At 34.3% G+C, this 72089-nt stretch overlaps 2 protein-coding genes and 2 long non-coding RNA genes across 4 annotated transcripts in view; 2 read left to right on the forward strand and 2 right to left on the reverse strand.

The window, feature by feature from the left end:
* Positions 1-13978: 13978 nt before the first annotated feature.
* Positions 13979-14618, forward strand: LOC131641549 (uncharacterized). Its single transcript, XR_009295567.1, has 3 exons — positions 13979-14127; positions 14233-14337; positions 14433-14618. It is a non-coding gene; the product is annotated as an uncharacterized LOC131641549 (long non-coding RNA).
* A 26540-nt stretch (positions 14619-41158) lies between these two features.
* LOC131641552 (uncharacterized) lies at positions 41159-42017 on the forward strand. Its single transcript, XR_009295568.1, has 3 exons — positions 41159-41262; positions 41340-41444; positions 41746-42017. It is a non-coding gene; the product is annotated as an uncharacterized LOC131641552 (long non-coding RNA).
* Positions 42018-49344: 7327 nt separating this feature from the next.
* On the reverse strand, positions 49345-54130 carry LOC131641548 (protein neprosin-like). The gene is made up of 7 exons (XM_058911855.1): positions 53786-54130; positions 53622-53708; positions 53332-53541; positions 52996-53160; positions 51867-51920; positions 51573-51719; positions 49345-49841 (listed from the first exon to the last, which is right to left on the reverse strand). Exons 1-7 carry the CDS (start codon positions 54053-54055, stop codon positions 49464-49466), a joined length of 1311 nt encoding a protein of 436 aa, XP_058767838.1. The 5' UTR covers positions 54056-54130; the 3' UTR covers positions 49345-49463.
* Positions 54131-70658: 16528 nt separating this feature from the next.
* The window catches only part of LOC131641550 (protein neprosin-like), a 2045-nt gene continuing 614 nt past the window's right edge, over positions 70659-72089 (reverse strand). The window contains exons 3-7 of the mRNA XM_058911857.1: positions 71893-72063; positions 71638-71793; positions 71365-71418; positions 71136-71282; positions 70659-71048 (exon numbers count right to left, since the gene is read on the reverse strand). Coding sequence (XP_058767840.1) covers positions 70659-71048; positions 71136-71282; positions 71365-71418; positions 71638-71793; positions 71893-72063 — 918 coding nt within the window. The remainder of the gene's footprint in view (positions 71049-71135; positions 71283-71364; positions 71419-71637; positions 71794-71892; positions 72064-72089) is intronic.

Here is a 72089-nt window from a genome sequence, read left to right on the forward strand (position 1 = left end):
CTATATCAGTTATTCAGAGGATTGTACAGTGGTTACTAAGATTATATGGACCTTGATCCCATGTTGTTGCATTGCATAACATCATTGTTCTATCCACTTCATTTATGGGGGATCCTAAAGTCTATTTCAAAAAAAAAAAAAGGAAATAGAAGAGCGAAAAAAAAGAAAGAAAAGATACTCTATACAAAATAAAGCTTAGATTCCAAAAGAAAAAAAAAAGAAGAACAAAAGTGTATGAAAATACTTTAGGATCTCTCATAAATGGAACATGCATTCATACTATCATGCATTTCATGGTTCTTTCAAAGACTTATGGGACCCTTCCTATTCCGATTTCAAGATCAACAACAGATTTGACTTCTCACTGCCACAACTCCAAGATCAACTATGGAAAAACTCCGTGAGGAAATGGATGAGATGAGGGAACAAATGGGTCATCTTATGTTGGAGATGCAAGACTTGATCCATAATCAGGGTGCACTAAAAGAGGAAAACAATCAGTTGAAGACTCAGTTGAGCCTAGTCATGGAAGTTTTGAAGACGGTACTAAGAAAAGAAGGTGATGTTGTCCATGCTGCTGCAACAGAAATTGTTGACTCCTTCTCTTCAATAGGATCTCTTTCCATTCATGGGATGCCTCAGAGAGCTCTCCCTCAACCTCAAGTGCCATTACTTCCACGTCAACTGGTTCATATTCCTAGAATGAATTGAGAGGGCCAAATGTGTGGACAAAAACCTAAGATGCCTCAGAGGGTTCTCGATTCGATCCCGATGCCTTATGCTCAGTTACTTCCCCGCTTGCTGGAACTTCGGTTGGTTGAGCTACGCGATCTGTCCATGCCTGAAAAGATTCCCCCTAATTTTGATGTCAATGCTCGCTGTGAGTACCATTCTGGGGCACCTGGTCATGACACTGAGAATTGTAGGGCGCTGAAACATCAAATTCAAGATCTCATTGACTCAAAAGTGATTTTGTTTACCCCCGAGGGTATGAGTGTTCAAGGAAATAGAGTTCCACCTGTGGCGGAAGAAAAGGTTGATTCATACTTCTATGTCGGATCTACTTCAAGTCAGAAGCACAACACACTATCTTGGATTCCGAATTCTCCACTTTATCAGTCTTTGATTGTTTCACAACCAAGTCAAAAGGGGAAAACACCTGAGCAGATTGAGTATTTGAATCATCAACAACCCCACATGATCCAACCACAACCGATTCAGTATTCGCCACAAAAGCAATATGTTCCACATCAACAAGGCCATCTGAATCAATGTCCACCTAGAAGTAATTTGGGACGAAGAAATGCTCCTCTGGACCAAATTCCTATGACATACAGTAAACTTCTGCCATATCTAGTTCAAAGCTCATTGGTGGTTCCCAAATCTCTAAAGCCTCCACCACGTCCGTTTCCACCTGGGTATGACCCTAATGTGCAATGTGGGTATCATGCTGGATCAATAGGGCACTCAACTGAGGACTGCAACGCTTTCAAAGCCAAAGTACGAGAGGCATGTAATCCTTCAAGGAGGAAACATGTGGGTGAATGGAATTCCTTTGCCTGAGTGAAAGCTCAGATTTCAGAAAATCTCCAAAATCAACAAATTCCCTGTTTAGACTCGTTGGTAGGATAATAATAAAAACACCACAAGTCCTTGTGCAACGTTGTCAGAATCTTTTTCGAAAAGGGTAATCCAGATTGTTCTGTAGAAACATCTCTCATTTTCAAGGTTCTTGTGCTCAGTTGTATCCGTGGAGGTTGGTATTTCAGTTGGTGTTTGAGCTCTCCTTACAACAAATAGCTTTTCTGAGCTTGATGACCATACGAGATTCTTCTCACCTATGATGGAAATTACTATTCTAGCAACTATGCTTGGGGCTCCCGCACGAGGGATAAGCAAGACATACTCTTATCTTGAGCATTGCATCACTCGCATTGCTCGAATCCCTAAAGTAAGGCAAAAGTTTACAACTCTTGGGTGACTTCGTTGGAGTTTTCTTTTGAAGTAATCTGAAGTATTCGAAAGGAACTGCAGAAAGTATTCAAGCTCAATAAGTCCAGACGGAGTCAAGTCTCCTCAACAATGGCATTCATTCAGTTCTTCATTGCATTCTCATTTGTAACATTTCATTGTTTGTTTAAGCATCAATAGCATGTAAAAACTTGTTAATTTCTAAATGAAAATCATAATACATTGTTTATGTTTGTCTTGAAGTAATCCATTCGTTATCACTCATAAAATGTTTTTGGCATTACGATACCAACTTTACTTATTGCTTGCTTAGGCAAAAAGCTGAGGGAGAATGATGAAAAATAAAAATGCAAAAATCTCTAATCATGTGTTTTTGAATAAAAAACCCTACTGAGGATGTACAGGCATTATTTCAAATCCCCAAACACCGGAGATATAAGGGAGATAGACCCTCGATAAACCTTTGAGCCTTGAAGTAGGAGTTTCTTTTCTAATCATAAAATCCCTTATTTTAACCTTGGGGCAGGGTAGTGTTCATTTAAATTGATCGAGTGTTCAAAACTCACCAAAGGGTACACATCAAAGGGTACAACAATGGTTATCCTTCAAAAGGTTGAAGAATGTCAAAACCGCAATGGTTATCTTTATTCCGTCAAAAGATCCCAAAAAAAAGGATCAAAACCACAATGGTTATTCCTCATCAATCAAGGACTCAGGCAGTCACAATCACTTTCAACAAATCAGAGATTCAAGATCACACAACCTTGTTCAAAAAAAGGAGAAAAAGAAGAGCCCGCTAAGTCAACAACTTGAAAACAAGTGACTTAGGCAAAAGTTAGGGCATCCCGCTGGACTCCAAAATAAAATTCAAAAGAATTTGTCCAGGAAAAAGTTAGGGAAAGCAGAAGCGAAAAACAAGGATTACAAAATAAAAATCCTTCTCAAAAGAACAAAGTTGTGTGATCAGACACCAAAGAATAAAAGTTGAGTGACTTCCATGTCCGGAAAACCTCATTGATTCCTCAACCGTTTCAAAATTCTTTGTGAGGGATGAACACTCACGATTGAGTTAATTGAACTTAGGAGTGGAGAACATCACGAAGGGGGTGGGCACCAAATAATTTTGAGCCTAAAAATCCTTTATTTCTGAAAACCGTGAACCTGGCCAAGTTACAACCCTCAAAAAGTCCTAATTGAAGTAGGGTTTATTTTGAAAACACACTCCGATGAGACACCGTTTAACTGACTCCCAATGAAGCGTGATACATATTTATGTTGGTATCATATGTTTGCTTTATCTTTCATATGCAAAAATCGAGGTTGTGTCAACTAGTGATCCATTCACGAGAGGTCGCAACCTCATTTCAATAAAAAGTTTCTTTAAACTTCAAGACTAACATAGGCTTTGCATTAGAATTATCATTCTTAGAATTAACATTCTTTTGCATACAAAATATGCGCTTAACATCAAGGAAGTTATCATGAAGAGAATCAGTAAGTGACTTGATCATGTCAAAATACAAGAGACTTGAGAACTTCGAGGAGTAAAAGCTAATCATTTCAAATGTTGACCATCAAGGGGCAGGTTCTCTAAAAACTCTGTTGGGCATGAACGGTTAATGCTTTCTTTGATTACCTTGAGGGGAAGAGTTTGAAGACTCCGTTGAGCGTGGTAAAGTTGTTTCCATATTTGTTTGACTTCAAAACAATGGAAGCTTGAGGATTCTAATAAGATGTACCTAATCAGGGGAAATTGAATCGAGGTTTGACCTCTCAAATTCAGCATATCAGGGGCAATCATGTCGATAAATCTCTTCAAGCTTTGATCATTATGGGGCAATCACGTCGAGGAATCTCTCTTAAGTTCAACCAATCTGGGGCAGTTACGTCGAGATTTGGTAAATCTCTCCAAGGATCCTTTGGGGCAAATTCCTCCATAAGTCACGAAGCTTGGGGCACAACTCTGAGTTTTTGTCGCTCCATGACCATAGGAGTTTATTTCTCCTAGAAATTTGGTCTCTCCCCAAGCATAGAAGTTTATTTCTCCCAAGAGTTTGTTCCATTCCTCAAGCATAGGAGTTTATTTCTCCTAGGAGTTGTCCTACTCCCCTAACCAAGGCTCGTTACCTGGATTTCTCATCCCCAACATGAAGAATCGAGGGAATCTCCTCAAGCTAAAAATCCTCCAAGCAGTGGCACATGGTGAGAAGTCAGAATTTTTTCTTCAAGTCAAAGAAGGAGCATCTTACAAATCAAAGTCCAATATCTATTGGCACCTCCACATGGTCCTTAACACTAAGGGGATTCTCCCTGGTGTTTACCTCACTAACGCCTTTATTTGGGACTCTGCATATAGTATCCATTGCATATAACATTGCATCCTCAAAAGCGTAGCATATCCATCAAAATGGAGCATTACGCCATACAAAAATTCCAAACATGCATCAATGTATAAGCCAGTTTGTATGTGCCCAGAAGGTAAGAAATAATATATATCCCCGGAAGAAGCCTCATCTTTTCTCTACAATATGGATCGGATACAATGTCTTTCTTCGTCAGAATCGTTGTGTCCGAGGTTATTTTCCGTATGTTGCGTGCATATTAGAGCGTGAATGAGGGTGGGCATTCAACCCATCTCATTTTTCAATCGTTTGAATAACCATACTTAGTGTGTGGCAATTCGAACGATTGCCACTCTTGAAGAGTTACACCCCGCCTTTGGCCTGAGGGATTAATGTAATTCTTATGCTTCGCAAGCATCAACATCTTCGTGATTATGTCTTTTGATCGAGTCTAGTCGTTACTAGTCTCCGTGGTCCCTTCCCCCGTATGGGAAAACTTTTTCAGGTCCAACCCCCGTGTTGTGAATCCTTTGCCTTCCGACCTTCGAACCCTTTCAAAGCCCAGTTCCCAACCTGGAAAACCCTTTCAAAGCCCAGTTCCCAACCTGGTAAACCCTTTCAAAGCCCAATTTCCAACCTGGAAAACCATTTCAGAACCAATTTCCTTCTCCAAACCCCGATGTCGAGTCGTAGATCGCACGAGGTCTATTTCCTTTCTGTCCTGAAGATCGTACGAGGTCTTCTCCCGATGTTGAGTCGTAGATCACACGAGGTCTATTTCCTTTCTGTCCCAAAGATCGTACGAGATCCTCTCCTGTTGTCGAGTCAATGTTGAGTCGTAGATCGCACGAGGTCTATTTCCTTTCTGTCCTGAAGATCGTACGAGATCCTCTCCTGTTGTCGAGTCGATGTTGAGTCATAGATCGCACGAGATCTTTTCCTTTCTGTCCTGAAGATCGTACGAGGTCTTCTCCCGATGTTGAGTCATAGATCGCACGAGATCTTTTCCCTTTCACTCCCGAAGATCGTACGAGATCCTCTCCTGTTGTCGAGTCGATGTTGAGTCATAGATTGCACGAGATCTTTTTTCCTTTCAGTCCTGAAGTTCGTACGAGATCTTCTCCCGATGTTGAGTCATAGATCGCACGAGATCTTTTTTCTTTCAGTCTTGAAGATCGTACGAGATCTTCTCCTGATGTTGAGTCGTAGATCGTACGAGATCTTTTCCTTTCAGTCATTGTTTCATATAACCATTCTCTTTGAAAACCCTGTATTGGCACCGTTACCACGTTACAAGCTATCACCATTCAACCATTACTCACCATAAACTTTTCCACCAGAAAAAAGAAAAAACATTTCTCTTTCTCCAGCAGATATCAAAACAAAAAAAAGCACTAACTCACACACTAAGAAGTAAGGACAACAATCACACCAACTTCTCTTTAGGAAAAATTTCTGGTACTTGGATATTTAATCTTCTTCTACCTCGAATGTTCGAAAGGCTAGCGCCAATCTCACCTTCAGGTTTAAGACGATTAAATAGGGGCAGCTGTCATACCCCAAATTTGTCCTACCCTTTAATTTCTAACTGGCTTTAGCTTCGCATTTCATCAGCATACCTCCACTAGGTCATTTAACACATCATGCATCATTAATCAATAAATATGGCATTGGGATCAAAGACGTTGAAGAACTAGGGTTTACTATACTTCAAGAAAAATTCAAGTTTGTTTCTCTTACTAATCATGATTGAGGAGGTTAAGGTTTTGATACTTCTTTACCAAATTAACAAATTCCTATATGAGAGCTTCATTGGGACGATTTTGGTTTATTCTCGGATCAATTGAAGTTTGGGTTACAAGATATGGCGGCATGGTATTCTTTATCTTTATCCCCTCCAGGTGGTCAATTCAAGATTCATCTCAGTTAACTTATTAGACTTTCATCATCGCGCATTTGAAAAGAAAAAGTTAAAGTACACCTAAAGGTGGATTTAAGGTGCATGAAGACAATGGTTGGTATCAAAGGTTTATTCCCATTTCTATTCCATTCAAGTATCCATCATCCAAATTCTATTCAAAACAACACTTGTATATTCATTCAAGATCCATACATAACCGAAGTTGAGATCATTCCAAACTCCATCCATTCTTTAACTACAAAAAATCACATTACAAAAGGCCACATCATTCACAATTTCAAGCTCAAGATACACTATCTTATATTACAAAAATTTATATATTACATCTCAAAGAAACTACAAAAATTTACATTCAAAGCCAACAAATGTCCTAAAAGCCTACTGTTTCTAAGTCTTCAACTACATCACTTCCCATCACCTTTGCTCCTCATGCCCATGCTCCATCCAATTTGCAATGTCAGGTTACCATGCTCCATCCTATCCTCATTTCCTTTTGGCCATCCTCCAATCGTGAGAATTCAAATTCCTTCATTATGTTGATTCATCTCCGCCAACGAGCGCCTTCATAATATGTCCCCTTGCCATCATATACCTACACGGGCTACCTGCAGAACCAGTAGAGAAATAAACAAAAAACCAAATTCAAAAATATTCAAGACAAACCCAAGCTCATAAGTAAAATTCTGGTTCATCCATGATTCACTAAAGGTTAATGTCTACAAACACTTAACAAAATGTTGCACAGGAAGCTTATTTCAAAAAGAAAACAGACCTGTACATTGCAAATGCAGTGCAATACTCCAAGTTAAACATTCAGCCCAACTTCACCGAGTATCAACCGTAGCCCTGCACATTCAGTCCTAACTCAGATTAACAGTCCATAATTTCACAAATGCTTATACCAGATTCAGCAGCCATACCTTGCTCCATCATACATTTATTTGAGGTCACCCCTGCAGCATACACACATACATATCACTCTGCGACATATGGCCCCATCAAATTACAATCCATGCCCAAACTCCCTGCAGCTCTAGAATAAAACCAGTTCAGCGTTCAACCTCATGAGAACTGAACCTACAAAAACCAGAGAAAATACAATCAGACCACAACAGTTCAGACACTTACCATACAACACATTACTGTACTACAAAATAATCATATCATCAGTTTAGCATACAGTCAAATAAAATGTTCAGCACCATAGCACAAAGCCATTCGGTCCAGTCTAATTCCGAGTGCAGCATGACGGTCAAGTTATCACAGGTTGGCGTTCACACATCCACTTTACATTCAGACTCGCGCCTGCACATCACAAACAGTTTCAAAACAGAACTCAACCCACTAAAGCTTGCATCTAACCATCCAATACAAAATCGACGCCGACATTCAAAAGAACAGACTGAATTGCTACAAAGCTGCTACGCCTACTCAATTAACCACACCAAGCTCATTCACGAAAACCACAGTTCATGCTATAGTACTTAACACAGTTCTGAAACCAATTTTCCATTCGTTAAGCTAACTGTTACTTACAATAACCAGTCCAACAGAACTGTAACTGTCAAGAAACAGAATATAACCAACTTTCAGTTCTCACTTAACAAACACAACCAATCCTAACAAACTTCCAAAACAGAAAACTAACTCTCTAACCTTTAATCTCAACCCTCAGTTTCATAACAGAGTCTCCCAATCTGACAGTTCAGACTTCTTCATCCCTAACAAACTCCTCCAACCTCTTGCAACCTATAACAGAATCACACTCCTATAAATTCAAATCTCCCTCCACAATTCAAACCTCTTCACGCACCATAACACTCACCTTTCACTCTTCACCACTCTCCACCACTTTCACTCTCTACACACACACATCACACTCTACGATTCTTCATCATCATCTTCACCTCACTCTTCACCATTACATTCCCTCTTTCTCACAATTCTCTGCAACCTCCCCTTCTTCTCCTTCAATCTTCACCGTCACCTTCATCCTTCATCCTTCCCCAAACACTACTATACGCTCAGAGCCAAAGACTCCATTGAAGCCTCTCATTGAGCTTCAATGGAGTAGAGCGTAGCCTCCTTCAATCTTGCAACCTTCCTCGGCTTAATTCACATCCTCACCTTCTCTCAAAACGCGCTAATCTCACGACGCTCGCACACACGCAATCAAGAATAAAACAGGGAAAGAAGAAGAAGAGGAAGGGAACGTAAGAAGAAGAGTAGCAGAAGATTACCAGAATTGAAGTTATCCTCGCGTTTATTTCACGTCGAGCCACTGGTTTCTTGTTACCGTCATCGCCGTTGAAGAGTCGCCGGAACTGCTCCGGTAGGTAAGCCTAAACCTTCACTCTGTCACAGAAATTGTTGTGTGCATCTCGCTATCTCTTTCCCCTATATTCTTGTGCTTTGATTCGCCGCCATTTTTGTCTATTTGAGCTTTTGGTTAGATCTAGGGTTTCCTAGTTAGTCTGATTAGGAGAGTTTGAGAGAGGATCTTGAGAAACCGAATTGGTTTTTGATAAGAGGAAGTGGAGACGGGTTGATTGGCGATCTTAATTTTGGGTTTGAGTGAGCTCCGCCGCCTCCGGTGTGACGGAGCGATTACCGGCGAGAGAGTGAAACGAGAGAAGGAGAGAGGTGAGTTTGAAATAGAAGCTGAAGCGTCACTCAATAACCCTAAACTCCCCTTTCTGTTTTACTTATTTCATTTTTTGTTTTGATTCATTTTTGTTTTAATTTAAAAAAATCTGATAAATAGCTTCATGGATCATGCACAATGGGTTATACAAATTCTGATTCACCCCTTGGCCCAACACTGCCATTTTTGGCCACTGAAGTCTGATACAAAAACTATAATGGGCCACGCGAATTGCCACTCACACCCCCTCTAGGCCCACGAACCATTCACTTTTTTGGCATAAGAAAAGCTGTAACAAAAACAACCATTCTGGGCCACTCCCCTGGGCCCTGTGTGCAAATCTATTGACTGCACTACTGTTTTACACTTAAACCCCCCTGTGTGCATAATTCATGTTAGATTTAGTGTTTTTTTTAACTAGTTTGTTCTCCATCATTTTTAGTATAATTAAAATGACATAGAAAACATTAAAAATACTAGTTTAGGATTATTAGAATTTAGGTTTTTTAAGTGCAATTTAGACTTGAACTAGAATTCCCTTAACACCAATAAAACTCATAAAAATAGTGGTATTTTTAGGTTGATTTTTGCACTAATGTTTGGATCGTTTCTTTTATGTTTCGTATCATTTCCATGCTATTTCTTTGTATAATTGTTGTGTGATTTTGTTACTTGTTTTTGGCCATATTTTTGGCCTACTTTGTTAATACTATTTTAATGCTCCTTTCAGAATTTAGTCACCATGTTAACATTAGGATTTAGACTTGTAAACAACTTAGATTAGAATTTAGGATTAGTTCCCTCTTGCATTCTTTTTCTTTTCAACTTTTAAAATACTTTTAAAAAGGAAGATGCGAATCACATTAAGAAAGTGATAGAGAAATGAGTGGGATTAATTCCCTAATCTGTTTCTCAATCGCTTAGTGGCATAGAAACGAGTGGGATTCATTCCCTAATCTGTTTCTCTGTCACTACTTAATGGGAGAGAAATGAGTGGGATTCATTTCCTAATCTGTTTCTCAAACATTAATTAATGGGAGAGAAATGAGTGGGATTCATTCCCTAATCTGTTTCTCGAACATTACATAATGGGATGGAAGTGAGTGGGATTCATTCCCTAATCTGCTTCTCGATCATTATACATTTTTATGTGATTCGAATCGCAGAGTAATTTCCCTTAAAAAATACACAACCAAAAACACTTAAAACACCTAACAATGTTTCAAATTAAGACAAAGTAGAGAAAGTGGTGAGTGGCCCGGTATTGGGAACTGTTCATCACCCATCTACCCTAAAAGACACAAACCAATCATTTCTTTTTCTTTTGCCTCGTTGGCACCTAAGGGCACTGTTATTTCCGCTCGTACGCATCGTAGGCGATCCCTTATGCAAGAGCGCGAACGTTAACTCCGCCCAACTAAAAAACACAAAAACAAACAGAAAATCGTGAGCCGAGCTACGGTAACTCTGATTCCTGAAAAGGATACGTAGGCAGCGGGGTAGGGCCCGTGCGAGTATAATTCTTTATTTTCCCTACATTTTGCATTCATTCGCATATAGACATAGTACACACCCTTTAGATAGAAACAAACATAGGTGGATACCATCGAGTACGATGGGCGCGAGGGGTGTTAATACCTTCCCCTCGCGTAACCGACTCCCGCACCTAGATTCTCTGGTCGCAAGACCCTGTTCCTTCCTTTGTTAGGTTTTCTGATATTCCTTTCCCTTATGGGATAAATATATTGGTGGCGAATCTGTTCATTTTTCGCGAGCGTGCGACAATGGGCAACTTGCAATGTGTCCCACATAGCTTTAGCGGATCTACAATGGGAAACACGATAGTATTCATCAACTCCTAGAGCTGAGATTAGAATGTTTCTCGCTTTCCAATCGTATCCATATCTCTTTTCATCTTCAGCATCCCAAGTATTTTCTGGTTTAGGGACAACAGCACCAGCTGCATTTGTCATGGTAATTTGAAAGGGACCATTAACAATTGCTGTCCAAATGTTCCTATCAATTGCATTGATATGAACGCACATACAATCCTTCCAATAGCCATAGTTTTCACCGTTGAAAACTGGAGCTCTATTGTGAGCCCCTTTAGGTCCGGAAGCCATCTTTCCAATAAGTGTTTCACGTAGCACGGAATAAACCAGAGCTCTTGATACCACTTGTTAGACGCTAGGCTTAAGGATCTAGAGGGGGGGTGAATAGATCTCACAGAGTTTTTCGGACTTATCTCAAACTTAGGCGAAAGCGTTTCGGGATCGACTCGCATCTATTCCGAACCACTATTGAAAGAATCAGATATGTGATTAAACCACGAAATAGTTAAGAGTTAACGATGAAAAGACCACTTAGAGAATCAATCAGTTAAGCTAATGTAAATCGTTTAACTACTTGCTTGATTAACTTTGTTTATAATGAATTGATAATGGTTGAAGCAATATATCAAACACTTGGTAATAATGTCCAAATTGATTATGATTCAATGTGTGGTGACTTGTGATGTTTATGCAGAATCTTATCACACAAGTTTAACACTTGAACCTTTGATCAATTTGCAATTATGACCAGAATTAAGCGAAACGTAAAAGAAAATATAAAAGCGATAAGAACACGATATTTGTTCAGGCAGTTCGTCGATCGTCCTCGCTACGACTACATCTGCCCCCAATTCCAAACGGGAATTGGGATGTCTTTAATTATGATTGAAAACAGTTTATACAAAGAAGATAACAAAGCGATAACGATAAACCAAATATGTTGATCCTTTGAATCTTCTTCCCCTTGATCTTGAGCCAGATCAAGTATCTTCCAAGAGCTTCACTTTGATTCCCTTGCTGCAGTGTATTGAATTGCTTGAACCCTTGTTCTTCAATCTTCACACTCAACTGAATCTTTGATAAAGCCTCTTGATAAAAACCCCCAAAATTCACCAATCTTGGAGGACAAAATCCGCAGATTTTATTCACCAAAAACCCCACAAATCTTCACCCACTAGGAATCTTCAATTCCGTTCCATGGACGTTATCGGTCTTGAACGCAAACCCTCAACGCAAAAATGATTGTGTGTAGTTGTGTTGGAGTTGAGACGAAGATCGAAGATGAGAAGCCTTTGTGTATCTTTTAGTTGTTGGTGTTGAAAAACTCAATAATTGACAGCAAACAATATATATGGGAGCTGGTGTGTTGATGCAGAGCAAACATACAATTTTGGCATTTTTGAGAAGGTAGGTTGACCTGTTTCATTGATTAGGTCGACCTAACAGAAGCAGATTTAGTTAGGTTGAAATTGTTCCCAGTTAGGTCGATCTGTTGGAGGTTTGGGTTGACCTAAAATCAGTTGAAATGTGTTCTTGGGACTTTTCTTCAGTTTAGGTCGACCTAGGAGTGTTGGTGAGTCGACCTAACAGTGAGGTGTGCAAATCTCTTCAATTTAGGTCGACCTAGGAAGGTAAGCGGGTCGACCTAACAGTGGCATGTTTGAATCTTCTTTGTCTGCCTTAATTTGAGTCGACCAAATGATATACTGGGTCGACCTAGTTGATGCAAAACCACATTCTGAGTAATTTGAGCTTTATAGGTTGACCTAGACACAGGGTAGGTCGACCTTCATTGTCTTGGATAGCCAATACTTGCATTTCCTTGAGTCATTCACTTGTGCCTTTGTTGTTTGTTCACTTATGGTGTTTGCCATGAATCAAAAACTCCTCGGTGAGTATAGGTTTGTACTTACATCATTCACTCCGGTGAACTTTTCAATCTCATACTTTGTTGAAGGCATCTTCTCCACGCTCACCGCACCAATTTGATATGAAAAACGATTTCAAGAACAAAATATAATAGGAATTAGGGAAGATAAGAAGAACACAAGAATTGGTTATAACTGCTATTCTTTTACTTTCTCTTAAAACAAGATTACAAGTTTACAAGAATAACAAATAACCTCTCTCACCCTAAATTAGGATTTGCAGCTTACAATGATGAGATCGACTAGTATGCTATTTATAATAAAACCTAACATACTAACTAATGTGCTTTTTCCACAAGGCCCATTACACAAGCCAACTTAATAAACAAGCTAACTTAACAAATTAGGGTTTAAACACTAAAACCTAATTTAACATGTTAACAACCCTAGCATCTTCGACACAAGCATGTGACCAACATTCGACTTCATGCTTAATCCTGTCAAACGAAGAAGCTACCCTTCGACCATACTAAAGTTCGATCCAATTTCTCACATCTTCTTATGCCAACCCCTGCTCAAAGAGTATTTAGATTATTGATTGCCTCATCCACCTCCAAATTCAATTTATCAAAGACCTCAAAATTCCAATGTTTCAAATATGCTTTTAATAAATTCAATTTCTCTTTGAATACAAATATCTTGTTGCCATTTAAGTTGATTTATTTCCACATTGCTTCAACCACATTATTGAAGAACACCAGATGATCAATCCAAGTTGGAAAGAACTTGAATGGCTTAGCCCCAGTCTAAAAAGTTTGCTCTGATCTGGACCAAACAATGATTAGAGATATCTCTCCTCCAACAAACATGACTTCCATTTTATGCGCAATTTATCTTTTATTTATTTACTTTTTATTTATTATGTTTTTCTTAGTTAAATGATTCAAAAAATTTTAATGTTTGTATTTTACAACTAAATTTCATGCTTTAGTTGAAAATAAATACAAATATTTTTTAGATCTATTAGTTGAATGGCTAAATTTCATGATTAACTACAATAAAAAAATAAATAATGATCCTTGGTTACTATCAAAAGCATTTTTTTGAGATTTTTGTTAATCTCAATCAAGTGAACAATAGGTTGAGATGAATGAACAACGACACATTAATCTATTATTTTATGAGAGTTGAAAACATTTAACTGAAGCTAATAAACTATTGAATGTTTGTAGATTATAAAATAAACAAACTGTTTTTAATTTGTTCCATGCTAAGGTAGAAAAGGTAAGAAATATTTTCTCAAATATATAATTTATCTATACATTAACTTTGAACATATGATTTACTTTATTTTTTTTATAATATGAATTATAATAACGTTTCTATTTTTGGAAGGGTTTCTTACTAAAACCTATTTAAAGTAAAAATAGCATTACATTTGTTTTTTACATTATACACAAAAATAAGAAAAATATGACTAAAATTATTAAGTATATTTATTTCATGATCCTATTTCTTTCCTCATTTCTTGTTGCCTTTGATTTTCCTCGTAAGCCTTTTATCATTCTTTTAAAAAATCAATTATTTATCTTATTCATAACTTTTTTGTATCTTTTTATTAATATTCCTTTTTTTTTATTGTTTTACATAATAGCATTTCATTTTCCATGTTCCTCTGACTCTATTTGCCATTGGATTACTTGTCCTCCTCATAGAGAAGCTAAGGTGTGTGAGTTTGGAACGTGTTGCTGTGCTGACAGTTAAGTGGAAAATTAATTAATTGTTACACCTAAATCTCTAATTTTATTTTTCAATCATATGTTTTTCTCACACTTATAAATTATTTATATGCAGGGAATTTTCTGCATGATAATAAAAATTTAGAGAAATGATACACGTACACTTATTTTTGCATATTTATGTTTTACTTGGTTGGTTAATCAAGTATAAAAACATAGCTAATTCTATTGAATGGATTATTAATTTAATTTATATTTAAAATTATAATTTATCAATTATACAAATTAGTTATATTTTAAAGTTGAATTGAATTAATCATCTATTAAATTAATAAATTTTTTATACGTAATTATAATTAATCAATACTTGGCAAGTAAAAAAAAGGAGTGTACGTTAAACTGTTAAAGTAAGTTTGTAGTGACTTTTTTTTTTTTCAATAAGCAAAAACTTGTATTAATATTAATAGAAGGAAAAAAGTGAGTACTCAACCTTACAAGTGAGAAATATTATAGGAATGTCAACTAAATCAAAATCTAAAATAAGATAATAAGTCAATGATTCATAAGAAAATTCATTGAATTTGTACACCAGTCAACCCAACAAAAAACAGTTGCACCTTTGATTTTAGCAGCAAATCAATTCCAAGCCAACACTTTGGCCCTATCAATCACCCCAACTACATTCTATACTTCTCTTTGAAATAAAATCTCATTTCTGGTCAACCAAACTGCCCAACAGACCGCAAGCCACACCAACAGACGAATATTCTTTTACACTCTACCTTTGAGCATAAAACTGAAACTGTTGAAGTTACTACTCAAGGTATCCAACTCGAATTGAAACGACATATCCAACCATTTGTAAATCTGTTCCCAAACTTGAAAAACCAGCATACAATCAAAGAAAAGGTGGGGTAAAAATTCTTCAACAGCAAAACCAAAGGGATAAACTAAATTGTGGGATCCATTAGCTACGCGGCTTGGCAACCGATTCAACAACATCCTCCAACTGAAAAATAAGTATTTTGCTAGGCATATTAGTGATCTAAAGCATATCCAAAAGATGAATAATGCTCTCATCCACCTACACGTCAATGTCAGGCACTGCTTCTATTACTTGATAGCTACTTTTTACCGAGAATCCATGTTTGTTCCTCCACCACACGAATGAATAGTCCACTTGCCGGTTTAACTGTACATCCTGTAAGATACACAAAAGAGATTCCAGTTCAGCTTCCTCATCCATCTGGAGCAGCCTATCTTCCTTAAGCTTCACAACCCAAATCCACACGTTATCCACCCTATCCCCCAGAGTTGAAACTTTGTGCTTCTGGTGTGCTGCTCTTGCAAAAATGAATGGAAACAACCTGCCTCCAAAATTCAATAGAATAACCATTTCCAATTTTACAAGAAATGTTGTTTGAGAACCCGTTGCAATCTTCGTCTTCCAAAACAGTGACAAGAGTCAAATCTATCCACCGTAGAGAATCACTTATGTTAACCAACGAATTAACATCATCAAATATTTTTGATTTAATATCTCCATACCTCACCAACAACAAACTTGACCGCAGAATATTGACTTTGTTAAAAATACACCATTTCCACTTGCTCAAGAGAGAAAGATTAAACATTTCACAATGTTTTACTCCTAACCCTCCCCGATCCTTCGGTTTACACACCAACCGCCAACTAATCCACGCCATTTTCTTTTTCTCCGAATCACCACCATATAGGAAAGCCCGTTGAATACTAATAATTTCTTGGGAAACATACTTATGAGCCTTATAGAAAGAGAAGAGATAAATTGGAATGTAGTTGAGTACATAATTCAGTAAAGTCACCCGACCACCAATAGAAAAAAATTTCCCTTTCCACTTGGATAGCCGGTTCCTAAGTTTATCCAACAACGGTCTCCAAGTGCTATGTCTCCTTGGATTTGCACCTACTAAAATTCCAAGAAACTGGAAAGGAACAATGTTGATATCACAAGCCAAAAAAGTTGAGGCTTCCTCTAGAAAACCTTGTTTGAGATTGAGGCCACTAACTTTGCTCTTACTGAAATTTATCAACAAACCTGACGCCCGTTTAAAACCCTTCAAGGCAGCTTTGATAGTCCATAGATTACGCCATGAGCCTTCCCCAATAATTATCGTATCATCCGCAAATTGTAATAAGCTGAAACTTAAGTCATTTGATACCTTGAATGGACGAAATTAACCCAACCAAATTGCATTCTACAATAACCCTATTAATCCTTCAGCCACAAGAAAAAATAAAAAGCCGACAAAGGATCTCCTTTCGCAAGCCCCTCTCCACCTTAAAGTCTTTGGTTGAACTTACGTTAACCAAAACTAACATTGAACTCGAGAACACGCAAGCTTCTATCCACCTCATCCATCTACGACCAAAACCCATTATGCTCGTCACTCCTCTTAAACAATCCCACGCCACGCAATCTTTAACCTTTTCGAAGTCGACTTTAAATAGAAAACAATCCTTCTTCTTCCTTTTGGCCAAATCCACAAGCTAATTTATCACCAATGCCCTATCTAACATTTTCCCGCCCTAAATAAATGTTGGCTGACACGGAGAGACCAAACCTCCTATAGTCTTTCTTCGAGCATTTTTGCTAGAATTCTATACACGCTACCAATGAGGAAAATATGAGGATAGTTATTCATGCCTTGAGGATTACTTGTTTTGGAATAAGGGCTATGAATGATGCAGTGACTACTTTGGGCAGAATATCATTCCAATAAAACTCCATGACACAATCGAATAAATTGTCCTTAATAACCTCCCAGCACTTCTTATAGAATCCCATATTAAATCTGTCAGTACCTGGACTTTTCTCACCTTTAGAATTCCATACGACCTCCTTTAATTCATCCATAGTGAAAGTCCCCTCTAGACTATTAATGTCTGACTCGATTAAGCGCTTAAAATCTACTCCAAGTAACTTCGGTCTACTAGACTCAGGTTCTTGTAGTGACTTGTGGCTAGCTTTATGAGTTTTCCCTGTATTTTAATATATTTAGGGGTTTTGTACTATGGAATATTTTTAAGATTTGAATAGTGTGATATTGGAGTAGTAAAGATCTTCAATCATATTTATTTTAGGGTTAAATATGTTTGTGGTCCTCCTAAATATCTCAAATTTCATTTTTAGTCTCTCAAAATATTTTCTTCAAAGAATGGTCCTCCTAAAATTTTTCATCCACACTTTTGATCCCTCCTTCAACTTAGAAACGATATTTACAACTTAGAAACAAAATTAACGATGATTTATTACTTAACAACTGAATTAGCGACAATTTTAGTATTACAGACCAAAAGTGGGGGTGGAAATTTTTAGGAGGAACATTCTTTAAAAGAAGTATTTTGAGGGATTAAAAATGAAATTTAAGATATTTAGGAGGACCACAAATATATTTAACAATTATTTTTATAAATTTATAAACTTTTGGATATCTTAAAAGACAGCGTGATTACTTACTCAAATGTACTTTATAATCAAAGTTTAGAAATATTTTTTTTTTATTGTATAGTTTCATTTATTAATTTGTTGGAACATACAATGCCATGTTATTTGGGCTATTTTTGCTGGGGGAATCATAATTTATTTTAATTTAAGATGTCATTGGTCTGATAGTTTTTTTTTAATAAGCAGCGAATCCATAAAAGGGAGTATAAGGAGTACTCCACCCGATTACAAAAACTGACATACCCTACCTCTTAAAACAAAGAAGAGGCATAGTTTTCCAAAAATAAAAGTTGCCTAAGTTAACGATATTACAAAAGGAACATAACCACTTCCAAGATAGAAAAACGATCTCCGACATACACTCCACAAAACTAAAAAACTCACTTTTAAAAATAATAGCATTACGCTTCAACCAGATACACCAAACTGTTGCTAACCATATAACCGCTATAATAGTCCTCTTATCAACACATTTCACCTTCTCAAAATAGGTAAAAAACATAACAAACTCCCCCAAAGTTAGCTCATCTATAGCTTTAATGCACCAAAGGTTTTCACTACTTCCCTCCGTCAATACTACGGTATCGTCCACAAATTGAAGCATATTCACCTCCTCCTCTACGTTAAACTTAAACCACCTAAAATCCCCTAACTCAACCGCCTTCCTCATAATCCCCAATAAAGCTTCCACGACCAACACAAACAAGAAAGGAGAAATCGGATCTCCTTGGAGGAGACCTCTTTCCACTTTAAAATCCTTCAATGTACTTCTATTAACTAAAATGGACATGTGACTAGTGAAGACACTCCCTTTCATTCACCTTTTCCACCTCTCCTCAAAACCCATCCTAAGAAGCATATACCTCAAAAAGTTCCAACTAACACAATCATACGCTTTCTCAAAATCCACCTTCAAAACCACACAAGACCTCTTTTCTCTTTTAGCTAAATCCAATGCCTCATTAACAACAAGAACTCCATCCGCTATATTCCTTCCCGGGACAAAAGGTGTTTGATTCGAAGAGACGAACTTCCTAATGACAAATTTTAGTCTTGAAGCCAAAAGTTTAGATAGGATCTTATACAAACTTCCCACTAGGCATATAGGCCTATACTCGGATAGAGATTGCGGATTTTTCGTTTTTGGATCTGAGACCAAACGAAACACATCCTCGTTTAGAACCTCCCAATTTTGTTTAAAAAACTCTAAAGTGTAACCATCAGGATCGACACTTTTATTACCATCGCAAGACCACACCATTATCTTTACTTCCTCCTTCGTAAAGGACCTCTCCATCCACAATCTGTCATGATCATCTAAACTTTTGAATGTCAAACCTTCTGGAATAGGTCTAAGCAAATTATATTCTTTAAAGAACTTCTCAAAATGATTATGAATTGCCACCTTTATACCCTCCACTTCTTCCACCCTCCCATTCTCGCCTTTATATAGTTGAGCATTCATATATTTACATAAAAACCAATGAAAATAATCTAATATAATTGATTACTCAAAAGAATTTTAAAAATATTTTCTCTTTTCTGTACCATAATCAACTATACAACAACCATAATCGATTACTCAACGAGATATATCTCATAATCAATTATGGCACATAAAAAAAATCTAATTATAAGACGTGATACATTTCATAATTGATTATCCTCAAACCATAATCAATTATCCAAGATTAAAACACATTTATCTCTTTTTCAAAAATATTTTCTTAAATGGTTCTGAAAGAATCATGTTTAAAAAATTATTTATGTATGTATATATTTTAATATTAAGAGAGATATCCCTCTATTTTTAACATGCATTCTAATAAGATAAAGATTCTCGAAATTTTAAATTATATCACGCTTTTTGATTTATGTCTCATTTCTTAGAATAAGTAATCTTTATTGAGTCAATCATCAAAATATGTTCATAACATAGAATCACATTTATGTTTTTTTGATGACGACAAAACATATATTAGAAGGCGGCTTAACAAGACGACTAAAAACAATAGTGAAATTGAGTTTTAGTACCCCCGACAAAAAGCAAAGATACTCTGCTTTATATATATATATATATATATATATATATATATATATATATATATATATATATATATATAAAACAAAATATTAAGATAAATAAGGAGAAAGTTGCACCAAACATTCTAATGTTCCAGGACCACAATACCTTAAGACATTATGTATATGGATCATTTCTCTTATAAATCTAACATTCCACTCGTCCATAGGTAGCGTGGGACTTAAGCACTCACACTTGCACCCAACATTCTCCCCAGTAGTATGAGTCTCCACATCCCTTTTACAAGATCCATCATAAGGTCCAGCTTCCCCTCCCCCACCAACCCGAACTACGACTATTGTCAAATGAAAGCTAGAGAATAACACTATGAAAAAATTGTTGCAACACATAGACTACCCTCGACCATCCCAAGCCCCCAATACAACCACACTCTGCAAAGCAAATATTTAAGAACCCCTCATAACAGTCTAACATGAGAGTACAAGAGAAAATATAAAAATTTAAATACAAGCTTAAAGTTCTTTTAACTGGTACATTTTGTAAGGAAGAACTTAAATCCATTATTTAGCCTTGGACTCGTGTTGCTTTACAAAACTAAGAAATGCAAGACTTTTTCAACATGTTTGTTTTACACCAATACCAACAATTTCCACCTTTATTGAAAATAATACACCAGCTTTCATTTTCTTCACCGGCAATCATTATTCAAAAGAACTATCATAGTCTATCATAAAGAGTACAATCACTTGAAGTTACACAACTCAAGAATTTTCACATTTTCTTCACTGATAATCATAGTTAAAAAATTATCATACTCCACTAAAGAATATACACAACTTCAAGAATTTTCACATTTTCTTCAAGAATATACTTCACTTGAAGTTAAATCACTCCTAGAATTTTCACATGTTGAAAAATAGGTTGAAAACTTATGGTGTAACTTCAATGTATCCAGGAAGCTCTACAACCATTGAAATAATCTCTCAACACATTTTGCATCAATTCTCATGTGTTAATTCTCTAAAAATAACTGGCCCTTTTTCATAACAACAAAAATGTCACGAGGACACACTTATCAATTTTTCAGAAAAGACCATCTTCTTTCACAGTAAGGGAGATATTGCTAACATTTGACTCAGTGCCCTTCAGCGACTTCGCCCAATTACATGCCCAATCTTTCCATATTCATATTTCATTGTTTTAATTCACTTAAGCCTTTCCTCTAGCCACTAAGATCGAGTTTGATGAAGTGTTATCCTCACCCTTCAATGTTCTTTCTTTAGGAAGAAATTTACTTACAAATTCCTCAAAACTCTGAGTTTCCTTCCTATATATCAAAACAATTTTAATATGTTCATAGGAAGATGGAAGAGACCATATGAGTCTCAAATTTTTATCTTCATCAATATTGACTCCAATAGTTTTTAATTCATAAGTGTTGACGCAGTAAAGTGGCAAGCAAAAGATTGAAAGTATTTCAGGATTTATCGTGTCCACAATGAACGGTGGAGGGAAAGAATGTCATTCAACAGTTTCTCCGTTTATGAGCATGGGTTAAAATGGTTTAAACATAAAAAGGTATAAACATGAAAATAAATACATTCTTCGGAGAGAAAAGAACTCTCGAGATTGAATTTGATCTACCTCTCAAATACTTAAACCTATTGATCAGTTGTACTCAACCTAAATCACTCATCAATATCATCACATATCGCTCACAACAGAGGTTATGTCTAACAAAGAGATGAGATATCAACCGTATTCTTTCCTTGTGGATGTATCACACAACTAAACAACATAAAGCATTAGGAGTCAACACTCACAGTGAATATTAAGCCTAAGGCTATGTCTAGATTTTAGAACCTAACAGATATTCGTCTAAGAATAAGATCAGAGAAGTATATGTCTATAACAACTTAAATCCCAGGAATAAAGCAAAAACAAGGATAAACACCAAAATAAATATTTGTAAAAGAGATTTTATGCAATTCCATGAAAAATAAACTACATATATATACAAGATAAATAAACTACATACAATCCTCAATAAATGAAAAATACAAAGATAAGAGAAACAAACACAAATGTCAATTTCTCCAACAAAAATGCACATCCAACTCCGAATCATCAAGAATTATCATCCATTGTTGATTTCCTAAGCCTAATCTACCTAAGAATGAGATTGATGGATTTGGGACACAAAACCCCCCAAACCCATAACCTAGAAATGGTTGAAAATGAAATACATATAGGCGAAATTCTCGCAAGCGCTAAGTAGGCTCATTGAGCTTAGCGCGCTGCCATTTATTACAAAAATATATGGCTTTGCAAAGGGAATCGTGCTTAGCGGGCCAGGCGCACTAAGTGGGTTTACAAAGTTGGCTTTGACTTTGCCAGGAAAGTTGTAGCACGCTAGAGATGGGGCTTAGTGGGCCCAGATATTATTTTCTTCCAAACTTTCATATTTGAAGTCGTGTCTTCGAAACTTTTTTGCTCGAGGCTCCAATATGCACCAATACCTATAAAATGAATAAAAATGGTCAAACGGTACATAAATGAAGCAAAAATAACTCAAATATAATGAAAGTGTAAGCATTCACGCACAAGTTGAGGAAAAAGATTCGATAAGTTTCATAAAACTATATACAAAAATAACTACAATTTGACACTTATCAAACTCCCCCCAACTTAAACTTGTTTGTCCTCAAATAAAAATTAATCAACTCAAAGAATAAAAAAATAATAAATTAAAGAATCGTGAATCAACAAGTTTAAAAAAAAACAAATGTATGGTTCGACACAAAAACACACAAACAAAGTAAGACTTATCACAATCCTACAACGATAACATGAAAACGAAACGAACCCTATGTACCAAAATCATACAAAAAAATCTAAAACAAAACAAGCTCAATCATGAATCACACCTAGCAAAAATTTATCAAGGAATGCAAAATACACAAAAATAAGGGCCTTTGACACTCATCCAACAATCTTGCAAACAATAGATTAAATTATGCATTCATCCAAAAATCATATCGAAAATACAAAAGTAAAAATCACAAAGGCTTTTCAAGATTGTAATGTGGATTGGTAACAAACAAGGGGCAATTTCTAAAGCTAAATGAAACAAAAAACTTTCCTTAACCTAAGGGAGTGATGAATCCACAAAGTTCAAACAACAAATCTCAATCAAACTTATTATACTTTCCCACATTGTCAAACCAAACATAATACTTATTAGCACATTATTCGCTTTTTTTATTTTTCTTTTTCAAATTTGTTCTCTTTTTTTTCTTTTCTTTTTCAACCTCATAGAAACTACGAATGAACTAGCAAACATTTCTCTCCCCAACTTGAATTCAATCAACATCAAAGTGTGAATACTCCCTACTTTCTAAGGCAGTGTAAAAATTTAAACCATAAATCATGGTTGAGGGTTCAAGCAAACAAACATCAAAATCCATTCAAAAGGAAAACTAAATACTCATAGACAAGCATAAAATTCAAAAGCAACGTGGAGATTGACAAAAATCTCAAAGGGGTTAACAAATGATCACACACTCACAAGGCGAATTGACTATTTTGTTAGGTTGATGTTGAATGCAGTATAGGGCAAGCAACAAAAAAGAAAGATTTGGAAATATTGATCCGGGAATTATCGTCCTCAGAGATGGAGAGATGCCATTCAACAGTTTCTACGGTTTCGAGCTCGGGATTGAATGAGCAAAAAGTAAACAAAGATATAGACAGGTAAGAATAAACACATTCTTAGAAGAGAAAGAACTTATCAGGAATGTAAATATATCCACTCTTCACAAACATACACTTACCAACCCGTTATACTCAACCTACGATACTCATCTATGTCATCACGTATCTCTCACATAAGCGCCCATCTCTGGAGCACAAACGAGATCATCTCACAACTAAGGTTATCTCTAACGCGAAGTCGCGAGAACATCCGTATTCTCGCTTCGGCGACCTCTCGCGCGCCGCTCAAACACGAAAGCATTACGTACAAATACAAACTTTTAATGCTAGCTCTAAATCTATCTCTAGAGTTCAGAACCAACAGATAATCATCCTAGATAAGGATTCAAGAAGTTTATCTCTAAAGCACCCCAAATCCCCAGCATAGAGCAAAAATCCAAGATAACATCAACACAGATTCGTAAAGCAAGTTAAATATAACATTATAATCGGTAAATATACATAAGATTCAAGTAAATATACAAACAAAACCCAACCAAAGAGAAATACACAAAGAAGAAGAGAAATGAACCGAAAATCTCCCGGTTTGTCAGCTCCGTTCGACGCTCAATCCACCCCCGATCATCCAAATGCAACCTCCGAAGATGTTTTCTAAGCCAATTCTACTCTAAGAATGAAGTTGATGGTGTTGGGACTCAAAAATACCCAAACCATGACCTAAAAATGTGATTTTGGCCCCTTTTAACGAGCTGCTGTCTTAGCAGGTCCGCTTAGCGGACCCCCTCCGCTCAGCGGACTGAAAATTGCATCCAAACGCTGATTTGCTCCGCTGGAGCTCCGCTCAGCGGACCCCCTCCGCTTAGCGGAGTCTGCTAAAAATCAGATTTTGTTTTCGCCATAACTCGAGAACCGTAACTCCGAATTGCGCCCGGTTCGAAGCGTTGGAAAGCTTATTCAATGCTCTATCCAATAATGAATGAATGGAAACCAAAATGATGATTTTGGTCATCCTTATTTTGAGTCTTTGGAAGTCCGTTTGATGGTGGCTAAGCGGGCTTGCACCAAAACTGCGAAATCGAAGCCGTGCCTTTGACACTTTATTCCTCAAGGCTCCAATAAGCATGAATACCTATAAAAACAAAGGAAAAACTAGCAAATGGTATAAAAGTATATGAAAATACAACTATTCACAAAGTATACGTATTTATACACAAAACGGGGAATTACTCAAACGGTATTAACAAAAGTATCGATAAGTGCCACTATTTACATACTCAAAACATCGACATTTTGGCACTTATCAAACTCTCCCCAACTTGAAACTTTGTTTGTCCTCAAACAATGTCAAATAAATCAAATAATCAAAAGTAATAAACCAAAGAATTGTGAATCAACAAGTTTTGAAAACCAAAAACAAATGTATGGCTGACACAAAAATGTATAGACAAAGTAAATACTTACCACTATACTACAACGATAACATGTAAACGAAACGAATCCTAAGCACAAAAAGCATACCAAACATTCTAACACAATACATGCTCACATCATGAATCACACCTAGCAAAATTTCATCAATGGATGAAGAACACACAAAGGTGGAGGACTTTTAACACTCATCCAACAATCTTGCAAACAAAAGATTAAATTATGCATTCATCCAAAAATCACATTGAAGATATAAAAGCAAGAATCACAAGGGCTTTTCAAGGTTGTAATGTGGCTTGGTTAATAAACAAGGGATAAGTCCTAAGGCTAATCGAAACAAAAACTTGCCTAAACCTAAGGGAGTGATCAATCCACCAAAGATTCAAACAACAAAATCTCGATTAAACTTCTTCCTTAAACACAAGTTTCTCAAACCAATCACAATACTTATTAACACAATTATTAGCTTCTCTTTTCTTTTTGTTTTTCAAAACTTTTTCATTTTTTTCTTTCTTTTTCTTTTCTTTTCTTTTCACATTTTTTTTTCTTTTCTTTCCAATTTCATAGCAACAACCAAATAAGTACACAACCATTTCTCTCCCCAACTTGAATTCAACCACATCATCATGTGAATACTCCCTACTTTTTAAGGCAAGGTAAAAATTCATACCAAAAATCATGGTTGAGGGTTCAAGAAAACAAAGAATCAATCATCCATGCAAAAATGACAACTAAACACTCGAAGATAAGCATTTAGCAAAAACAACATGGACATTGACAAAAAGGCTCAAAAGGGTTAACAAATTATCACACACTCACAAGGTGAATTGACTATTTGGTTATGGTGGTTGTGCTCAAAATGAAACAAAATGCCTTGATCCTTTTCATGCTTTCATAAAATCAACATAAACAAAAGATTAAGCATAATAAAATCCAGTTAAAACAAAGATTGTGGCCTCCAGCATATATGAATAATGGAAAGCTTCCTCACATTTATGGTTTGGGAACTAAAGTGATTCAATCAATAAGCAAGTAATGCAAAAAGAATGAATGGCATGGTAATTGTACAAATGGAAAGTTTCTTAAACATGTTATGCTATAGAAAGCGATAAATGAGTACCTTGAATGATATGAATTCAAAAACAATATCCTACCATACATCCGCAAGTTGAAACACTCAAGCTTTGGAAAATCACCTTAAAAATCTTCGAATTACCGAACAAAATTTGAGTACAAACAACCAACAAAAGAATTAGATAAACAAAACTACTATAAACTACTAATTAGCCTTGGTGAAAGTGGGAAAAAGGAATGAACCAAGTGGAATGGGAACCCCACTGGTACAGAGCAGAAAAACAAAATTCTACTATGCTCGCTTAGCGGGCACATCAGAACTCAAAAAAATCAAAATTGCACCAGCTGTTCCAATCACACACCACTTCACCTAAATTCCTCTTAAACATAAAAATAAACAAAACTTTACAACCGTTGGGGTGCCTCCCAACAAGCGCTTGTTTTACGTCATTAGCTCGACGCTTTTATTGTTTCGGTGTTTGGAAAGTAGCTTCCTCCTGTCATGCCATGGTGACGTCTCACCGCACAAGCCTAAAGAAAGTGTCCTAACCAAAGCTCTCAACAAACGTTACGGGTACAAATATATACAACGATTAAACGAACATAAAGAAAAACACAAGTATACAAATATGTACATGAACAAACACATATATACAAACATGAAATACATATAACTATTAACATACACAAAGATAAAAGTTAGTGAATGTTGGATTCACAAATTGAAAAGTGAAGATTTGTTATTAAAGAGCTCATCCGAGATCAACATGTTTCACCAACATTCACCAATAAAAGTATACTCATATGTAACATATACAAGAAACTAGATGGTGAACATAAACAAGTAAACATGTACAAGTAAATATATACACTTGAAACTATACAATATATACGTTATATACAAAGCTTAAAACCACGAAAACTATTGCGATGCAATCACAACCATCCCCGGCAACGGCGCCATTTTGTTGAATGCAGTATAGGGCAAGCAACAAAAAAGAAAGATTTGGAAATATTGATCCGGGAATTATCGTCCTCAGAGATGGAGAGATGCCATTCAACAGTTTCTACGGTTTCGAGCTCGGGATTGAATGAGCAAAAAGTAAACAAAGATATAGACAGGTAAGAATAAACACATTCTTAGAAGAGAAAGAACTTATCAGGAATGTAAATATATCCACTCTTCACAAACATACACTTACCAACCCGTTATACTCAACCTACGATACTCATCTATGTCATCACGTATCTCTCACATAAGCGCCCATCTCTGGAGCACAAACGAGATCATCTCACAACTAAGGTTATCTCTAACGCGAAGTCGCGAGAACATCCGTATTCTCGCTTCGGCGACCTCTCGCGCGCCGCTCAAACACGAAAGCATTACGTACAAATACAAACTTTTAATGCTAGCTCTAAATCTATCTCTAGAGTTCAAAACCAACAGATAATCATCCTAGATAAGGATTCAAGAAGTTTATCTCTAAAGCACCCCAAATCCCCAGCATAGAGCAAAAATCCAAGATAACATCAACACAGATTCGTAAAGCAAGTTAAATATAACATTATAATCGGTAAATATACATAAGATTCAAGTAAATATACAAACAAAACCCAACCAAAGAGAAATACACAAAGAAGAAGAGAAATGAACCGAAAATCTCCCGGTTTGTCAGCTCCGTTCGACGCTCAATCCACCCCCGATCATCCAAATGCAACCTCCGAAGATGTTTTCTAAGCCAATTCTACTCTAAGAATGAAGTTGATGGTGTTGGGACTCAAAAATACCCAAACCATGACCTAAAAATGTGATTTTGGCCCCTTTTAACGAGCTGCTGTCTTAGCAGGTCCGCTTAGCGGACCCCCTCCGCTCAGCGGACTGAAAATTGCATCCAAACGCTGATTTGCTCCGCTGGAGCTCCGCTCAGCGGACCCCCTCCGCTTAGCGGAGTCTGCTAAAAATCAGATTTTGTTTTCGCCATAACTCGAGAACCGTAACTCCGAATTGCGCCCGGTTCGAAGCGTTGGAAAGCTTATTCAATGCTCTATCCAATAATGAATGAATGGAAACCAAAATGATGATTTTGGTCATCCTTATTTTGAGTCTTTGGAAGTCCGTTTGATGGTGGCTAAGCGGGCTTGCACCAAAACTGCGAAATCGAAGCCGTGCCTTTGACACTTTATTCCTCAAGGCTCCAATAAGCATGAATACCTATAAAAACAAAGGAAAAACTAGCAAATGGTATAAAAGTATATGAAAATACAACTATTCACAAAGTATACGTATTTATACACAAAACGGGGAATTACTCAAACGGTATTAACAAAAGTATCGATAAGTGCCACTATTTACATACTCAAAACATCGACATTTTGGCACTTATCAGTTGATTGTGCTCAAAATGAAACAAATGCCTTGATCCTTTTCATGCTTTCATATAATCAACATAAATAACAGATTAAACATAATAAAATCCAGTTAAACAAAGATTGTGGTCTCCAACATATATGAACAATAGAAAGCTTCCTCACATTTGGGGTTAGGGAACTGAAGTGATTCAATCAACAAGCACGTAATGCAAAAGAATGAAAGAAATGGTAATTGTACAAATGAAATTTTTCCTAAACATGTTAGGCTATAGAAAGTGATATATGAGTACCTTGAATGATACAACTCTAAAAACTATCATTACCATACATCCGCAAGTTGACACACTCAATCTTGGAAAATCACCTCAAAAATCTCAGATTTAACGAACCAAAATTTGAGTCTAAACAACAAACAAAAGAATTAGTAAAAAAATTAATACTATTATCTACTACAAATAGCCTTGGTGAATGAGGGAAAAAGGAGGTCAAGTGGTTCCACTGGCACAAAGCATAGAGGCCGGAATTTTCTGAGCGCGCTAAGCGGCATAAGGAAAACTAACAAAAAACCAGACAGGGTCTGATCCTTCAGCTTACCTCCACTAACACCTAAATGTCTCAGATACAAAAAGAATACAAAACTTAGAACCGTTGGGGTGCCTCCTAACAAGCGTTTATTTTACGTCGTTAACTCAACGCCTTTATTGTTTTGGTTCTTGGCAAGTAACCTCCTCTCGTCATATGCCATAGTGATGTCTCACCGTACAAACCTAAAGAAAGCGTCCTAACCAAAACACTTAGCAAACATTATGAAAAACAAAACAAGTATATAAAAAGTATAAAACACAAATATAAATATACTAAAAGAAAAAACAAGTGAATGTTGGATACACAAGTTGAAAAGTGAGGATTTAACTTTAAAAATTGGTCTAATATTAACTTGCTTAGCCAACATTCACCAAAATTGTACACTCATCTGTAAACATATACAAATGAAAATATACAAGTAAACATATACAAATATATGATATATACAAATCTCAAAATCATAGAAACTATTGTGATGCAATTTAATATCAAAACACCACTCATCGACAACGACACCATTTTGTTGACGTAGTACAACGACAAGAAAAAGATTGAAAGTATTCTGGGATTTATCGTGTCCACACAGAACGGTGGAGGGAAATAATGCCATTCAACAGTTTCCTCATTTCTGATCTTGGGTTAAAATGGTTTAAACGTAAAAAGGTATAAACACGAAAATAAATACATTCTTCAAAGAGAAAAGAACTATTGGGATTGAATTTTATCTACCTTTTAAATACTTAAACTTAATGATCAGTTTTACTCAACCTAATTTACCCATCAATGCCATCAAGTATCGCTCACAACAGAGGTTATGTCTAACATAGAGATGAGATATCAATTGTATTGTTTTCTTGTGGATGTCTCACACAACTAAACAACACAAAGCGTTAAGAGTCGACACTCGCGGTAAATATTAAGTCTAAATCTATGTCTAGACTTTAGAACCTAACAAATATTCATCCAAGAACAAGTTCAGAGAAGTATATGTCTATAATAACTCAAATCCTAACAACAAAGCAAAAACCAGGATAAACACCAATAAAGATTTGTAAAAGAGATTTTATACAATTCCTTGATTAGTACATATACATACAAAACAAATAAACTACATACAATCCTTAAACAAATGAAAAATACAAAGATAAGAGAGAAGAGAAACTAACACAAATGTTGATTTCTCAAACAAAAGTGCACATCCCTTTCCCAATAATCAAGATGCATCATCCATTGTTGATTTCCTAAGCCTAATTTACCTAAGAATGAGATTGATGGAGTTGGGACACAAAACCCCCCAAAACCATAACCTAGAAATGGCTGAAAATGAAATACATATAGGAAAAGTTCTCACAGGCACGCTAAGCGGGCTTATTGGGCTTAGCACGCTCCCATTTATTACAAAAAATATCTGGCCTTGCAAAGGAATCGTTCTTAGCAGGCTTACGAAGTTGGCTCTGCCTCTGGCAGGAAAGCTTTAACGCGCTAGAGATGGGGCTTAGTGGGCTCAGACATTAATTTCTTCCAAACTTTAATATTTGAAGTCGTGTCTTCGACGCTTTATTGCTCGAGGATCCAGTATGCATCAATACCTATAAAATGAATAAAAACGGCCAAACGGTACATAAATGAATCAAAACTCAAATAATACGTATTATGTACAAATATAAAAAACGCACGTATTAACGCACAAGTTAAGGAAAAAGATTTGATAAGTTCCGTAAAGATATATACAAAAATAACTACAATTTGGCACTTATCAGTAAACAATACTATTGAGAACACTTTAATGATCATATACTTTCATCCATACACAAGCTATGAAACTGTTCATTCAACAACAACCAATTTTGAAATACCATTTCCTTGATATGGCTCTTCAAGTTTCTTCCAATTCTCAAACGATACATAAATGAATCAAAACTCAAATAATACGTATTCTATACAAATATAACAAAAACGTACGCATTAACGCACAAGTTAAGGAAAAAGAGTCGATAAGTGCCATAAAACTATATATAAAAATAATTACAATTTGGAACTTATCAATAAGTAATACCATTGAGAACACTTAAATGATCATATACTTTCATATTTTCATCCATACACAAGCTATGAAACTGTTCATTCAACAACAACCAATTTTGAAATACCCTTTCCTTGATATGGCTCTTCAAGTTTCTCCCAATTCTCCTTGTATGATAACAATACAAGAACACTCACAAGAGTATTCTTTATCGAAGACATGTTAGTTATATTCGAAGTTGTAAAATCTAGTTTCTCCCACTTCTCGTTCTCCATGTTGGAAATGTTTCCTTTCAACGCCTTGTGTAATAATAATGGTATCAAAATATATTTGACTTAAATTTTCACAGGCCAAAATTGATTATTCCATCTAATTTCTCTAAGACTAGCCTATATTTACTTGAAAAAATTTACATTGCATTCAAAACCTTTCATGTGGCAACATTTTTTCCCAACCAACACAATATAATATTTCTTTCTGATGTAGAAGATTAGACAAAACTGCCACCGCGGAGCATAAAAAATGTATACCCCATAAAACCAAATCTCTTGACAACAATTGTTAGGGAGTGCGAGAAAGTTAGGAGCAATAACGAACGTCCAATGCTCTAGGACCACAAGTCGGGACGTCAATTTTCATCCATTAACGGGAATCCTTATGGGGATTATCTGTTTGGAGCTCCGAAGTCGAGGATTTTTCCTCCGCAGGGAAGGGGTTGAAGGGAAAAGTGCCCCCAATGTCACTTTGGGGCGGGGATCGGGAAAGTACCCTCCGCCCCGCGGATTCCCTGACCCTGTCCGATAATATTTAACTTTTATATATAATATATTATATAATATATAATAATAAAATTTTGCATGTTTATTTTATAAAAAAATTAATATATTAGGAAATGAAGAGTCATCAGTGCATCATTTTATTTTTTTGTTTCATTGTATAATGTATTGTTTCACTACCCAAGTACCTAACCCTAGAAAAGTGAACCCATTACATACACTATACCCACCGTCTCCTTTTACTCTTTTCTCAATTATCTTTGTCTCTTCCATTCCACATCTCCTATGTTCTCTTTATCATAAAAAAAACCACTCTTCTTTGTTCATTGGGCTTATGGTAATTACTCTTCAACTTCAGTATACTTTAATTAACAACCTGTTTTTTATTCAATTCATAAATTAGTGGTTTTTTTGTGTAACAGCAAGTGCTTTTTCTTTTTTTTTGTTATTGATGCATGATGTGTTTTGATTTTATAAAAGCAAAGAAAGATGCAAATAGTTGATATGAGAATAGCTAATAAAATCGAAGAGGAAGTTTCTTCATCCAAGGAATTCCCAAATACCATTTCCCAGTCAAAATTGTCAGATATGGGTATGAATTTTTGTTCTAGGTGATCGCTACTATGAGGAGAATGATGAGAATCAGGAGATACCCATATTACAGAAGCATATGAAGTTTCAACTTCCTAATTGCTCACTAGGTGTCATACCCTAATTTTGACCCCCCCTGAGATGTTATATCTTTTAACTTTTCATCAAAGACAAAGCAGATACTCAGAGCAGTCACTTATTCATCTGATACTTAGTCGAGGGTGTTTAGGAACAAAAGAACTCAGGCAAAGGATCAATCAGAAAAAGGGATAGTTTCTAACACAACTATGGGACTCAAAAGCTTCATTCTATTCACCTATGATTGATTAGATACCCATCACCTGGACTCAGGATTGCTTACCTCACCAGTCTAGGGTTTTGAGCTTATCAAGAACTAAAATCAGGGATCACATCTGGGAAACCCTAGAAAGCTCAAGGGCATCACTCAAAGGCTTCAATCATTCTCAATTAGTTCATATGACAATGTCCATAGGGCATTACACTTCAATCTAAGGCCTACAGTCATCAATTTCATCTGGACGACAATTAGGGTTTTTGACCTAATTCACCAAGATAGTTGACTTTTTAATCTGGGCATGGATCCAAAACTCAAAGCATGACTCAATAGCTTCTATTACCTCAATATAATCCATTCACATCACTCATTTGAAGAGGAGATTTTGATTCATCACAAAAGTCCAAGAATTCACTTCATCTGAAAAAAGTCAACTGCACAGGATCACCTTTGACTTTTTGGAAATTTTGGTCAACCATGACTTTTGAAGTTTTAAATCATCAATATATGATATTTGAAGTCATTTGATCAAGAGAAATCAAGAAAATCAATCAAGAATCAAAAGTCAAAAGTTTGACTTTTCATACTTAGAAAATTTTCTAAGTGTTTTCAAGTGATTTTTGCCAAACTTTGGAAGGGATTTTTTCAAAATTTCACCTAGAAACTGAAAAAAACTTCCAACATGAAAGTTGTAGATTTTGATCCAATAAACAACTTTGACACATATAATTTTTTGGCTAAAAATCAACCATTGAAGAGATATGGAGCTTCAAAGTGGCTGCCTTCACAAAACATGCAAGAAAACCCTAGTTTTCTTCAAACTTCATGGGACTTTTGCACTAATTTCCCTAAAGAATTTGGGCAAACACCAAACTAATGAATTGAAGTACATGTTAAGGGCTTTCCAAATTGAAGTGAAAATTATAGGTCATGTGCAATTTGGAGCTAAGAGATATGATTGATCAAAGTTAGGCACTTGAAGTGAAAATTATAGGTCATGTGCAATTTGGAACTTTGCAATTTTGTGCAAATGACTTCACTAAGTGATGCTACCCGACCTCTAATACATCTGCAAGCACACTATACATCCATTTTCATCATTGCATAAGGATTAGAGAATATTCCCAAAAACAAAGGCATGTGATTATGTAATGATTACATTTGAGAATTTCTGGCAAGATGATGAATCACCAAAGGAATATCTTCCCAACCAATTGGAGCTCATTTCTGTCTCAGATTTGTCCCCTAAGATCAAGCAAAATCGAGGGCTAGGGGATTGATCAAATGGAATCAAAATTTCCATCATTGCATTTTAGATATTTTTGAATTCCTTCATAGCCAAGAAACCAAATCAACCTCACTAAGTAACCACACTCATCTGCAACTATACTGAACCATTTGCCTATAAATACAAGTGCTATCCTTCATACAATTCACACCAAAGCAACCGTATTCCTTGATTTCTCTTTCTCTTCTCATGCTTATGGTTTTTCAAAGTTCTTTGGCATGAAGAATCGTTTTCTTCAAACCAGAGCTTCTCTTTGGAAAGTAAGCATTCTAACATCTCAAGGGGGCTCATTTGAGGTGATCCAAGCACCTGGATCACTTCTGTAGGTGGAGGAACACCATTGTTGCTTTCACTTTGGAGCTGTTGCAGTTGGAGGTCCATAGAGCAATTCAGAAGGTTTCAAGCAAAGCCAAGCATCCAGACACGTTCCTTAGGGCATAGTGAAGCTGTTCAGATGGCTGCAGCTCATCTGTAACTGAAGATTCATCATCCTCCATGTCCACTTGAAGCTCAAATCGAAGGTGTCGGGTAGAGCAATTCAGAAGGATTGAAGTCACAATAAGCATTCAGTTAGCATCCCTGAGTCCCAAGGAAGCTTTTAGGATCACTCACACAAGCCCAGGTGTTCCTCATCATCCTCACGACCTCCATTTTCAGAGGTAAGTTTTTGAACTCCACCTCTTTAATTTAATTACTCTTTGTGATAAAGCTCGATACTATCTTGTTCAGCATCATCAGAGGATTGAAAACCCTCTATCATCATTCATTTATTCATCTTGTTTGTCATTTAATTTTAAATTTAGGGTTCATATATTCTTCGTGTTTTCTGAGAAATTAGGTAGCTATAGTTAATATAAATAAATGTTAGTTACATATCTGGATTCGTGAGGAAATTTAGAGCAAGATTGATGTTTACATCATGCCATTTAGTTGAGAAACCAGAGAGTTGGAAATTTGAAAATCTTTGAGCTCGAGGAAGAAGATGAACATGGCGCGCGCAAATTTGAATCTTCTGGCTTGTTTTTAAATATATTAAGTTTGATGCATATGAATAACAAACTTCGCGCGTAGCCCAGATGGTGGGAGTTTTGGTTAGTGACTTGGAGGGCGTGAGTTCAAGCCCTCTAGGTGACAAAGCCTTATTTTTTTTTCACTTTTTTCACTTAATTTCTTCACAACTTTAACCAATTATTTAACCTATCAAATTAATTCATTTTGACTTCATTTTTTACATACTTGTTGATTAATATATATATTTTATGAATAATCAAAAAAATCACAAAAATATTATTTATTTTGTATATTTTTATTAGGTTGAAAATGGTGTTGTTTTAAGTGGTTTAAAATATGTTTTAATATATGTTTTCACTAAACTTTCAAAAAAAACCTAATACCTCATGAATATTTTGTGATAAAACCCTAAGCCATTTAGGTCTCAATTAGGTTTAGATTTCATCTTTACCCTAATTAAATTGACTTTTGTCAAAATTCAAAACTGTTTTCATATTTCAAAATAAACAGATGATCGAGGTTTTCAAATAACAGAACCTCGCATCTTCTCAACTGTTTCTTATAAACCGTAAATTATTTTCATTGGGCCTCTAATAGAGTGTAAGTCCCAACACCTTTTTCTTTTCATAGTTTGTTTTCAAAAACTGTATTTACAAAATCTCCTTTCTGTTTTCAAAACATTCTTCTGGTATTTGAAGGGCATTATTCCCGGTGAAACTCTTCTGATACCTATGTGACCTTTGTCCATCTTCACTTCTTCTGTTTTCAAAAACCCTTAACTGTTTATAATAAATATTCAACTGTTATCAATAAAACAACAAAAATTGCTGGTAAGGCTTTGTACATACTTCTTCAAAGGCCTCCACTCCATCCAGGTTAGGCTTTACAAGCTTTCAATTTACAGTCTTTATTTAAATTACTGTCAAATATAGAACTGTTTATATATTGTTTAGAACTACGTCTGAGTATAAACCTTAGGACAGTTAAACTATATATATATTATAGGAATATGGCCTAGGATTGAGAATGTCTTCCCGGTGAAGGCTCTTTCCTAATCAGAAATCTTTAGTTAAAACCCTCAAGATGAATTATTCCCGGTGAAACATCTTGAAAAAAGCCTTAAAACAAAAATAGGACACATCCATCCAAAGAGGAATTATTCCCGGTGAAACCTCTTACCCATTTGCTTAAAGCCAAAATAAGTTCAAAACCACATAGCTTTCTCTTGTGCTATAACAAGGACCCTCGATGACCCTCGATTAGCCTCCTCTTGGGCTTTGTACAAGGACCCACAGGCTTCTTAAAAGCATTTCCAGCTTCCTCTTGAGCTTTTATACAAGGACCCATCAGGTTTCTTATAAACATAGGAACAGGTCTTTAGTTACCTTTTAGCCTATCCTGGTGAGTTTCTTCCATTCTTTAAACCAAACTTTAAACAAGCTAAGTTTGTCTCAATCTCATATTGAGTACACTTTTTGGAATGAGAGACATGGACAGTCTCTGTCACCCTTATCTTCATCAATCTTCCTTAGCAGAGTCTAGGATCCATATTTGCTTATCCTCAGTCAGAGTCAGCCTTAATCTTGGGCTTTAAAACAAGAAGTCTCCATTAGTTAATCTTTCTGCCATAACAAAAAACCCCTAGAAAGGGTTAGCCTCCACATCATTCTTTCATTTTAACAAAAACCCCTGGAAAGGGTTAGCCTCCACACATTCCTTCATTTTAACAAAAACCCCTGGAAAGGGTTAGCCTCCACATCATTCTTCCATTTTAACAAAAACCCCTAGAAAGGGTCAGCCTCCAAAATCACTCCTTCAAGTCCAAAAATTCATTCTTTCAAAAAGATAAATTCCCCAAAAGAGTCAAAACCCCTGGAAAGGGTTAGCCTCCAAAAAATCCAGTCTTTTAATAGACTATTTCTCCAGCTGAGTCAAAATCCCTGGAAAGGGTTAGCTTCCAAAAAACATAAAAAATAAATCAGTTTGTTAAATCCTCTAGCAGAATAAAACTCCCCCAGTGAGTCCTTCACCATCCAGTAGCCACAACCTTGGGCTTTGTACAAGGCAGATAAACCACATTTTCTGTGTCAAAGATTCCTAATCTCAAGGATCTTTTCCCCATAAAGTCTTCCATACTCAGTTTCTTTAAGAGTCCGCCACAACCTTGGGCTTTGTACAAGGCAGAAAATAATCTTTCCCTAGCTAGAGTAGCCACAACCTTGGGCTTCATACAAGGCACAAATTAATAACTTCCTCAGCTAAGAGTCAGCCACATCCTTGGGCTTTGTACAAGGCACACAAATAGAGTCATCCATAGTCTTAAAAACTTAGTTTCCTCAGCAGTCAGCCACAACCTTGGGCTTCATACAAGGCACACAAAATAGAGTCTCCCTAAGTAGAGTTAGCCACAATTCTGGGCTTTGTACAGAACACTAAATAAAACTCATAAAATAAACACTCTCCAACTAGAGTCAGCCTCAATTCTGGGCTTTGTACAGAACACAAAAACTCTTTAGTTTAAATTCTCCCCAGTAGAGTTATCTTTCAATAAGTAAATAAATCAATCAAAAGCCTCAAGCTTGGGCCTCATGCAAGCCAGCTAAAAATCAAATCTTTCAAACAATAGATAGACATAGCTCATCTTCATAGGTAGATATTTCTCTTATCTCACCACAAACAAACAATCATTTCAAACAATCATCATTTCAAACAAATCATCATTTCTCCCATTTAGGACACTGAAAGGCATGCTCTGGCAACACACCCATACTTGTACGACCCTTTCCCTAATTTGGTTGAGAATCTTTCATTTTAGAGGCACGATGGCTGTCATACTTGATCAACCAAGTAGACTCCCTTCTTAATGAAACATCATTTTTTTTAGCTTTTCTGTCACTTTAAGAATGTTTGTGGTGGAATAGTAGAAATACCTCTCTGTAAAGATGATTTCATGTCTCTTTATTGTAAACAGAGATTTAATTCGAAGCTTCAACCTTGAGCTTCAAGCAAGGCACCAAAAATAATTCATTTCCTTAATTAGTTCCCCGAACTACATTAAGCTCTGACTTCCATTAGGGATATGTAGGCATGAGGTTCACAAGGAATCTCAGCGAGCTAATAAAATACCAAAAGTAGTCAGTTTGTCTGTCTGTCTGTCTATCTTTTTAAATCAATTCAATTCTCTCTCCAAACACAAAGGAGAAACTTTCCCAATCATTAGTAGTAAACACAATCACAATGACACAGAGAAGGTTCCCGTAGAGTACTACGGATATGTAGGGTGCTTAAACTCTTCCCTATGTATAACCGACCCCCCGAACTCCAGAATTTCTAGTGTAGGTGAATCCCCACACTTAGAAAACTCCTAGGGTTAATTTGAGATCTTTTTCCCTTTCCTACTCGTTAGGACAATTAAAAAGTTCGTGTGATATCGTAGGAAGAACTGAAACAAAATTCATCCCATCCCGGGCGCATTCTCCTTTCAAATTTCGCGTGAAGGGTTTAGCGTGCCGTCCTCCCAAGTGAAACGGGGAGGTAAAAAAAACGACACCACACTAGGTCAAACGTATTATCTCCCATCCTAGCGAGAAAATAGTAAATGTTAAAGATAAAAGCTTTAGTTAGAAGGGTACTTGGTTAAGTGGGATTAATGAAGCAAGAGGAATGGAAGAAAGGAGAAAACTTTAAAATAAGAGCAATGGAATCGCTTCTAGTGACACTCTCAAGGAAAAATAAATGAAGATGTTTTTTAGAAAGTGACTGTAAGTTTGAATGCTAATGGTTGCAAAACGTCCAAATACTTAATTCACCATAATTATAAGCAATGATAACTAAAAGGATCTGACTAACTATAGAAAGAAATCACAAGTTCAACGACTATACTTCCACTCATTGATACACGCCAACTCGAGTGCACTCAAGTACTATGTAAACTACACCTTACCCTAGTTGTTCATGTCACTGGACTTGTCAAAAAAGTGTGATGAAGTGTTTCAATGATGGGACTGCATTATTAAATGCTCCAACTCCCCACTACCTTTTTTAAAACTAATTCTAAGTGTTTCAATTCCATTGCAAATCAAGCCATGTCATGAAGGCCGATCATTGTCACTTATGGCTTCCCTTGGCTCCTTTAGTGTCTGACAAAGCCTTGGGGTTTATTGTTCTAGACTGGCCAAAGGTCCAAATGACGAATGCCTAATCCATCTCAAATTCATTCTACTTGATCCAAGGTATAAAAAAAGTTCACACACCAAGATAAAGGGATAATCTCTGATCTCTATTTTTACTATACTTATCTTAAATTTTGAATTGTCTTGGAGATTGGAGTGAAAACCATTCAGGTCCACCCCGCACTCAAGTACTATGTAAACTACACCTTACCCTAGCTGGTCACGTCACTGCACTTGTCAAAAAGTGTGATGAAACGTTTCAATGATGGGACTGCAATAAATGCTCCTACTCCCCACTACCTTTTTTAAAACTAATTCTAAGCGTTTCAATTCCATTGCACATCCGTCCATGTCATGAAGGCCGGTCATTGTCACTAATGGCTTCCCTTGGCTCCTTTAGTGTCTGACAAATCCCTGGGGTTTACTATTCTATACTGGCCATAGGCCCAAATGACGAAGGCCTAATCCATCTCAAATCCATTCCACTTGATCCAAGGTATAAAAATAGTTCACACACTAAGATAAAGGGAAAATCTCTGATCTCCATTTTTACTATACTCATCTTGAATTTTAAACTGACTTGGAGGTTGGAGTGCAAACCATTCAGGTCCACCCCGCGCCACCGTAAAGGAGATTAGAGCCACCATTAAAGATCAATAGTTTTCCAATTGCATCCACCTCTGGTTAATGGTACGGACCACATACATGTGAGTGAATAATCTCTAAGTTTGCTTTAACTTTATAAGAAAATCATGCTTGAATGAATTTCTTAACTGCTTAGCTACATAACACTATTCACAAAACTTCTTTAGCATTTTGATATGAGGAAGACCATATAGGATTCACTATTTGTCAAGAAATCAGACCAAGCTTATCAAGTTACTTGCCAATGATGGAACTTATAGGACATCTATGATTGCTTCTTGTCCATTCTTCCTCTTCACAAGAATGTTCTCCATACACTCAAATGTAATTGTGTTATTATCAACAAATCTAATGATCTTTCTAACTTATTTATGAAGTTAGATAAACCATTCTTAGTTGCCTGACATGTGGTTACTGCAACTTGTGTCAAGATACCATACATTAGCTTTATTTTGTTCCAAATATGTATTGGCCACTAGTATGACCTCATCAGAATCACTATTTCCTGCACATATAAATTGTGCTTCTTCTTCGACACTTAATATTAAATTATTTATTGAAGTAACAATCTTTTGCATAGCAGAAAAATTCTAGCAACAATAGCATTGTACTTCCTTCATATCCACATTCTTCTGAAATTTCTTGTTATGAGAGATAAAACTTTTGATTTGCTCTGCTTGAGTCTTCGAATCCTTGTTTCGTCTTCCACTTTATTCCTTTGTAAATCTTTGTGTGAGAGAGAGAAGGGCTTGGAATTAATGAAATAGATGGATTACAACATAAATAAAGTTTATGTAGAAATAAAAGCAACTAAAACTATGAGTTTGAGACAATTTTTTTATGATGCAAGTCACTTAATTGCAACACAATGAAACCGTCTCTAAATTTAAATTATAATGCCAATAATTTTTCAGCTCAACAACAATAAAGAATATAACGATCTATGATAACCCTCAAACCGTTTTTTGAGATTCATATTAAGCTCAAATGATCAATTGAATGAGCTAAAAGGACAATCATAATGATGTACTTTGAGAGATATTCAATAATTATTATAACATTAGGAAACATTTATTACAATTTTATGAGTGGTCAAATATTCAAGTAAAGCAAATAAATCATTGGGTGTTTATATCCAATCGTTTTTAATTTGTTCCATGCTAAGGTAGAAAGTGTAAGAAATAATTTCTCAAGGTTTTTTATATTTATTCTCCTTTTTTATAATATGATACTATAAAAGCACTTTGAAGACACTAACGATTCTACTTTTTGAAGGGTTTCTTACTTAAAAACTATTTACCTAAACATAGCACTATCTTATCTTATAAAGTGATCAAACAATTTTTGATACATGCAAAAGAAGGAAAATATGATTAAAATGATCAAACTTGTTTATACTATGATTCTATTTCTTACCCCATCTCTTGCAATGAAACATCCTCGTAAGACTTTTATAACCCTTTTAGAAAATCTCTAACTCTCTTTTATTAACATTCCCTTTTTATTGTTTTACATGTAGTAGAATTACCTTATCCATGTAACAATGACATTAATTGTAAATGGATTGGCTGTCCTCATGGAAAATTTGGAGAATGCCATTTTGGAGCGTGTTTCTGCGTTCACAGTTAAGTTAAAAAAAAAATTCTGTGATATCATAATCGTGATTTTATTTCTGTGTACGTGACGAATAAATTAATTATTCAATAAATCTAAAAAGCAAAATTATTTATAACTTATTTTAGTTTTATTTTTTGATCAAAATGTCGTTGCTCTAAAGATTTCTCTCACACTTTAATATGTTTTTTTTTAAACTTTCAATTGTTTTATTTCCTAATAAGTAAATGCAAGTGTCATCATCTTCGATGGCTTGTAAATGGGAGAGTTATTTCATCAACTTATACCTTTAAAATGATGCATATATGCAGGGAATTAAAATTAACTGATGGAGCTTCACATGCATGTGCGAGAGGAGTTTTGTCTTATGTCTCACTTAATGATTTTTCTATAGTATATTAGCACATTTAGTTTTTTTGTCTTATGTATGAGATATTTGTAAGATTTTAGTAGTCTAAAATTGTAGTAGTTGAGAAATTATGATAATATGAAAAGTTAGAGTGTATTAAGGCTTAACACTTTATGCAGATTGCATAAAAAGAAATAATTAGGTGGTGAATTGTGAAGTGGTTTTTTCTTGACAATTTTTACAAGATAAGATCTCTATTAGAGTAATTTTTCTTAATGGTAAGGTAACCGATTTAGAAAATATTTTGTATTGGTATATTTGTAAATAATTCTCGAGAGACAACATATGATTCATCAAAGGAAGACAAATAACATTCCTCGCCTAAAGTAGGTTTTCTAGTCGCCCGTTTATCATAGTGAGCACTCATTTATTACAATGTGTGTCTATCATCTACATCACGTGCCCCTTGATTGTATTACTTGGCCACTTATGAAAAATGTGGGATTGGCGTGTCCTAAAGCACTAACGACATGGAAGCTCCATCAAATAAGGAAAGTCACATTCCCTTGAAGAATAAGGGAAATAACGGCCCCACGCTCCTAACAAGAGCAGAATAATCGTCCCTAAATTTAAGGATCCGTACAAATCAGTCTCTATATATACCTCAACCCTTAGTTTAAGAGGAGAACATTCAATTTACTCTACAATTACCCATATACAGAGCTTTTTACCAATCATGCAGGATCAATCTCTAACACCACAACAATCTTAAAACTTAAACAATCATACACAATAGGGGGTTGTCCCTCATTATATTTTTAGCAAGTACAATTGACGTCCGTAGTGGACCCTAATAAAGTTGACCTGGACCACCATTCTATTAGGCACTTAGATTGTTATTAAGATCTTGGACTTATCTGTCCAGTATAGTGAACAAGAAGGTAGCAACTCCGACCAACAATAATAGTATTGGCAATGAGGACGCCATGACAAAAATGTGTGCCGCCATGGATGACTTACTTTACAAAAAATGAGAGATTCGAAGATAAGGTCTTTTACATCCAAAAAAGAGGCCGACCCTCTTATAGAGACTAAAACTATGACCCCTAACCTCTCTCTGATGAAATATGGGGGCACTAGTACTAGATAACTTCGAGCCGCCATCACTAGCCAAGTTTCATGAACGCATTGATCCCTAAGAACATGTCACCTTCATATATCTAGAACCTTCATAGAAACATCATTAAGGTGGTACATGAGTCTATCGTGGCTCTCGAACACCACTTACCATGACCTAGTGAAGAAATCGGTCCATCAATTTGCAGTGAACAAGCACAAAAAGATGTCTACCACTTCCCTATTTGACATTCACCAAGACTCCTGTGAATCTCTAAGAGAGTACTTCGTTCCCTTTAATAAGATAAATATCAAGTTTTTTCACCCAAACTAGGAGATGTTCGTGGGATCATTCTAAAATGAGTTAAGGGTTGGGCATTTTATTAAGTCCCTCGCCTAAAGGCCCGCGACTTTCCTATATAATGATGCATGTCGAACGCTATATAAAGGGAGAGGAGAGCAATGCCCAAAAGAAGGCCAGAGATTTTAAGAACCGAACAATTGGAAGCTATAATAACTTGCAGTAATCACACATAAATCACTTATAATAGTATGTTAGAGAAGGTGACCTTCAAACTGAGTGGGAGTCCTGCAGAGAGCTTCACACCTTTGTACACTTTCCGTGAGCTGAAACTGCGTGAGCTCCTCCATATATATGAAATTCTTATTTCCCCGGCCCCCAAGACAAACATCATGGGGCTTAAACCTAGTGGGTGGTGTGAGTTTCACAAGTTCAAAGAGAACCACACGAAAGACTTCTTCCAACTCAAGAAGGAGATAGAACGTCTCATGCAAGAAGGCCACATGAAGAAATATGTAGAAACGGCTCCACACAAACCCCGAGGGAATATATATCTCAAGGGATAAATGCTTAAAGAAGTCACAGGTCCTAGACTGTCAAATTTTTATTAAGATCTTCCACCCATATATCTAGTATGGTGAATTAGAAGTATAAACTCTAGCCAAAAATAGTACCGACATTGAGGATGCCGTGGCAGAAATGCATGCCGCCATGGATGAATTACTTCTCCATAACCATACCTTGGAAGACAATTTATTTCACATCCAACGGCGCCAACAAGAGGCTACTCCTCTTAAGGAGACTGAAATTCTGGATCCCTAACCTCTCTCTGATGAAATATAGGGGAATTAGTACTAGAGATCTTCAAGCCGCTATCACTGTCTAAGTTTGATGAACACTATGACCTCTAAGAACATGTCGCCTCCATCTCTCTAGAAACTTTAGAGAAAAATCATTAAGGTTGTACATGAGTCTACCATGGTTTTTGATCACTAATTACTAGGACCTAGTAAAGAAATTGGTCCATAAATATGCGGTGAGCAGGCAGAGGAAGATATCTATCACTTCCATGTTCAACATTCATCGAGGCTCTTTTGAATCTCTAAGAGATTACCTCACTCTGAGAAAACATGATTAAAGTCTGTGGCACTAGATTTCAATTCTTTGAAGACAATGACCTAATCAGAGAAATTCCTTAAAGCCTGTGGCACTAGCTTTCAACTCTTTGATGAAGGTGACCTAATCAGAGAAATTCCTCATTCCTTATCAATAGAAAGAGGCTCGATATTAAAGTGCTTATATGATCGATGTATCTAGAAAAAGTCTTTGAAACCTCAAAGTAATAAAAGAGAGGAAGTGTGAGAGTTCGCCAAATTGTGTCTGTTGGAGTGCCCTGAGTTTTGTAAATGTAGAGAAGTACCTTATAAGCACTAAGGTAACTCTCTCTCTCTCTCTCTCTCTCTCTCTCTCTCCCTTTCTCTCCCTTTTTCTCATACACACACACATACACACATAAAATATATTTTTGACTAACCAATTGATTGGATACGTAAGCTAATCGATTGGAATTTTTTAAACTAACCAACATATTAAGAAGTTTTCTAATCTCTCTCCAAAGCTTATTTTAACTAACCAGTTGATTGGATACTTAAGCCAATCGATTGGAAAAAATTGTATGAGCCAACCAATCGAATAGAGAGAGTCTAAATGCTTAACCATATTATTAGGACACCACCTTATGACTTATAATGGCTCTATATCAAATATTTCCATGTTGGGCAAGGTAATCGATTAAAAATGAAAAAACCAATCGATTGGAGCATTATGCCAATCGATGGGCACATAAATTCTTTCCATAGATTATTTTCTTTTTTGATTTTCCAACTACTATATAAAGGAGGCTCGCCTCCTGTTCATTTCACGCAACTTTCCAAAGTTTTACATTTTCTTTGGGATTTATCTCCCTATTTTCTCTCCTTTTCTCTCTAGAAACATTTTGCTTTCACTTAAAGTTGTCATAGTGCTTTTGAGTGAAACTTTTATCATGAGGAAGACTTTATAAGTGGTTATGATATTTGTTTAATTCTTGAGAATGCGATACTCTTGAAAAGATTGAGCTTGGTTTGTGAGATAAACTTGTCATAAATTTATGTCTTGGTTTATCGAGATTTATTGAAAAAAGTTTTGTTTTTGGTTATTGAGATCAGCTTGAAAAATCTCTAAGAAGATTTGTTAGCTTAGTCTGTGGTAAAAGCTATTTTTTGTTGGGGATAAGCATGTAAAAATCTCAAGATCAGATTGTATGAAAGGTTTGTGGGCATAACCTTCAAAAACGCAAAGTTTATACTCAAACTCTCAAGATCTATTGGGGACAAGACTAGACACTACTATAAATAATACATTTTATAACTAAAAGTTGTGTCTTCCTTCATATTTTATTCTTAATCTAAAACTAAGCTATTTTTCACCTCGATTATATTTCTGAACCGAGGTGAAATAGTTTACTCTTATTATATATAGCTTACATTACTTAAAAAAAACACATCTAACTTTGGACGCGAAATGCATTTGACCTCGACTACGGAAGCGAGGTAACAAAGGACGTCATGAAAAATTACTACTTAACACATCGGTTATTTAAACACCGAGGGGAAAAATTATCTGCACGTGGGTTTGATCCCTAACATATGCATATTTATTATTTTCATAGCTGGATAGCGCGCCCAATATTAACACTTGAGGTTTTGTAGAATCGAGGTAATATTTCAATATTATTACCTCGGTTTTTTGAAAAACCGAGGGGTTATGTTATTTTAGTATTATCATTTGCACCTGTATTACAGAACTCAGAAACAAAAATATTGTACATTTTGCCAATTTCTCAATCTAAAACATTATACCATAAATATTCATTAATTCCACCAAATTCAAACCTAAAGTGGCACACACTTTGTCATTTTACATCAAAAATAAAATAAATGATTAACCAACAAAAGCAACCGCAGTTGGCTCCCTGACGACTTCTCTTAGAACTTTATCCCTGAGGAACAAGATAATGGCACTCCTAGCCTTATCCATTATCTCGATCTTTTGTACTCGTGTAAGCGTTGCAGGCATGAATGCTTCTCCCTTAAAAGCATCAATACACTTCTCTTGATTTTGTATATAAGTTTTTGAGTTTATTTTTCTAGTTGCTTAATTTAATCTTCATGTTGTATTTTCAAAACAAAAGCAAATTTTCTTCTGTATGAATATGATTTTAAAATTTAAATATGTTGAGTAAGATGGGTGAATATTATTGAGTAAAAAAAATTATATTTTTAAAATATAAGGAATTTCACATCCGTTATGTACACAACCGATGTGAAAAGTGATTTCATAACATATATCCCTTCGATTAACCATCACAATCGAGGGAAAAGTGAAGGATTTCTCCTTGGTTCACATTTCACTCGATGTGAAAAGTGAAGCTTTTCCCCCTCGATGAACCTCCCAATCGAGGGGAAAAGTGGCGCACTATCAAGTTTTTCACCATGGCCAATGGCCTGAGGGGAAAAGTAGCACACTTTCCATTACACTCTATGTTACCACGCTCACCCAACCGAGGTAAAAACCACTTTATCAACCGAGGTAAAAGCCTTTTTTGTAGTAGTGTTGGGTGATTGGTTGGATGTTGCTGCTAGGGATGTAAATGGGCATGTCCACTCCATTTTGGCCCGCCCTAAAAAAGTAAGCACAAAACGAGACAGGGCGGGGCGACCATAGATTATGGTGTGAGCCTAAAACATCGGTCCATCCTACAAAGCAATATATGAGAACGGGAAGCGCATCCCGCGGGCATTGCCCCTATTAAGCCTAACAATGCAAAAAATTATGTTAATGCTGGCGCCTTCTAAAAACAAGGTGGGTCGTAGTCCCGCATCCTCAATGGAGGTAGACCCATATTTTACATATAGTTATTGCATATAGTGTTTTGCTAGAGTTGTCTCCTCTTGTATGTTTAGTTTGGTTGTTTAACTTTTCCCTTTTTAATTAATATATCTTTTACCTATTAACTTTATCTATGTATTTGAGACTAATTCATTTTCTTTTATTTTATAATATATATATATATATATATATATATATATATATATATATATATATATATATATATATATATATATATATATATATATATATATATATATAGGAGGGATCAAATTACACCCGAAGAGTTACACCACGAGTTACACTCATTCAATAACTACATTTTGAATTAATATTTTTTAAATTCAACCGTTGGATTGAAACATAATATCATATAGATCATACCTATAAAGTTTGAGCTTAATCTATAATGATTTACTATGTCATTGAATTACATCAAAATTAACGTTATATGAAAGCTCATTTTGACGTTAATCTTTGGATATCTTGATCGTATAGTAAATCATTATAGATTAAGCTCAAACTTTATAGGTATGATCTATATGATACTATGTTTCAATCCAACGGTTGAATTTAAAAAATATTAATTCAAAATGTAGTTATTGAACGAGTGTAACTCGTGGTGTAACTCTTCGGGTGTAATTTGATCCCTCCTCATATATATATATATATATATATTATTTGTCTTTAAAAAAAATCTATAAAGAGATAAGATTTTTTCTTTACCCACCTCCCTATAGGGGTCACCCCCCAGTGAAAACCTCACTTTACCCCTGCTTCGGAAATGCATTTCCGAAATATTTTTTTTCTAAATTTTTCCAGACTTCGGAAGTGCATTTCCGAAAAAATTCCAAAAATTGAGATTTTGATTAATTCGGAGATGCATCTCCGAAAAAACAAAAAAAAATCTAAAAATCCCAAAAATTAATTTTAGGATATTAATTAATTCATATATCATAAATTTGATATAATTTATGAGTAATGAATAATAATAATTATATATTTTGATATAATTTATGAGTTATGAATAATAATTATTATATATTTCTATTCTGATTCATATTTTAAAATTTAAAATAATTTTAATTAAAAAAACTAAAATAATTTCACTTACAAAATGAGTTATAATTTTTATTTATATATTTATATATTTATAATAATTATTATGTATTTACAAAAAAAATTAAAAAAATGAGTGTTTTAATTTATATATTTATATAATAATTATTATATATTTATAAAAATTATTGTATATTTATATATTTATATAATAATTATTATATATTAATTATAAATATATTTATATATTTATATAATAATTATAAAAATTAAAAAAGTGAGTGTTTTAATTTATAATAATTATTATATATTTATATATTTATATACTAATTATTATATATTTATATATTATATATTTATATATTTCACTTACAAAATTAATAATTATTATTATATATTTATATATTTCTATTCTGATTCATAATTAAAAATGAGTTATAATTTTTTATTTAGTTTAAAAAAATTACTTATGGAATTAAAATGTTTTTGATTTATATAAGTTAAAAATAATTTACTTATGGAATTAAAATGTTTTTGATTTATATAAGTTAAAAATAATTTTGAACTTTAAAATTGTTTAGGAAATTTTGATTCACATTGATTTTATTGATTCACCTTCATTTTATTGATTCACCTTGATCTTATACCTATTAATTGTATTGATTCACCTTGATTTTAATTTTTTAATAATTATTGAATTCTTTCGGAAGTGTATATCCGAAACATTCCAAGATCAATTTGGTCTTGGAATATTTCGGATATGCATCTCCGAAGACACCCCCTCCCAAAAAAAAGGTGTTTTCGGAAATGCATCTCCGAAAACTCAAAAAAGGGGTGTTTTCGGAAATGCATCTCCGAAAACACCTTTTTTTCGTGTTTTCGGAAGTGCATTTCCGAAATAAGACAAATTTTAAAAAAAAAAAAGCGTTTCGAAAATGCATTTCCGAAGTGAGGGTATTTTGGGTTTTTCACAAGTGGTGGCCAAGAAAAGAGGGCGGTAGAGAAAAAAAATTCCAATAGATAAAGCAATAATAGAGGTTAAATATATATTTTTTATTTCTTAAGACATTTACAAAGAGTCCATGTGGTAATGCTATCAAGTACCATCGATGGATGACCTTTGAGTTAAAAAACATGAACACATGAGAACTTTAATTTGAATATAAGAGTAAATCACCCTAAAGAGTATTTTTAAAAAAAAAAAAAGAAATGCTAAAGAATTTTTTAAAATTGTTCACCTTTATAATTCTAATTCTATATTATTCATAAATTTCTTAAGGACATTTCACATTCCTTCCAGGTCCACCAAAGTAAAAGTAATTTCCCCACCCATTATTAGTCCCTTGTTGAATATTATAACAATTTGGGTGATCAGCTACAACCTTGAGATTTGGCAAAGGAATCAAGCTATTATCAGAATCTACAACTTGCATATTTCTAACATATGCAGCTTTTGCAAAACCCTCCTCTGCAAAATGTCCACTACCCATTTGAGTGGAAGTGTGAGAGCCTGTTGACATTGAATTCACTATTTCTCCACCAAATTGAACCATAGTTGCATGGTCCTTTAAGTGTGTGAACAAAGAGGATGGCCAATACCCAATTAATTCTCCATTTCCATATTCAAGCCACCAATTCCCATGCTTTGGATCCTACACATAAAAAATAAACAAAATAATTTAACATACTAATATATAAATGTTTATAATAATTTTAAAAAATAAAAATATTAAATAATAACTATCACAGGAAAGTCGAATATTTATTACGTTAAAAAATGTGGTTGCATTAGCTAAATTATATAAAATCAGCTTGTAACCACTCACATTTAGAATTGAACATCTGAAACGTAAAACTATACAGAGGTGAGCTGATAGCTGAAACGTGATATCCTATCTTAAATCAATTTCTTGATGTCATGTTAAGATATATAGTTAGATTTAACTCAACCATTTAAATTCAATTTGAATGATGATTACCTATATTTATAAGGATACATGTTCAAATCATATATTAATCGATGAAATTTAACCTATCAAATATCGAGCATGGATTATTCATTCTGAGGTGTCAATGCTACTTGTGTAAATCTCAATGGCACAATTTAATTTGTTTTGTGACAAAGTTAAATTACTCAAAGATAGACATAATCATTAAGAGGAACATGTTAGCCGGCATGAGAATAAAAATGGGCCAAAAAGAGGAAAACAAAGGTGCCATGGAGTTGAGTTAAGAATGCAAAATATTGAAATTTTGTTAAATCATACAAAATGAAGGAATAAAAAAAAGTGAGAAAAGATAAAATGAAATAAGAGAAAAAGAATCATAAAAAGATAAAGCATGAGATTTACAGTACATTCAAAAAAATCCACAAAGTGCATGCGTGTAATAATGTACAAAAGTAGTAAAGTGAATAAAGTGAATTAAGTAGTACCTAAATACAACATTGGAACAATACTAGAATATTTTGTTGATTATGTTTTTTTCTTCTTCCCTTTTGTGTCATTTATTTTACTTTTATCAAAATAATTATTATGTTTTGAACATGTTATTATAACCTTCCCATTGCTTATTCTATAATTCTATATAATAACAAAGTTCAAAAGTAGTATATAAAAAGACTTTCAAAATAATAGAGTGCTCCAAGCCCCCACCATTGACATTTTTTAAAAGTTTAGACTTTAGATTTTTCTCTAAGGCTTTGACTAATGCAGTCAATTTGATTATTGATGTTAAAAGTAAATTATATTGATGTTTAAAATTGTGAAAAAATTGATCACATTAGTCACTCCAAAACAATATCTTGAACTAAAATTATTGACACATAAAATTTAGTCTCTATTTTCACCTCTTGAATAAATTGGTATTTTTTTTCATTTTAAATTTCTCTTACCCCTTATTTATTTTTGTAGATTTAAAATTGGTGAAATAACATAATATATAAGGAATAACTGTATATCAATTTTAAATATATGAATCTCAAAAATTTATATATAAAAATTTTAAAAATTAAAAATTTTTGTAATATTCAATCAAAAAAAAATTTATATCATCATATCATATATTACATCGTTATTTTTTAAAATAGAAATTTGAGATAAACGCGAACATAACAAATATTAAAAAAATAAAAAAGTCATTTTTAGTGAATAAAAATAGATTGGCCAAAACAATGTTTAAGTCTAAAAGAAATTAATTCCAAGCAACTTTTTAATTTTCTTTAGCATAAATAACTAAATTGAGTTATTCCTATAATTTTGAAGTTGTATTGATTATTCACGCATTATTATTGAAGAAAAACGTAATTAAGAAAAATAATAAGAACATAAGAGATATCTACCAAATTATCCATAATGTTTTAAAATCTATTTGCAAAAAATTACCTTCCAAATCATTAAGCTAATATCAAACTGGCCTCCATTATATGAAGAAGTTGGAGAAATTGCAGCTCCAATTGCAATTTTATTACTAGTTTGAACAAATCCAGAGCAAAGTAAATTGTAGCACCCAGTTCCTTGATATGAATCACTCTGCAATTATTACTTCTATCATTATTTATTTTCACTAAAAAAAATTTATAAATGGATATCTTAAACTTGAAGCAAACATAAACTACATATATCATATACTAGTAGTAAGTACTTTTCCACATACTTTTCTTGAATTAATTAACTTACCGTCCAATAAGTAAAGAATCTAGGGTAGCTGTCCCCATAAAGCTCTGGACTAACCTGTATAAAAATTACTACTTGAACTTAGCTTCATTGGCTTAAATACAAAATTGAGTACAATATTGATGTAAATGATAGGGTAGGTTGTGACATACTAACTGCCTTTTGAATACTAAAGCTAATTGAATGCTTTAAATTTTCATTTTCAATGATAAATACTCCCTCCATTTTTTATTGGATTGTTAGATCGTTTTGGAATTTTTATGATTAATTTACAAATTGTTTTATAATATCAATAAATTATTAATAAAAAATTTTAACACCAAAAACAATAGATTTTTTTTATAAAGAATGTAAAAGCTTGTGCATAACAATGTTATATTTTTCTTCTAGTATAATAAATATAATTTTAAAGAGAACTATTCAAATAGGATAAACATCTTATAGTTTGTTGTCTGTTTGCTTGTATTTTTTTTTTTTATTATGATAATATATGAATTTTTTTTTCTTTATATCTTTAAAAAAATTTATTTTTTATTTTTTTAAATTTATCTTTTTCATGCTATTAACGAAGGATAGTTTAACAAAAAAATTGATATTAGAAAACTTGTAAAAATGGTTAAACAACTTATAGTAAAGAAAACACAAATAATAGTTAATATATCAATTAGAGATTTATTAGAAAATGTTAATAAATGTGTACTTCTATTTAAGGATGGAAAAAATACTTTATGTTGCTCGTCTTAATTTCTCTTTTATTTGTTTTAAATTATTTATCTTTTTAAATTACCAATGTCATATTTTTTGAAACATTAATCTATATATTTTAAAGGAATTAACTACACTATAACTAACAACCCTATTATTATAATTAATAAAAAAATTTGTAAGTAAAACTTGTTTATAATTAAAATTAAAACAATTAAAAATTATTTAAAATATAAAAACAGTTAAAAAGGACTTTTAATTAAAGATGGAAAAGGTACATAAAAAATATTTTTTAAAAAACTCAAAAATGACACCTAGTTTGAGATAGAAAAGGTGTACATAATAAAAATAATTTGACTTTAATATAACCTATCATTTAATTTTTGTTATTTATAAAGTAATTAGTGAGAGTAATTAATTAACAAACCTGCCAACCAGCTTCAATGGTGTTGAGATCTTCTCCAAATGAACCAGCTATGACCCATATTTGAGACAAACTAAATTCATATTGACTTTCCACTTGTGGGTCCCACACGTTTATGCTAGCCTTTGCTCCATAATACTCATTTCCACTCACATACCCAACTGCATGCTATGCAACAATAACAAAGAAAGAACATTGGAGCACATACTTTAATAAATGTATATATAAATAAAGTTAACTATACCATATGTAAGAGAAAACACAAAAAATAAAAAAATAAAAAAAATTATGAGACCAAAATTCCATGTTTCCTTTGTTTTCAGTAATGGCATAATATACCTCATGTCCATCGCCAGAGGTGTCCCTTCCAACACGTTTTAGTTTTCTTCCAAATGTGCTAATAGAGCAACCTCTTAACATGTCTTGTTCTTTTATTCTTCTTATAGGAATTGTTCCTTCCGGACACGACTCACCCGATAAACTCCATAATTGAAAATTGTCGTTTATATTATTGAGCTGATTATAATCTCTCGGTCGACCGGGAGGAACCTGTGAATTATAAAGTATAAATACAGACAAATTTGAAAGATATGATTAAATTTTCTTAAAGAAAAAGAAAAACACATTACCAATGGTTTTTGTCCTTTTAATAAAGGATGATCAAAAGCTGGTTGTTTATGAGTCGGAACGCAGTCTATTATATCACCATCAAAACTCTAGAGAAAAATAAATACAAACATATGAATTTGAAACAAAATATTTAAGGAAAGATTTGAGATATATTTTGACATACATGAATTGTCTTAACAGGAGGTTTGTTGATCCTCCCAAGATGAATATTTATGGTGTTCTTCAAATTGTGAAACTCTTTCTCTGGTAGAAAAGTTTGATTTTGACCACTAGTTTCTGAAGAATAAACATGACAAACCAAAGAAACAAGGAGAAGAAAATGTAGGAAGAAGGAGATGAATGGAAAGCTAAAGTCCATGTTTTGTTTTGTGTGTGTTTGTCCACATTTGTGTTGTCTTTTTGGTTTTCTCCATGGAAAGAAATCTATTCCCATATCTATCGAACATAAGTTTATGAATAGTATTTGTAAGACAATTTAATCAAGAAATATTCTCTCTTTCTCTCTTTACTTTAGTACTTATATTACATATGCTATACAGAATAATAAAGATAAGGAATCTCTTTTATATCAACAAAAAAAATAAAGTCTATTATTGAATATCTTTATACACTTGAATACATAATATATTTAATATAAGAAAAATACAAAATTAATTAATGTTTTATTCATTAATTAAAACATTTAATGAAAATGTAAAATGCATCTAGACTACTATAATTATTTTATTATTAAACTATTTTTTATTGTATTAGAGATGTATTGGATATGTGTTTGTCGTAAAATTTAGTAAATAAGTGTTAGTCTTTCAAAAGGTTACTCGCATGATCGACTAGATAATTCTAAGACATATGTGCATGAAGTTTTCTGAGCTACCATCATGAACAACTCATTTCTCTATTGGCGTTAGTCCTATCTTCTTGGTTGTACTATAGATTTTTTCTCCCGTTAATCCTTTAAAGGACCTGCTAAAATTTTATTAGTGCGTACATGATTCATTAATTACAACTCCTTTAAAAATACAATCTCTAACATGTTGTACAATCTCATTATAGTAACGGTTCTCAATTTTTTTGCAATAGTCGTTGTATTATTGTAGTGGGTCAACACAGTTGGCATGTGTTTTTCTTACAAAGGGATCTCATCTTGCAAGCATCTTAACTAACTTACTTCTTCACTAGCAGTCGTTAATGCTATCATCTCAGACTCCAACGTGGACTGAGTCAAGATAGTCTATTTTTTTGATTTCCAAGAGACAACTCCTCCAGCTATACTAAATATATAGCCACTGGTCGCTTTAGAATCTTCTGATTAGGTATTCCAATCTGCATCATTTTATCCTTCAAGTACATCAGGAAATCTCTGATAATGTAAATCGAGATTCATAGTCTTTTTAAGGTACCACATGACTCGCTCAATAGCTTATCAATGCTAATTACTCAGTCTACTAATAAATCTGCACAACATTCCTATGATATATGCAATGTTAGTCTAGTACAGTTAGTGGCATACCTAAGATTACCAATTACGGTCGCATACTTTGTTTGTCTAACATTTTCACCAGTGTTCTTAAACAGTTTCATGCTAGGATTGTATGGTGTACTCATAGATTTACAATTAAAGTAATTATATTTCTTTAAGATCTTTTCGACATAGTGTGATTGATCCAAGGAAATTCCTTACTCAGATCTTGTGATCTTGATACCAAGAATCACGCTCGCTTCTCCAAAGTCTTTCATATCAAAGTTCTTGCACAACAATGATTTCATATCTTTAACAACCTGAATGGTTTAATCCAAATATGAGTAGATCGTCTAAATATAGACATATAATAGTGCAAATGCTATTCTCAGATTTGTAATTAACGCATTTGTCACTTTCATTCACTTTGTACCCATTTGATATCATTAAGTTATCAAACTTTTTTCGTGTCTTTGCTTTGGAGCTTGTTTTAGCCCATACAAAGACTTATCTAAATTACAAACCTTTTTTTCTTGTCCATGAATCACAAACCATTCCGGTTGGTCCATATAGATTTCTTTTTCTAAGTCCCCGTTTAAAAAAAAAAGCTGTTTTAACATTCATTTGGTGTAGTACCCTAATGGATGTAATTTGAGTGATTGGTGAAAATGTATCGAAGAAATTTATATTTTTTCTTCGCCTAAAACTTTTGGCTACAAGGCGAACCTTGTACTTATCAAATGTTCCATCAGGTTTCAGTTTCTTTTTCAAAACTCATTTAAAACTGGTTGGTTTACAAACTAGGAGGAAAGTCTACTAAGTGCCAATTCTTGTTAGATTCTAGAGAGTCTATCTCATCATTAATAACTTCTTTCCATAAATCAACATCCTGAGATGACAAGGCTTCTTGAAGATTTATTCAATATGCTTCTACATTATAAGCCATATAACCGGGTCCATAGTCTTTAGTAACTTTTAATCTTTCACTTATCGAAGTTCTCTTTCTACTTCGTTGTTGCTTTCAATGCTTCTTATCACATGTATGTGATTCGATTTAGTGCCCCACTATTTCTTGATTTGGAAGAAAATTTGTCTTTAGAGAATTCAACATCAATCGATTCTATGATCACTTTATCATTTAGGTTATAAAACCTATATGCCTTATTGTTTGGTGCATACCCAATGAATGCATATTCATAGGCTTTACTAGAGAATTTAACTCGCTTCGGATCTACTATTCTGACATAAGCCAGAGAACCCCAAGTTCTTAAATAAGACAATTTTGCTTGTCTTTTCTTTAACATCTCATAAGGAGAGATCTTACTTTTTGACTTGGGAACTCAATTAAGGAAATAACAAACAGTCAACAAAATTTTCCCCCACCAGTGAGGTGCAACACCAGAATTCTACATAATTGCAACAACAAGTTTAGGAAGAGTTTCTTTCTTTCGGCTTTACAATTCATTTCAGGAGAGTATGGTGTAGTCGTTTCATATACAATTCCATGTTGCTTATAAAAATCATTAAATAAATTAGAATCATATTCGGCTCCCCTATCATTATGAAACCTTTTAATTTTCTTACTAAATTAATTTTCAATTTCATTCACATAATTGTTTACAAATCTACCCCAATAGACATACTAAATGTAACACCCCAAATCTACCCCGCAATCAACAGGAATATCAGAGTACAAAATTTCAAGCAAATAGGACATAACGATTCGGAGCGTAACATTTTAGACAACAAAATCACATACGTATATCATGCTCAATTACTTAGATACATAACACACATGTGGGAGAACAATATCGAAATCATTAATCATTGTCATCCAATCAAGTACTTGCATTGCAGCGGAAAATCATATGTCAACAACAATACAACTCATAATATCATGGCCAAACACGACACGATACATCTAACAAGTCTCAGCATAACATAAGGATAAAGTTTAACAAGGATAAACACAAGAAACAAAACGTAAACAAGTAATCCAACGTTCCCCGAGTGCTACGTATCAGAGAATCGACACACACCGACTCGAGCTATAGGTACACGACTACTCCGCGTCATTACCTGCACGTTACTGACGGAGGGTAATATTCAAACAGAAGGGGTGAGATATCATTCATTATAAAGAAGTGTATGATAATATTCAAAGCGGAGAAATAATCATACATTGGTCACCACTTCTCAACGTATATCACTTACTACTATTCACATCATTCAACATCTTACCGACAACAATAATATCAATCTCAAATAAGGCATACCTAATCAATTATCACATATGATCGACGAAACAACCATCAAATCGACACAATATAACATTCACGTTATGCACACACAAACATTCATTTATGACTCGTCATACGACTTTACTTATGCAACTCGAACAATGCAAATGCATGTGGTACCATTGGAGTGAAACTTCCGTCTCAAACAATTGCCATTGGGCCATCTCAAACATTTACCACAAGGGCCGTCTCAAACATTTGCCACAAGGGCTGTCTCAAACAATGCAATGAATGTGACTCAATGATGCACATTCACAATCACACTTAACGACATAACCGACTTGAACAACAAATTCCACGTAAACGACTGTTGAAGCAAGCATAGGGCAAGCAACAAAAAAGATTTGGAAATATTGATCCGGGAATTATCATCCTCAGAGATGGAGAGATGCCATTCAACAGTTTCTACGGTTTTCGAGCTTGGGTTTGAATGAGCAAAAAGTAAACAAAGATATAGACAAGAAAAGAATAAACACATTCTTAGAAGAGAAATAACTTATCAGGAATGTAAATATATTCACTCTTCTCACATAAGCGTCCATCTCTGGAGCACAAACGAGATCATCTCAAAACTAAGGTTATCTCTAACGCAAAGTCACGAGAACATCCGTGTTCTCGCGTCGGCAATCTCTCGCGCGCCGCTCAAACACGAAAGCATTACGTACAGATACCCATAGTGAATGCTAGCTCTAAATCTATCTCTAGAGTTCAGAAACTAACAGATAATCATCCTAGATAAGGATTCAAGAAGTTTATCTCTAAAGCACCCCAAATCCCCAGCATAGAGCAAAAATCCAGGATAACATCAACACAGATTTGTAAAGCAAGTTAAATATAACATTATAATCGGTAAATATACATAAGATTCAAGTAAATATACAAACAAAACCCAACCAAAGAGAAATACACAAAGAAGAAGAGAAATGAACCGAAAATCTCCCGGTTTGTCAGCTCCGTTCGACGCTCAATCCACTCCCGATCATCCTTATGCAACCTCCGAAGTTGTTTTCTAAGCTAATTTTGATCTAAGAATGAAAATGATGGAGATGGGACTCAAAAATACTCAACCCATAACCTAAAAATGTGATTTTTGCCCCTTTTAACGAGCTGCTGTCTTAGCAGGTCCGCTTAGCGGACCCCCTCCGCTCAGCGGACTCATAATTGCATCCAGACTCTGATTTGCTCCGCTGGAGCTCCGCTCAGCGGACTGACAGCAAAAGTGAAATCTTGTTTTCACCATAAGTTGAGAACCGTAACTCCGAATTGCGCCCGGTTCGAAGCGTTGGAAAGCTTATTCAACGCTCTATCCAATAATGAATGAATGGAAACCAAAATGATGATTTTGGTCATCCTTATTTTGAGCCTTATTCTTTGATGAATTGGTAGAATTTGCATTCTTGAAGCTTAGCCTTTGGTCTTTATTACTCAATGCTCCAAAGATGCATGAATACCTATAAAATGAATGGAAAACTATTAATTGGTATAAAAATGAATCAAAAACACAAGTATGCACATATTTACACAAAAGTTAGGATTTTATTACAAAAATCATAAGAATAGAATCGATAAGTGCCACAAATATATACTCAAAATATCGACATTTTGGCACTTATCAAACTCTCCCCAACTTGAAACTTTGTTTGTCCTCAAACAATGTCAAATAAATCAAAGAATCAAAAGTAATAAACCAAAGAATTGTGAATCAACAAGTTTTAAAAACCAAAAACAAATGTATGGCTCAATACAAAAACGTATAAACAAAGTAAATACTTACCACTATCCTACAACGACAACATGTAAACGATACGCATCTTAAGTACAAAAAGCATACAAAACATTCTAACACAATACATGCTCACTTCATGAATCACACCTAGCAAAAATTCATCAATGGATGAATAACACACAAAGGTGAAGGACTTTTAACACTCATCCAACAATCTTGCAAACAAAAGATTAAATTATGCATTCATCCAAAAATCACATTGAAGATACAAAAGCAAGAATCACAAGGACTTTTTAAGGTTGTAATGTGGCTTGGTTAACAAACAAGGGATATGTCCTAAGGCTAATCGAAACAAAAACTTTCCTAAACCTAAGGGAGTGATCAATCCACAAAGTTCCAAGCAATGAAATCTCGATTAAACTTACTCCTTAACCACAAGTTTCTCAAACCAATCACAATACTTATTAGCACAATTATTCACTTCTCTTTTCTTTTTCTTTTTCAAAACTTATTCTCTTTTTTTTTTCTCTTCTTTTCTTTCTTTTTCACATTTTTTTTCTTTTCTTTTTTCTTTCCAACCTCATAGAAACAACCAAATAAGTACATAATCATTTTCTCCCTAACTTGAATTCAACCACACCATCATATGAATACTCCCTACTTTCTAAGGCAAGGTAAGAATTCATACCAAAAATCATGGTTGAGGGTTCAAGAAAACAAAGAATCAATCATCCATGCAAAAATGAGAACTAAACACTCAAAGATAAGCATTTAGCAAAAACATCATGGACATTGACAAAAAGGCTCAAAAGGGTTAACAAATGATCACACACTCACAAGGTGAATTGACTATTTGGTTATGGTGGTTGTGTTCAAAATGAAACAAAATGCCTTGATCCTTTTTTATGCTTTCATAAAATCAACATAAACAAAAGATTAAGCATAATAAAATCCAGTTAAAACAAAGATTGTGGCCTCCAGCATATGTAAACAATGGAAAGCTTCCTCACATTTATGGTTTGGGAACTAAAGTGATTCAATCAACAAGCAAGTAATGCAAAAGAATGAATGGTATGGTAATTGTACAAATGAAAAGTTTCCTAAACATGTTATGCTATAGAAAGTAATAAATGAGTACCTTGAATGATACAACTTCAAAAACAATATCCTACCATACATCCGCAAGTTGAAACACTCAAGCTTTGGAAAATCACCTCAAAAATCTTTGAATCACCGAACAAAATTTGAATCCAAACAACCAATAAAAGAATTAGAAAAAAAAATATTATCTACTAGTAATTAGCCTTGGTGAAAGTGGGAAAAAGAAGGGAACCAAGTGGAATAGGAACCCCGCTGGTACAGAGCAGAAAAACAAAATTCTGCTATGCTCGCTTAGCGGGCACATCAGAACTCAGAAAAATCAGAATTGCACCAGCTGTTCCAATCACTCGCCACTTCACCTAAATACCTCATAAATAGAAATATAAACAATATTTACAATCGTTGGGGTGCCTCCCAACAAGCGCTTGTTTTACGTCGTTAGCTCGACGCCTTTATTGTTTCGGTGTTTGGAAAGTAGCCTCCTCTCGTCATGCCATCGTGACGTCTCACCGCACAAGCCTAAAGAAAGTGTCCTAACCAACCACTCAACAAACGTTACGGGTACAAATATATACAACAACTATACAAACATAAGAAAACGCAAATATACAATTATGTACACAAACAAACACATATATATAAGTATGAAACACAAAATACTATTATCATATAAAAAGAGAAAAATTTGTGAATGTAAACAAGTAAACATATACAAGTGAAAATATACAAGTGAAACTATACAATATATACGATATATACAAAGCTCAAAACCATGAAAGCTATTGCGATGCAATTCATCAACCATCCCCTGCAACGGCGCCATTTTGTTGAATGCAGTATAGGGCAAGCAACAAAAGAGATTTGGAAATATTGATCCGGAAATTATCGTCCTTAGAGATGGAGAGATGCCATTCAACAGTTTCTACGGTTTCGAGCTTGGGTTTGAATAAGCAAAAAGTAAACAAAGATATAGACAAGAAAAGAATAAACACATTCTTAGAAGAGAAATAACTTATCAGGAATGTAAATATATTCACTCTTCTCACATAAGCGTCCATCTCTGGAGCACAAACGAGATCATCTCAAAACTAAGGTTATCTCTAACGCAAAGTCACGAGAACATCCGTGTTCTCGCGTCGGCAATCTCTCGCGCGCCGCTCAAACACGAAAGCATTACGTACAGATACCCATAGTGAATGCTAGCTCTAAATCTATCTCTAGAGTTCAGAAACTAACAGATAATCATCCTAGATAAGGATTCAAGAAGTTTATCTCTAAAGCACCCCAAATCCCCAGCATAGAGCAAAAATCCAGGATAACATCAACACAGATTTGTAAAGCAAGTTAAATATAACATTATAATCGGTAAATATACATAAGATTCAAGTAAATATACAAACAAAACCCAACCAAAGAGAAATACACAAAGAAGAAGAGAAATGAACCGAAAATCTCCCGGTTTGTCAGCTCCGTTCGACGCTCAATCCACTCCCGATCATCCTTATGCAACCTCCGAAGTTGTTTTCTAAGCTAATTTTGATCTAAGAATGAAAATGATGGAGATGGGACTCAAAAATACTCAACCCATAACCTAAAAATGTGATTTTTGCCCCTTTTAACGAGCTGCTGTCTTAGCAGGTCCGCTTAGCGGACCCCCTCCGCTCAGCGGACTCATAATTGCATCCAGACTCTGATTTGCTCCGCTGGAGCTCCGCTCAGCGGACTGACAGCAAAAGTGAAATCTTGTTTTCACCATAAGTTGAGAACCGTAACTCCGAATTGCGCCCGGTTCGAAGCGTTGGAAAGCTTATTCAACGCTCTATCCAATAATGAATGAATGGAAACCAAAATGATGATTTTGGTCATCCTTATTTTGAGCCTTATTCTTTGATGAATTGGTAGAATTTGCATTCTTGAAGCTTAGCCTTTGGTCTTTATTACTCAATGCTCCAAAGATGCATGAATACCTATAAAATGAATGGAAAACTATTAATTGGTATAAAAATGAATCAAAAACACAAGTATGCACATATTTACACAAAAGTTAGGATTTTATTACAAAAATCATAAGAATAGAATCGATAAGTGCCACAAATATATACTCAAAATATCGACATTTTGGCACTTATCAAACTCTCCCCAACTTGAAACTTTGTTTGTCCTCAAACAATGTCAAATAAATCAAAGAATCAAAAGTAATAAACCAAAGAATTGTGAATCAACAAGTTTTAAAAACCAAAAACAAATGTATGGCTCAATACAAAAACGTATAAACAAAGTAAATACTTACCACTATCCTACAACGACAACATGTAAACGATACGCATCTTAAGTACAAAAAGCATACAAAACATTCTAACACAATACATGCTCACTTCATGAATCACACCTAGCAAAAATTCATCAATGGATGAATAACACACAAAGGTGAAGGACTTTTAACACTCATCCAACAATCTTGCAAACAAAAGATTAAATTATGCATTCATCCAAAAATCACATTGAAGATACAAAAGCAAGAATCACAAGGACTTTTTAAGGTTGTAATGTGGCTTGGTTAACAAACAAGGGATATGTCCTAAGGCTAATCGAAACAAAAACTTTCCTAAACCTAAGGGAGTGATCAATCCACAAAGTTCCAAGCAATGAAATCTCGATTAAACTTACTCCTTAACCACAAGTTTCTCAAACCAATCACAATACTTATTAGCACAATTATTCACTTCTCTTTTCTTTGTCAGCTCCGTTCGACGCTCAATCCACCCCCGGTCATCCTTATGCAACCTCCGAAGTTGTTTTCTAAGCTAATTTTGATCTAAGAATGAAAATGATGGAGTTGGGACTCAAAAATACTCAACCCATAACCTAAAAATGTGATTTTTGCCCCTTTTAACGAGCTGCTGTCTTAGCAGGTCCGCTTAGCGGACCCCCTCCGCTCAGCGGACTCATAATTGCATCCAGACTCTGATTTGCTCCGCTGGAGTTCCGCTCAGCGGACCCCCTCCGCTCAGCGGACTGACAGCAAAAGTGAAATCTTGTTTTCTCCATAAGTTGAGAACCGTAACTCCGAATTGCGCCCGGTTCAAAGCGTTGGAAAGCTTATTCAATGCTCTATCCAATAATGAATGAGTGGAAACCAAAATGATGATTTTGGTCATCCTTATTTTGAGCCTTATTCTTTGATGAATTGGTAGAATTTGCATTCTTGAAGCTTAGCCTTTGGTCTTTATTACTCAATGCTCCAAAGATGCATGAATACCTGTAAAATGAATGGAAAACTATTAATTGGTATAAAAATGAATAAAAAACACAAGTATGCACATATTTACACAAAAGTTAGGATTTTATTACAAAAATCATAAGAATAGAATCGATAAGTGCCACAAATATATACTCAAAATATCGATATTTTGACACTTATCAATGACATGATCAACTTAAACGACATAGTCAATTCCAAATTCCAATGTCAACAAAATCCAATTCAAGAAAGATTCCAAGAGTCTTCAAAGTTATGCTAAGCATATTCAATGGAAAAACATCAATTAGGGCTTCACATAGGTCCAAACGGCACTGGAAAAGGAGTTACGATTCAAAAGTTACATGATTTCAAAGTTGGAACCATTCTTATAAAACAGGGTCCGCTTAGCGAAGGGGTCCAGAAGTGAAATACACAAAAGGTATGCTTAGCGGAGTACTAACGACTCGCGACAGAAGTGAAGAGCAAAACAAGGTCCGCTTAGCGGACTAGCTCCACTTAGCGGAGGCGCAATTTTGCAGAATTTCAGTAACAGTATCAGACTTGCATAATCCCCCTCCCTTCACCCATATCTCATTCCAAACATCAATTAACCAAACATAAGCACGAAATCTATTATTATTCATCACTACATATCAAATAAACACATTCCAAATCATAGATTCATGCATTTTGTTCATAAACCCTAACATTTCTACACACAACTTCCATCGATACAACATAAAATCAAATCCCACCCAAAACATCATCATACATCCCTTTAGCATGAAAGAATCCCACCCTTACTTTAGGTTTGGATTGAAGACAACTCTAGCTTCAATATCGAGATTCCCCTCTTTCTCTTCACTCTTCTCTTCTCTTCTCTTCTCTTCTTTCACAACTTTGTCAAAATGAGCTTCTAAGTCTAAAACTCCTAAAACCCTTATTTTGTTTAACTTACTATCTTTCTCATTACTAATGGGCCTTAAATCACACCCTACACTTACTAATTCTACCTTAAGCCCAATAACTCTCCTAATTTATTAACTTATATTATTTACGATAAAACCCCATAAATAATGCCAATATCGCATAAGCACTCAATTAACACATAATTAGTAAAACAAAACACATATCATAACACGACATAATTAAATAAAACACGCAAACTAAAAACGGGCGTTACACTAAATCTTGCCTTATTTAGAAGAAAACCATAAAAAATATTCTTTATAATCTCAGGAGTATACATGACACCTTTTAACATTAAAGTCTTTTTAGAGATGGGCACCATTCCACTTCTCCAATATCGACAACATTAGTGGTGTGGGAAACTCCCAACAACACTTTCTTATTCGTGTTTGTTTTAAACATTACATGATCATAACAGACATGACAACAAGGGCTAATGTCTATCCATCAACCATCAGATTCACTAATCATGTTGATTTTAGTGATCAAAGAAATAAATTGCTCATCAATCAGGTTAACATATGCATTAGGGGCAACACAAGGTTTAAACTTGATCTTACATTTCTTAGTCATATGACCTGGTTTTCTACAATTGAAGCAATAGAGAGAAAACACCAATGTCATTTTTGTGATTGTGGTTGTTGCATATCAATTGGAGTAATTGGAACCCTTGAAGGGTTGTCATTCTTATTTCAGTTCATAACATTGTGGTTTTGATTATTTAATTATTTGCCAAATGGCTTCAGAACTACACCGAATTTCTTTTTGTTGCTTGAAACAACCAAGAACTTTTCTATTTGATCATGTCTCTAAGATTCTTCTTCAATTCAAAAGCGGAGAACCAGACTCTCAATAAAAAAAAATTTGTTGTGAAGCAAAACTTTAAAAACTTTTAAACTGTGGGAAATTTTGTCAATAATAAAAGCAGTTTAAAATTGTTCAACTAAGCACATAAATTTTTTGATGACCTTATAAGAAATATTTTGAAGTTCATAACATTGAGCCTCCATAGACCTTTCATCTTTTCGTTTGATACTTGAGGTAGTGGCTAACAACATACTTCTTTGCTACAGCTTCCACGTGTTTTGCAGTATCCCATCTACTATAATAATCATATAGATCATCTGTGAGTCTATTTAAAATATGATTTTGTAGATATTATCATTTTCTTTTCGTAAGGTGATTTCTTTCCTAAGATGTAAATCATTGGCTTTAATCTGCGCAATAGATTCAACTTTAACACTATTAAGTGTTCCTTTTGAATCCCCAAATTTCTTATTGTTAGCTTGTTCGATTGATCCAGAAGGAGCAACAAAATGTCCTTGGTCATAACATTGGCAACCTTTTTCAATATTATGAAGAACTTCACCTTTTGTTGCCAACGTTTAAAGTGACTTCCCTCAAACATGAACGGTTTGTCAAAGACAATATCCGCAGAAGTACTAGTAATTTCTTCGGTATCCATGGCAATTTGAAACTTCTTAAAATTGTTGTTTTACAGTTTTAAAAATTTTCCACTAAAGAAGTTACCCGGGCGAGTCGTGGAATGGTTCGCTCTCTTTAAAATGTTTCGTGGCATTTCCCAAAATTATGCAAAGTAGTCACTCAACCACACCGTATCCAGGATGAAACAACCACTACTATAGAAAATACATTTTGTAAAACAATATTACCATGACCTCCTCGTTAACTGTGGTAACATCATATTTTTGGGCGCTTTTTTTATGTATTTACTAAAAGATATTTCACTAGGGTCATTGTTAAAACTTGTAGTGAAATGTACCAGGAGTTACATGGTTTGAATCTCAGCTCCTTCAATTTCCCATTTTATCGTCACAAAGTGGAATTGTCCTTGTATATCCCACTGGTTCTTTAAGTCAACCATGGTGTAATGTTTAATCCTTTCACCACGGTTGGAACTATCAACCGTTGTGAAAGGTGATATTTATTTATGTAAAAGCGAAATAATCTCTCGCTTAGTACAGAGTAGCTATTTCTCTCAAAAGAAAACCCTAACTTATTTCACTCTTCTCTCTGAAAACATAACAATAACTTCAATGTAATCTCACCTACAACATTCAAATTCGTAGACATGAAACTAATACAACTATGTCGTCTTCTTCAAACCAATGGCTACCTTCAGGTTCGTTCATTCAACTTATGATCCAATTTTGTTTATGTTTATATTTCTACTTATTGTTTATGTTTCAAACCCTAACATATAATTTTAAATCTTATCTACTGTTTTTGTTTCAAACCCTAAGATTTATTACTCTGACTTATTCCTTTTACTGTTTATGTTTATGCTTGTTTGTACTTATAGGTATGGTTAGATGGATTAAAAAATTAATGAGGATGAAGCTAAAGTGAGTGCAGCAAACTAGTGTGAGCGCTGCAAACATATGTTTGTGCTCTCACTTCAGCTTCATCCTCATTTCCTTTCATTTTGGATTCCATTATAGAATAGGTATTTTCTTTGTTGTTTAAAGGTTTGTTATTGATGAATGTTGTTGTTAACATTTGTTTTAGATGACGTTATTATATCTTATGTGGTTTGCTTGTTTTTCCAACACCTTCCGAATATATAACTTTTTGGACAACATTAGAAAATTATAATATGATAGATAAGATTATATTTAAAAACAAGTCACATATTCAATTCTAGAAAATAATCCTTTATTTCATTATCTGCATTTTTCTCTTTAATAGTGAGAACATGGTTTAATGCTTCTTATTTTTCAAGCTCCCATTCCTTCACCTCTAATTTAGTTTGCAATGTAAATGATATGTTGCAAAATGAACTAGAAGTGAAATAAAGGGGATTTAAGAACTAGGAACATTAAAACAAGTTCTAACAATTAAAGAGCAAAACATGGATAATGAGATGAAGAATTCTTGTCTAGCATTGAACTTTTAATTTGTTCTTTGAATATAACTTAATTTGTCATATTACATTATTCTAGATCCGAATTAAAGGTTATATATTTAGTGAGCAATTGTGAAATAAGCATTCCACATAATTTATAATAAACTCCATGTATATACCACAACAGATGTTTAGAAAAGTCATTGTTACATTTTTTCTTTAAATTATATCACAATATGGTTATTTAGAATAACTATTGTGATAGTTATCGTGCTTCCAAACATATAATCACGGTCGTACGCCTGTGGTGGAAAGCATTATACATAGAACCACCCCTTACCTCACAACGGTTGGTCATCCATTGTGCTATCCCTTTTCAAACCATTGTGGTATGGCTTTTTCGTAGTAGTGAACCCATATCTATATTGTTCGATTACTACTTACATTATAGGTAATGGGTCTAGAAATACACCCTCTGATGGCACAAAGACCACTCAAATATGGTTTAAAAACCACTCTTAGTATATGGTATAAAGAGTAGTCATAATAATTTCTCAAATACATAGAAATTCAAATTATTCTCCAAAAAGAATTCAATAATTGTCATTTGACCACTAAAAATAATTTCTCAAACAAGATAAATTCAAATAATTCTTCTAAGAGAATAAAAAATTAATACTCGTAATTTCTCAACTCAGATGAGGATAAATTAACATAATTCTCTAAAAGGAATTCAAGAAAATATTCAGAAAATTCAACAAGCAGAAAGAAAGGGGGAGAAGTGGACATTTTGACAATTTGAAAATGCAAAGTAATGAGAGTGAGGAAGGAAAAACTCAACAAAAGGAGTTTTTGGTGTATTTTGTAATGAAAGAAGAAATTTCCTTATATAATAAAGTGAGTTAGCTAAGATATCTCACCTAAGCAATGTGAGACTAAGGAGTTTTTTCAACTAACAAAAAATATGGGACTTACCTTTAGGAGCTTTTTCAAATTCATCTCCCTATATTAGAATATTGAAATAATATTCCAACAAGAGATGTTATGGCATATGGAAAGTGTATTAGAAAGAAAAAAAATACAACATGGTGTTAATGAAATCTTGAATGTGAGGATAAACGGTAAAGTTTAAAGATTCAAGATTGTTGAGGATAATCAAGGGCCATTGAGAATAGTAATGCCCAAAAATAGAGATGATGAAGAGACTTGTGGGATATTGAATGAGTAAACAAAATCGGAATGTGAATTCAACAAGTTGTTTGATGACGGAATCACAAAAATTATCAAAGACACGGTGGTTGGATGTTCTTTTAGCATTAATAGTTATGAAAATATGTCAGTAAATGTAAATGGTGAAAATGTTATGGTAGTGTTTAGAGGAAAAGTAAAGGTAAATAACTGAGGTATGATATTAGAAAAGTCAACTTCCATGGGATCTAAAAAATAATGTCGGGAAGGACTTGAAGAAGCCTGTAGATTAGATAAAAACCTAGGGATAAAAGTTGATGCAAAAAGGTGGAATGGAAAAGCGATGTGTCAGGAGGAAGTCGATGGTGTTACCGTGTGCAAAACTCTTGGAATGAAAAAAAATTCAATACGAGTCATGTGACCAAAGAAAGTAATTTGTTTGTAATCAAACAAAAAGCCCAAATCGTGTTTCTTCTAAACCCAATGGAAAAGGCCTTCAAGTATCTCTCAAACACAATGTCAAAGGTCGATCTACTGTCAAAGAAAACAACGATAGAGGAAGAAGACTCAAACATTGAAATTAAAAGCTCATACATTGCCTCTCAATTACCTTAAAGAAAAATATAGCAAAGTGAAAAAACGATAGTTCATGCAAGAACACTTCCTCACCATCACTCTCAAAGGAATCCCAAGAAAGCTTCTCGGGAGGATCAATTATTTGTTACAAATCTACAACTAAGGTTGATTTGGCGCAAGGCAATAAACAATTTTGGGAGAACCTATAAAAGCACATGGCGAGCAAGGTGTGAATTGAAATCATAGCCCTAGCCATTCCAGGGAATGATAGAAATGAGGTGTATGTAGAGGCAACTCGCAAGATGGATAAACGAGATCAAGAAGTGAAGAGAAGAAGGGAGGTGAAAAAATAAACAAAAATTGAATATTGTGTCATAAAATATAAGAGGAGGTGGGAACGCATTGAAGAGGAAACATATTCAATAAAAAATTCATAAAGATAAAAGCGAATTTGTGTATGTTTCAAGAGACAAAGATCCAATGCATGACTATGGATATTGCATTGACATTTTGGGTGAATCAATTACCTACAATGGTTGGGGAAAGGATCAAATGGATTATCATGAAGTATGTTGATCTTATGGAGGCTAGGCACAACCTCTCCTCAATTAAGCTTTATAGTTGAAGGCTTTTATTGGAATTTGTACGGAATGGAAAGGTAAGTTATATATGTTATTTTGTTAACGTTTATTCTGCCTATAGTATTTTGAATCAAAGGAGGTTGTGGGAAGATTTAAATAGGGTGAAAGGAAAATGGCAAAAAAGTGAATATATTATAGGAGGTGATTTTAACTCCATCACAAATAGAAGCGAAGGAGTAGGGTATGATAATCAAGGGAGTGGTGTAGAAGTTGATGAGTTCAATGACTTCATTGAATTAATGGAAGTAATTGATGTTCCAGCATTAAGGAAATATTTACTTGGGTTAATGGAGAAGGGAATGCTAAAAGTATGATTGATATATTTCATCTTTCAAAAGGTTTTATTGATGATTGGAGTTTAGTAGGACACAAAATCGGGGATATGGACGTGTCTAACCACTGTCCAATATCAAGTGATTAAGTATACAACCTTATGAAAATTAAGTGATCAAGATAGGATAAGATCTAGTGGATGTTGCTTGTTTAGAATTTGACTACAGGATCCACCATAGAAAATGTGTGATCGGAACTCTTTGTCAAACTCTTCTTTTAAGTTATAACAATTTAGTTTTTCATCTAAATATTCGAGATCTGAAAGATCAACATGGGTGTCGTGAGTAACTTCAACTTATATAATCCTAACAAATGCATATTTTTAAAAACCTAGTGCAACAATTTGTCCCGTTCAGTATACAGTAAAGCCTAGTGCAATAATTTGTTATGAATTATTTGTTTTTTTTATTAATGCAAATTTTTATTTATTTTTGTATGAATTCCTTTGTCAGTATAAATATTGTAAGTAAAGTAAGAGATACATAATGGAAGGAATTATTGCAATATGCATAAAAAATGATATATATATATATATATATATATATATATATATATATATATATATATATATATATATATATATATATAATATTTATTTAAATATTTATTTCTTATTTTATATTATTTATTATTTATTTAAAGACAAATATCACTTCTACCGGGTCCACCATAGAAAATATATGACCCATGAGATTTGTCAAACCCTCCCTTTATACGATAACAATTTGGTTTTTCTTCTAAATATTCAGGATTCGGAAGGTCAATATAAGTGTCGTGAGTAACTGCAACTTGCATATTTCTAATAAACGCAGCGACTTCTAAACCTAGTTCAGGAAATTGTCCACTGCCCATGTCAGTGGCAGTAGTATCCCCTGTTGGGTTCAAATCCACAACTTCTCCACCAAACTGAATTAAATTTGCTTCATGGTTTAATTCTTTGAATAGAGAGTATGGCCAATAACCAACTTTTTCAAAAGGTCCATTTCCAGATCCATATTCAAGCCACCAGTGCCCACTGTTTTGATCCTTCATGCACAAAAGTAAACAAAATAAATATATTTCTTATTGTCTAAAAATTTTAAACATTAATTTATATTTTCAAAAGAATATTACCTGCTCGATCTTTAAGTTAAAACTATATTGTGTTCCTAGATGCTTAGATACGGGAGTAATAGCAGCTCCAAGTCCAATAGTTTTGCTAATTTGAACAAAACCAGGGCAATGTAAATTGTAGCATCCAGTGGATTGATAAGCATCTGCCTGCAATTATCAATATTTAAAATTAATTATCATTTAATTTTATATAATTTTCCATATCCTTTGCTTCACTTAATTTACTTACCGTCCAATAAATAAATAATCTAGGATTGTGATCTCCATATTGCTTCGGAAATACCTGCATAAATTATTATTTGAATTTGATTTAATTGGTCAAAATAAAAAATTATATATATAATACTGAAAATGTTAAAAAAAAAAATTTTAATAAAATATACCAATTAGCTAGTAAAAAAATGTATAGCAATTAAATAAAAATACTAGAAAGCAAAGAAAGAAAAAACATGCAATGGAAATCAATGAAAAAATAAATAAATGAGAGTAATATTTAACATGCCTGCCAACCAGCTTCAATACTTTCTTTAGCTGTTGGAGATTGAACCCAAATTTTAGCTGAACTGGATTCCTCTCCATTTTCCACTTGGGGTGCCCACACATTTAGGGAAGCCTTTGCTCCATGGTATCCATGCCCTTGCACAAACGTTATAACTTCCTATTTAGTATGGAGCAAGAAGAGAACAATTAATTAAGTTTAATATAAATTTTAGTGTTTAAGTTGAGAGGAAAAACATTAGTGATTGTGATTACATACATAGATTCTTTTAGGAATGGTCATATCTTTTCTTCCAAATCTTATTTCTTGTTCTTTTGTTCTTCTAATTGGTATTGTTCCTTCTGGACAAAATTCACCAGATAAACTCCATGATTGAACAACACTCAAATTATTTATTTGGTTGCGCACTTTTAATTTTCCTTGAAAATCCTACAGATAAAAATATGGACGGAAAT

Source organism: Vicia villosa, unplaced genomic scaffold (genome assembly GCF_029867415.1).
Source record: "Vicia villosa cultivar HV-30 ecotype Madison, WI unplaced genomic scaffold, Vvil1.0 ctg.003830F_1_1, whole genome shotgun sequence".
Classification (NCBI taxonomy): Eukaryota; Viridiplantae; Streptophyta; class Magnoliopsida; order Fabales; family Fabaceae; genus Vicia; species Vicia villosa.

Excerpts from the sequence above, each read along its gene's own strand:
- LOC131641548 (XM_058911855.1), bottom strand. The coding sequence starts at position 54,055 with ATGGGAATAGATTTCTTTCCATGGAGAAAACCAAAAAGACAACACAAA. Across the intron at positions 53,161-53,331 it reads CCTCTGGCGATGGACATGAG|CATGCAGTTGGGTATGTGAG; the intron begins GTATATTATGCC and ends ATTGTTGCATAG. Across the intron at positions 51,921-52,995 it reads CCATTGAAGCTGGTTGGCAG|GTTAGTCCAGAGCTTTATGG; the intron begins GTTTGTTAATTA and ends ATTTTTATACAG.